The sequence below is a fragment of the Lepidochelys kempii genome, chromosome 4 (genome assembly GCF_965140265.1).
Source record: "Lepidochelys kempii isolate rLepKem1 chromosome 4, rLepKem1.hap2, whole genome shotgun sequence".
In the NCBI taxonomy this organism is placed as follows: domain Eukaryota; kingdom Metazoa; phylum Chordata; order Testudines; family Cheloniidae; genus Lepidochelys; species Lepidochelys kempii.
In genome coordinates, this window is record NC_133259.1 from 63,354,897 (window position 1) to 63,426,985 (window position 72,089).

The following is a 72,089-nucleotide window of genomic DNA, read 5'->3' on the forward strand; positions in this document are numbered from 1 at the left end:
AACTTATGCTTTCATTTGTAGTTTATAAATTATAGGATTTTATAGTTATTATTTACAATTCATTTATAGTTATATATCTATAAAAATTAAGATTTACATGTACAATAAAACTACATTGTTGTCATGAAACTGATTGTTAGTTAGTTGTTAGTTGCTTAAAAAAAATTGTCCTGGATGAGTGCTCTACTTGTTACAGAACCAATGTTGTATATTTTATCTAGTGACACTATGAGATTGACTAACTCATAAAAATCTATAAGCAGGATGTATCTTTATGGACAGTATAAAGATTATAGAATCATAAAAACATAAGTTTGGAAGGAACCTCGAGAGGTTATCTAGTCCAGCCTTCTGTGTGTGGCAGGACCAAGTATACTTAGACCATATCTGACAGGTGTTTGTTTAACTTCTTAAAAAGCACCAGTGATGGGGATTCCACAATCTCCCTTGGAAGCGTGTTGCAGTGCTTAAGTATCCTTATACAATTTTCCTAATATCTAACCTAAGCCCTGGTCTACACTAGGACTTTAGGTTGAATTTAGCAGCGTTAAATCGATGTAAACCTGCACCAGTCCACACGATGAAGCCCTTTTTTTTTTTGACTTAAAGGGCTCTTAAAATTGATTTCCTTACTCCACCCCTGACAAGTGGATTAGCGCTTAAATCGGCCTTGCTGGGTCGAATTTGGGGTACTATGGACACAATTAGACGGTATTGGCCTCCGGGAGCTGTCCCAGAGTGCTCCATTGTGACCGCTCTGGACAGTACTCTTAACTCAGATGCACTGGCCAGGTAGACAGGAAAAGAACCGCGAAAAAAGGCGCGAAACGATTGTCTGCAGCTGCTTTCATGGAGGGAGGGAGGGAACAGGGGCCTGATATGTACTCAGAACCACCCGCGACAATGTTTTAGCCCCATCAGGCATTGGGATCTCAACCCAGAATTCCAATGGGCAGCGGAGACTGCGGGAACTGTGGGATAGCTACCCACAGTGCAACACTCCGGAAGTCAACGCTTGCCTCGGTACTGTGGAAGCACTCTGTCGAGTTAATGCACTTTATGCACTTAGAGCATTTTCTGTGGGGACACACACACTCGAATATATAAAAACAATTTCTAAAAAACCGACTTCTGTAATTTCGACCTAATTTTGTAGTGTAGACATACCCTAAATCTCCCTTGCTGCAGATTAAGCCCATTTCTTCTTTTTCTACTTTCAGTGGACATGGAGAGCAATTGATCACCATCCTCTTTAGAACAGTTTAGTTTTCTTTTTTCAAGACTAAACATTACCTAGGTTTTTTAACATTTCCTCATAGGTTTGGGTTTTATAAACCTTTTATCATTTTTGTAGCTCTCTTCTGGACCCTGTCCAATTTATTCACATCTTTCTTAAAGTGTGACACCCAAAACTAGATACAGTAGGCCCAGTTGAGGCCTCACCAGTGCTGAGTAGAGTGGTATAAATACCTCCCATCTCTTATATACAACACTGCCTTTTATACACCCCAGAATATTAATCTTTTTTGCAACTGCATCTCATTGGTGGCTCATATGTCATTTGTGATCCACCATAACCCCTAAATCTTTTTCTGCAGTAATACTGCCTACCCAATTATTCCCCATTTTATAGGTGTGTATTTTATTTTTTCTTCCTGAGCGTAGTACTTTGCACTTGTCTTTATTGAATTTAATCTTGTTGATTTCAGACCAATTCTCCAATTTGTCAAGGTAATTTTGAATACTATACCTGTCCTCCAAAGTGCTTGCAACCACTCCTGACTTGGTGTGATTCACAGATTTAATAAGCAGTCTCTCCACTCCATTATTTAAGACATTAATGAAAATAATGAATTGTTTTGGGCCCAGGAAAGACCCCTTTTGACCCCCACTACGCATGTTCTCCCAGTTTGATAGTGAACCATTGATAACTACTCTTTCAGTACAGCCTGTCAACCAATTGTCCACCTTGCAGTAATTTCATCTAGTCCACATTTCTGTAGTTTGTTTAAGAGAATGTTATAGTCATAGAGGCCAAGGCCAGAATGGACCACCATCTAGATAATGTAGTCTGATCTGGACATCACAGGCCACCAACACCATCCCTCATCTGAACACTAAATTCAACAACCAAAATTAGACCAAAGTATTGTGGCCCACAGGAGAGTAGATTTTTATGTGCCATAAGCAAAGAATAGGAGGGACTAAGGTGCAGCAAGGTCTAGGACCCCACAATAGAAGGGAAATGATTAAGTGAGATATGCCCAGATGATCCTGGCAAGTGACCCACATGCATGTGCTGCAGACAAAGTAAAAAAAAAACAACAACCTTAAGGTCATTGTCAACCTGACCTGCAGGAAATTCCTCCAGGAAATGACTCCAGGTCGATACCAAACACTTAGACCCATGTGAGCAAGAACAAGCCAACCAAGCACATGAGAGAGAGAGAATGTCTGGTGCAACCTCAGAGCTCTGGCCCATCCCATCCAATGTCTCCTCTTCAGTCATGGCCTTCTCTGATGTTTTACAGGAAGGAGATTAAAAAACAAATAAACCCAAACCCAAACCCATACATTAGAAGGAGTAAAAATACCTTCCTGACCTCCGTAAGTGATTGACTGAAAGCCTGAATCATGAGCTTTTAGGATCATAAGATCTAAACCAAAGTGAGTGAGTCCCAGGTCCACTGAGCCTTGCCCCTCACCATCACAAGCAACCCCATCATACAGTCACACTCATAAACTTGTCCATCTCTCATATGGTACTCTGTCAAAGTCTGACTAAAAATCAACATATAGTGTGTCTACTCCTTCCTCTCATCCACTAGGCCACTAATCCTGTCAAAGAAGAAAATTAGGTTGGTTTGGCATGATTTGTTCTTAGAATCATAGAACTGGAAGGGACCTTGAGAGGTCATCTAGTCCAGTCCCCTGCACTCAAGGCAGGACTAAGTATTATCTAGACCATCACTGACAGGTGTTTGTCCAACCAGCCCTTAAAAATTCCCAACGATGGAGATTCTACAACCTCTCTAGGCAATTTATTGCAGTGCTTAACACTCTGACAGTTAGGATTTTTTTCCTAAAATGCAACCTAAACCTCCCTTGCTGCAATTTAAGCCCATTGTTGCTTGTCCTATCCTCAGAGGGTAAGAACAACATTTTTTTCTCCCTTCTCCTTGTAACAACCTTTTATGTACACCTCTACCCCGATATAACACGACCCGATATAACTCAGGGTCGCATACAACGCGATAAAGCTCTGACACGCTGCTCTGAGCAGCGTGTTAAGGATGCAGGGTGGGGCTGAGGGGTTGGATAAGGGGCAGAGGGTCTCGGGGGCACTCAGGGGCTCCCCCCAGGGTCTGGGAGGCAGGAGCTCTGGGGGGCACTTTTGGGGGCCCCGCAGTCCCAGAGTGGCCCAGGAGATTAGTGGGGGGTTGGGAGCAGCCCGCTCCACTTCTCTCACCCTGGCCCCAGCCGCGTTGCTTGGGGGAAGGGATCCCCCCGCACTCACTGGCAACAGCAGAAGCGGAGCAGCCTGGTCCCAGCTCATTCCACTCTGCCAGCTTCCTGCCGCAGGTGAGTGTGGGGAGCATCCTTTCCCCAACCTCCCTGCACTCACCGGCGGCAGGAAGTGGAGTGCTGCGGCTGGGAGGTGGCCGAGTGGAGCGGGCTGGGGCCATGTTGCTCTGCTTCCTGCCGCTGCCGGTGAGTGCCTGTCAGGAGGCGGGGGGAGTGGGGGTATGGATAGGGGTCAGAGCAGTCGGGGACAGGGAGCAGAGGAGTTGAGTAGGGGGTGGGGTCCTGGGGGGTGATTAGGGATGGGGGTCTCTGGAGGTGTCGGTCAGGGAACAGGGAACTGGGGGGGCCAAAGCAAGATCGATTATAATGCGGTCTCACCTATAACACAATACTCCAGTTGAGGCCTAATCAGCATGGAGTAGAGTAGAAGAATTACTTCCCATGTCTTGCTTACAATACTCCTGCTAATATGTCCCAGAATGATGTTAGCTTTTTTTGCAACAGCATTACACTGTTGACTCATATTTAGCTTGTGATCCACTCTGACCCCCAGATATCTTTTTTCAGTACTTTTTCCTAGGTGGTCATTTCCCATTTTGTATGTGTGCAACTGATTGTTACTTCCTAAGTGGAGTACTTTGTATTTGTCCTTATTGAATTTCATTTGATTTATTTCAGACCACTTCTCCAGTTTGTCCAGCTCATTTTGAATTATAATCCTATCCTCCAAAGCACTTGCAACCCCTCCCACCTTGGTATCATCCACAAACTTTATAAGTGTACTCTCTATGCCATTATCTAAATCACTGATGAAGATATTGAATAGAACTGATCCCTGTGGGACCCCACTTGTTAGGCCCTTCCAGCATGACTGTGAACCACTGATAACTACTCTCTGGGAATGATTTTCCAACAATTTTCTTGACAAATGCATGTTCCCTATTACTTACTACCTTATGATTCTTTAGGTGGCAATTGATTGATTGTTTAATAATTTGTTTCCAATATCTTTACATATACTGATGTTAAGATGACTGAGCTATAATTCCACAGGTCCACTTTGTTTCCCTTTTTAAAGTTATGTACTGTGATTTCTCTTTTCAGTTCCTCTGGGACCTTACCTGTCCTCCATGAGTTCTAAAAGATGGGTCTGAGATTGCTTCAGATCATTCCTTAAGTACCCTTGGGTGAATTTTGTCAGGCCCTTACAACTTCAATACAGCTAAATTATCTACATATTCTCTAACCTATTCTTTCCCTCTTTGTTAATATTAATTGTATTAAGGTTCGGATCATAATTAACATTTCTATTGAAGACTGAAGCAAAATAGGCATTAAACACCTGAGCCGCCTTGGGGTATGTCTACACTAAGAAATTAGGTCAATTTTATAGAAGTCGATCTTTAGAAAGCGATTTTATACAGTCGATTGAGTATGTCCCCACTAAGTGCAGTAGGTCGGCGGAGCGTGTCCTCAGTACTGTGGCTAGCATCGACTCACGAAGTGGTGCACTGTGGGTAGCTATCCACAGTCTCTGCTGCCCATTGGAATTCTGGGTTAAGCTCCCAATGCCTGATGGGGCAAGAACGTTGTCACAGGTGGTTTGGGGTACATGTCGTCAGTTTCCCCTCCCTCCCTTCCTCCTTCCTTGAAAGCAACAGCAAACAATCTTTTCACGCCTTTTTCCTGGGTTACCCATGCAGACGCCATAGCACAGCAAGCATGGAGCCCGTTCAGCTCAGCGCTGCTGTTGTGAGCATTGTAAACACCTCGCACATTATCCTGCAGTATGTGCAGAACCTGGTTTGGAGACACCAGCACGAGGACGGTTGTGAGGAGAACATGGATGCAGACGTTCCTGAAAGCACGGGATGTGGCAATTGGGACATCATGGCAGCAGTGGGGCTGGTTGATACAGTGGAATGCCGATTCTGGGCCTGGCAAACAAGCACAGACTGGTGGGACCACATAGTGTTGCAGGCATGAGATGATTCCCAGTGGCTGCAAAGCTTTTGCATGTGTAAGGCCACTTTCATGGAACTTTGTGAGTTGCTTTTCCCCGGCATGAAGCACAGGAATACCAAGATGAGATCTGCCCTGACAGTTGAGAAGTGAGTGGCGGTAGCTCCATGGAACCTTGCAATGCCTGATTGCTACCGGTGAGTCGGGAATCAATTTGGAGTAGGAAATCTACCGTGGGGGCTGTTGTGATCCAAGTAGCCAAGGCAATCCGTGATCATCTGCTATCAAGGGTAGTGACTCTGGGAAATGTGCAGGTCATAGTGGATGGCTTTGCTGCAATGGGGTTCCCTAACTGTGGTGGGACAACAGATAGAATGCATATCCTTATCTTGGCACTGGACCACCTTGCCAACCAGTACTTAAACTGCAAGGGGTACTTCTCAATGATGCTGCAAGCACTGGTGAATCACAGGAGACGTGTCACTGACATCAACGTGGGATGGCCTGGAAAGGTGCATGATGCTCGCATCTTTAGGAACTCCGGGCTGTTCGAACAGCTGCAAGAAGGGACTTAATTCCCAGACCAGAAAATTACTGTTGGGGATGTTGAAATGCCAATAGTTATCCTTGGGGACCCAGCCTACCCCTTGCTCCCATGGCTCATGAAGCCGTACACAGGTAGCCTGGACAGTAGTAAGGAACAGTTCAACTATAGGCCGAGCAAGTGCAGAATGGTGGTAGAATGTGCCTTTGGACGTTTAAAAGCTCACTGGCACTGATTGCTGACTAGGTTAGACCTCAGCGCAACCAATATTTTCATTGTTATTGCTGCTTGCTGTGTGCTCCATAATATCTGTGAGACTAAGGGGGAGACATTTATGGTTGGGTGGGAGGTTGAGGAAAATCGCCTGGTGATCAGCTTTGAACAGCCAGACACCAGGGTGATTAGAAGAGCACAGTTAGGCACGCTGCACATCAGAGAGGCTTTGTAAAACAGTTGCATGACTGGCCAGGCTATGGTGTGACAGTTGTGTGTGTTTCTCCTTGATGCAAAACCACCCCCTTTGTTGAATTTACTTCCTGTAAGCCAATCCCCCACTCCCCTTCGACCACAGCTGGCAAAGGAACTAAAGTCCCTATTGTTTTGAATCCATGCATTCTTTATTTATTTTAAAAAAGGGAGATTACTACAAGGTAGCCTGGGTGGGATGTGGGAGGAGGGAAGGACAAGGCTACATTGCTTATTGTAGCCACAGTACAAATCAAAACTGTTTGAATGACAGCCTTCTGTTGCTTGGGCCATCCTCTGGAGTAGAGTGGCTGGGTGCATTTTTTTTCGCTTTCTAATCTGCGATAACCTCAGGGACAGAGTTGATATGGGGAGCATAGAAATATTTGTACCTGCAGGGGGGATAAAAAGGGAAAGTAAAATTTAAGAAGATACATTCCTGAGATCAAAAGGGAGACTCTTTCACAGTGAATCAAGCAATTCACAGCAGATAGCACATGTGCTTTAAGCACAAGGTCTCATTTTGCCTTTTATATTGAGCACCTGCCGGTATGGGCAACAGAATTTGGCTTCCAGTCAGCCATGGTAAGCCAAAGGCTACACAGGGTTGGCTTCTTCTGCCTTCATTACATGAGGGAATGGTTTCAAACTGTAGCACCCTCCTTTCCCATAGCAAGCAATGCTGGTTGGGTTTGCCGTTTAAAAGGAAGGGCTGCAGTTTTGGGTTGGATGTGCAACACACCCCTCCCCCCACCGCGTGGCTATCTCCAGGATGATCCCCTATAGCCAAGTGCAAACAGCCCAATATGAACAGAGTCCTTTTACTGTTCCCTTACAAAAATTCCTCTATTTCAACCAGGTGACCATGAATGATATCACTCTCCTGAGGCTGACACAGAAAGATAAAGACCAAATGTTGCATGAATACGACCAAAACCCAGGACCATTCACTGCCATGCTTTGTGCTGCAATGATTCCAGAGTACTTTCTACTTGCTACCGGCTTGGCATGGTAAAGTGTCCTACCATGGAGGACGAAATAGAACAGCCCTCCCCAGAAACCTTCTGCAAATACTGGAGGATTCCTGCTCTGTCCCCAGACACGTTAACAGACATTTCCAGTAGCTGAACTGGCCGTGACTGCATCCCAATTCTTCAGGGCAAATCAAACATTAAACACTATTGCTTTTAAACCCTGTACTGTAGTTACAAATGTGCACTCACCAGAGGTGCCTTCTCTGCCTTCAGGGTCCGGAAACCCATCTTGGGAGGGTATTGGCTCCACGGTGATGAAAAGGTCCTGGCTGTCAGGGAGAACGGATTCTCCGCTTGCCTGCTGCGCATTCTGCTCCTCTTCCTCATCCACAAAATCCTCCTCCCTGTTGCGTGAGACTCCCCCTTTTCAGGTGTCCACTGACAGTGTTGGGGTACTGGTAGGGTCCCCCCCTAGAATGGCATGCAGCTGGTCACAGAAGTGGCATGCATGGGGCTCTGACCCAGAGCGACTGTTTGCCTCCTTTGTCTTGTAGTAGGCTTGCCTGAGCTCCTTAACTTTCATGCGGCACTGCTGTGTGTCCCTGGTGTAGCGTCTCTCCACCGTGCACTGTGCGATTTTGGCATATATATTAGCAGTTCTTTTTGATTGGAGTTTTGCCTGCACAGATTCTTCTCCCCATACAGCAATCGGATTCAGCATCTCCTGTTTGCTCCATGCTGGAGTTCGTTTGCGATTCTGGGACTGCATGATCACTTGTGCTGCTGAGCTCACCATGCTGACCAAACAGGAAATGAAGCCTTTTTTTCAGGCATAACTCCCATGAAGTCCTTTACTTCATGGAGAGTAATATCAGGCAAGTAGCAACCAAATAAAAGCCACCAAAAATAATAATCTTCATCCAAAATTGTCAGATATTATGCAATCAAATAGATTAACATTTTGAGATACATACTAAAGTGAACAAGGATCTCATATGTTTAGGACATCTGAAGCTCAGTAAATTATTTATATAAAGGTGTGGATGGAATTTGTTAGTGTGAATTGTAGCCACCATGTCAAAGTTTCCTTTGAGAACCAGATCTTCAGGCGGTGTAAAGTGACCTACCTTCACTGAAGTCTGATCCAGGGCTAAACCTATCACAATGTACAGCAATTGAGGATCTGACCCTGAAACTGCACTGCCATCTGAAAGTTGTTGTACTCCAGATCTTCAGGCTGGTCTGTATTTTTACTGTAACAAAAGCCTAGTGAAGAAGGGTGACTGTCTGTTGTAACAAACATACTGTTTCTTCTTTGGGATGAAATTATAAAGGAATACAATATATTGCTCAGAAGTATCTTTTTTGTTTTGAGTTTATTCTTCAAGGATTTTCCTGCATTATCAGAAGCTTAAATGTCAGTAATTATTCTGATCACATCAGTCGCCTACATCGCCCTCTCAATACCAGGGGGGGTAGCCATGCTATTTTACAGTTTAGTATAATTCAAATGACACTATCTTGTAGGTGGCTGTGTAAGTAGGAAGCCAAGAGTGAAGATGTGATGCAGAGAATGAGAAACAGAAATATAATGAAAATGTGCAAGTCATGCTACTTTTAGCTAGTGATGTAAAACTTGCTTGCTCTTGGTTTGAGAAATATGAACTAATACCCAAAGCCTATATGATTAAATGGTTTTAGCAATTTTAGGCAGATGAAGAGACTTCACTAACCCTGCTATCTAAAACTAGCAGCTACTCCGAAGGCTTGTTCCATTTTGAAACATCTCTTGATACCAATAGTGAAATCATGCTGCAAATAGTGGCCAAATTGGCAAATTAAAAGCAGCTCTTCATTTCATTATTAATATATTGATTTTTTTAAACAGTTGGAAACCATCCAGTTTTTGTATTTTTCTCTCTCTTTTAACAGTTAGTTATAATCATGTAATAAGAGCAGCTTGATTCAGTTCTGAAGACTTTTATTTCTTACTAAAAAGAGTAAAATATCTTTTGATATCTGGCACGAGTGATGATCAGATATGTATAATATCACGTCTACTTTTAGAAGAATGAGAGCCAGGCAGATGCAAAACTTGAAGTCAGATAACAGACTTGCATTAATTACTTGTAGGCTGAATTTGATACTCAGTGTCCATATTTTTCTTTATAGTAATTGGCCAAGTGAACTTCGGTGCTATGCTCAACTCAATGTCAAGCACAGTAGGCAATATGCTTAAAATTGTTTTTTTTTTACCCACAATACTAGTGATTATATTTGAGGTATTTGCCAAACACTCATACTGCTGATGATTATGGAGCTCTGAATAATATATTTTATTTGATATACATCCAATATTCAAAGGAAATATACATTTAATAAAGCCAGTATAGAAGAGAAAAAGATAAGAGGATTTTCCCCTACAATTAGATTCTATGGGCCAAATTTTGCTCTCAGCTACACCTGAGGTTTTGTACAGATAGAAATAAGAGACAAAATTTGGCCGTAAATCCTTTGCTAACATCTTTGAATGAGACCTGTTGAGAAACAGAGAGTTAATTGGGACAAAGAAGTGGGTCTCAATCTGGCTGGAGGATCATTGAATAATTCCTCTGTAGCATTCCTCCTGATGTCATTTTAGATTCAATGTCTTTAACTAAAAGTTCCAGGTTTTGAGCAAGGAAGCTTGGAAAATGTTTAAAAGTTTCATACATGAAAGCATATAAATGTGGGCCTATTACATTTCTAATGGCTTGTTTTATCACATCTTTTCCAATAGAAGATACTAAAGCAGTAATTAAGTCTACAGGCCAAATTTTGTCCTCAGTTGCATGCAGAAGTCACATACACATCAGGAGTCAGAATTGGGCCCTTTTTCTGTTCCTTAAAGAGAAAAAGTCAAGAATCAAGATGCTGTATTACTGTAATATTCTGATGCGTGGTGGGGTTTTTTGGGATTTCTGTAGGTCCAGTGCAATCCCAGAGATAAATTGCTTTGTTGAGCAGTGGGTGCGCCTGTGTTTCTGGAAAAACAGGCTGCACACCCCTGGTAAGAAAATACAGGAGCCTTATCAGGCCTTGGAAGACACAGGATAATGAGTGGTCCAACTGTGAAGAGCCAGGAAAGGTAAGGCTGGTCTCCCTTTGAAGATGATGGGAGGTTAGAGGCTGAAGGACAGTGAGATACCGGGAAGAGCAGTTGGGAGAAGGGAGGGAACGTGCAGCTGCACAGTGCAGAGTACCTAATTATAGGACGGTAACGGACAGGCTTATTGCTCTTAATTCTGCTGATAATCTGCAAACCTCAATTATTCAGAGACTTTAAAAACAGATAGCTAAGTTGTAGATATGTGGAGTTATATATAGGCTGGCAGTATTGTATGATTCTTTTATATCACTCATAATCACATTGACCATGCTCTTTGGTAGTCACGGTGCAGGAGAATTGTTTGTTTACTCTAGGCTGCTTAAATCATAATGCTGTCAATTGAGGAGCTGATTGTCTGCAACTGCCACTGCTTCTGAGAACAGGGCAGGTGGAATAGGAGAGCCATTGCTTTGGTCACTGACTATTGACAATGGAAACAGTGGCATCTTTAAGGGACATGCTGGCTAGGTTGATTTGTGGCATGGTAGCCAGGAATGTATTATAGTCACATTTCACTTCCAGAAACATTGGTTGAGCTTGTGCCACCTTAGAGACTAACCAATTTATTTGAGCATAAGCTTTCGTGAGCTACAGCTCACTTAGAATCATAGAATCATAGAATCACAGAATATCAGGGTTGGAAGGGACCCCAGAAGGTCATCTAGTCCAATCCCCTGCTCAAAGCAGGACCAATTCCCAGATAAAACATCCCAGCCAGGGCTTTGTCAAGCCTGACCTTAAAAACCTCTAAGGAAGGAGATTCTACCACCTCCTTAGGTAACGCATTCCAGTGTTTCACCACCCTCCTAGTGAAAAAGTTTTTCCTAATATCCAATCTAAACCTCCCCCCCTGCAACTTGAGACCATTACTCCTCGTTCTGTCATCTGCTACCATTGAGAACAGTCTAGAGCCATCCTCTTTGGAACCCCCTTTCAGGTAGTTGAAAGCAGCTATCAAATCCCCCCTCATTCTTCTCTTCTGCAGACTAAACAATCCCAGCTCCCTGCCTCTCCTCATAAGTCATGTGTTCTAGACCCCTAATCATTTTTGTTGCCCTTCGCTGGACTCTCTCCAATTTATCCACATCCTTCTTGTAGTGTGGGGCCCAAAACTGGACACAGTACTCCAGATGAGGCCTCACCAATGTCGAATAGAGGGGAACGATCACGTCCCTCGATCTGCTCGCTATACCCCTACTTATACATCCCAAAATGCCATTGGCCTTCTTGGCAACAAGGGCACACTGCTGACTCATATCCAGCTTCTCATCCACTGTCACCCCTAGGTCCTTTTCCGCAGAACTGCTGCCTAGCCATTCGGCCCCTAGTCTGTAGCGGTGCATTGGATTCTTCCGTCCTAAGTGCAGGACCCTGCACTTATCCTTATTGAACCTCATCAGATTTCTTTTGGCCCAATCCTCCAATTTGTCTAGGTCCTTCTGTATCCTATCCCTCCCCTCCAGTGTATCTACCACTCCTCCTAGTTTAGTATCATCCGCAAATTTGCTGACAGTGCAATCGACACCATCCTCCAGATCATTTATGAATATATTGAACAAAACCAGCCCCAGGACCGACCCCTGGGGCACTCCACTTGACACCGGCTGCCAACTAGACATGGAGCCATTGAGCACTACCCGTTGAGCCCGACAATCTAGCCAGCTTTCTACCCACCTTATAGTGCATTCATCCAGCCCATACTTCCTTAACTTGCTGACAAGAATACTGTGGGAGACCGTGTCAAAAGCTTTGCTAAAGTCAAGAAACAATACATCCACTGCTTTCCCTTCATCCACAGAACCAGTTATCTTGTCATAGAAGGCAATTAGATTAGTCAGGCATGACCTTCCCTTGGTGAATCCATGCTGGCTGTTCCTGATCACTTTCCTCTCATGCAAGTGCTTCAGGATTGATTCTTTGAGGACCTGCTCCATGATTTTTCCAGGGACTGAGGTGAGGCTGACTGGCCTGTAGTTCCCAGGATCCTCCTTCTTCCCTTTTTTAAAGATTGGCACTACATTAGCCTTTTTCCAGTCATCCGGGACTTCCCCCGTTCGCCACGAGTTTTCAAAGATAATGGCCAATGGCTCTGCAATCACAGCCACCAATTCCTTCAGCACTCTCGGATGCAACTCGTCCGGCCCCATGGACTTGTGCACGTCCAGCTTTTCTAAATAGTCCCTAACCACCTCTATCTCCACAGAGGGCTGGCCATCTCTTCCCCATTTTGTGATGCCCAGTGCAGCAGTCTGGGAGCTGACCTTGTTAGTGAAGACAGAGGCAAAAAAAGCATTGAGTACATTAGCTTTTACCACATCCTCTGTCACTAGGTTGCCTCCCTCATTCAGTAAGGGGCCCACACTTTCCTTGGCTTTCTTCCTGTTGCCAACATACCTGAAGAAACCCTTCTTGTTACTCTTGACATCTCTTGCTAGCTGCAGCTCCAGGTGCGATTTGGCCCTCCTGATATCATTCCTACATGCCCGAGCAATATTTTTATACTCTTCCCTGGTCATATGTCCAACCTTCCACTTCTTGTAAGCTTCTTTTTTACGTTTAAGATCCGCTAGGATTTCACCATTAAGCCAAGCTGGTCGCCTGCCATATTTACTATTCTTTCTACTCATCGGGATGGTTTGTCCCTGTAATCTCAACAGGGATTCCTTGAAATACAGCCAGCTCTCCTGGACTCCTTTCCCCTTCATGTTAGTCCCCCAGGGGATCCTGGCCATCCGTTCCCTGAGGGAGTCGAAGTCTGCTTTCCTGAAGTCCAGGGTCCGTATCCTGCTGCTTACCTTTCTTCCCTGCGTCAGGATCCTGAACTCAACCAACTCATGGTCACTGCCTCCCAGATTCCCATCCACTTTTGCTTCCCCCACTAATTCTACCCGGTTTGTGAGCAGCAGGTCAAGAAAAGCGCCCCCCCTTGGTTGGCTCCTCTAGCACTTGTGCCAGGAAATTGTCCCCTACGCTTTCCAAAAACTTCCTGGATTGTCTATGCACTGCTGTATTGCTCTCCCAGCAGATATCAGGAAAATTAAAGTCACCCATGAGAATCAGGGCATGCAATCTAGTAGCTTCCGTGAGCTGCCGGAAGAAAGCCTCATCTACCTCATCCCCCTGGTCAGGGGGTCTATAGCAGACTTCCACCACTACATCACTCTTGTTGCACACACTTCATCCGATGAAGTGAGCTGTAGCTCACGAAAGCTTATGCTCAAATAAATTGGTTAGTCTCTAAGGTACCACAAGTACTCCTTTTCTTTTTGCGAATACAGACTAACACGGCTGTTACTCTGAAACCATTGGTTGAGCTCTTACTCTTATCTTTCTTCAGTCCTTTTTTGGTAAAATGGAAGAAATTCTCTATAAACCAAAAAGCTGGTTATCTATGGTATTGGCATGGAGAGACCTGTGTTCCCTACCTCCACTGAAACTTCCCAGTGCTTTTTAGAGAGAGAGAGAGAGTCAGTCATCATGTCATCCAGAATCATTCTTTTAAACAGTCTGAGGGAAAACTTGGCCAGGACTCATCTCATATGCTGAACAGGTACTCCCATGAGTCTGATTTTGTCATAAAGCAATCTGTTCTTCCCTGAATCAATTTCACAAGATGACCGGGCCTTGGGGTTCTACCCAAGACACAGAGTGGAATCCCTACCTATACTCCTTACCAATAATCAAACAGAGGTTAGTGATGTGTGCTTTCCATGGCTCTTGGAGCATGCCAGGAACACTACAGCCAGATGTACAGGGCAAAGGAGGACTGATGATAAGCATAAGGTTTTTTATTCAAAATGAGTCCATTTGGGGTCAAAGTATGTAGGAGCTGCCCAGTGTCTCCTTCACATTCCTGTTTTGCAACAAGTGAGTACAAAATTGAGACTTTATAGCATTTTTTTCTAGCACTCTTGCAAATCTCAATAAATTACAGATTTATTTAAGATACGAAGAAATACTTCAATAAATAAGTAGGGTCTATTCCTGCACCCATTGAAGTTAATGGGAGTTTTGCCATTTCAAAATTTCAGCAGTAATAGTACTTTAATATTTACTTCAAAATCATGGGAATAGAAAACAGATGAGGTGTTTTTTCATACTTTCTTTGAATAACCTTCTCCCCAACTGGAACATAAAAATGAAAGAAAAGCCATGTGTCTTGATTCTATTTATTTTTTTTTCATATAAGTAAGTAATAGCTGAACAGAAAAGAAAGCATCCAGCAGAGCTATTCTCTGCCATCTGTATTTTATCCTATCGTATCCTACTAAAAAAACAAAAGCAAAAAAACCCTATCGCAAGAAAACAAAAGCTAAAATCAAACAGAGGGAATGGAGACAAAATATCTCACCACCTACTGTGCCTCACCAGTTTATTTAACAGCAAATGAAAAGGAATGCAGTCCCTTGATGGCTTCTTGCCAACAGCTACCTTTCTTTTGCTGTATTCATTTAATTCTTTAGAAAGAAAAAATATATATCAGGAATAATAAAATGCAGATAATCACTTATCTGTCCCTCCCCATTCAGTCTGTCACCTGTCACTGGAACCTTGCGGGGGGGCCCCTGTTGCCTGTCACTGCTGTCGCTGGAACCCTGCTAGGGCCCCACTGGCTGCCAGTTCCAGAGTCCCGCAGCCCCTGGGGCTAAAGCAGAGAATGTCATGGAGGTCTCTGGAAGTCATGGTTAATGTAACCTAAGGGAAGTTAACGTAGCCTTAGTTATTTGTAATACAGTAGCACCCAAAGGCTCCAATCAGGGCCCTGTTGTGCTAGGTACTGAATAAACACAAAGGCTGCTGTAGACTCTAGGGCTTTATAAGGTCCAAAGCCCCTTGAAGGGAATGGGAGTCTTCCCACTGGCTGAAAGGACTTTGGATCAGGCCCTATGTTGTTACGTTTTTGTTATTTATTTTTAATTACGTGCTGGGGCTGTATTCTCAGAAGTACCAGCAATGTTCACAGACAGCTATGATGCAGGTATTATACAGGTGCACACACCGTTGCTATAGCTGCAGGTATTGGATACCATCTCAACTCCTTTACAAAATTCCCCAAGCAAAATCTACAAATATATTGTTCATATCAGTTTACCTCTAGGCACTCTACAAACAGTATAAATGAACTGATACTTTCATGAGTCAAAAAGTCAAATAAGAACACAAACATTGCATTTCAAACTGCAGCAATCTCAGCTTGGAGAGAGCTCTGCAACCATGAGACATCGGAGTTAAAAGCCTTGAAGATATAAAGTACAATATGTCTGAAAATGGAAGGTTGGAACCACAAAAACACCAATATCAGAAAATCCCATGAAACAAGGAGTTAGATTGCCTTTCAAGAACAGTTCTTTATGAAGTGCCAAGCCATGTTATATCATACATATAAAAAGTGTAATCTTCTACCCAATGTTTTGATTACCAGGCAGCAAATGCAGGAATAAAATCATATGCTCTGAAAATTTTTAGTGATGAGTGTATTAATGTGGGTAAATCCTAAAATGGTAAAAAGATGATTTAACTGTTGAATTCACAGAAGGCTGCAGTGTTTTGTCTCCTGTATGACAAACTATGTCAGAAATTATATAGGATAGAAGTTGTAAAAGGGATGAGTCTGAAATAGACTGGACATAAACATAAGAATCCATTTTGGGATCCTGCTCTTCAGAGAGCTCCAAAGCTCTCATCTCATAGTTCATCTTCATTTGTCTCTGACAGAAGTTATGAGGGGAAAGGTAATTCTCTGTTCAGCAGCCTCTTTAGTGGCTTGGGACCCTGGACTTGCATGGAGCTGTGCAAAGTATAAACTCACCCTTTATTATGTAGGCAACGGTGTCTTCCGAGTGAAGGCTCATAACCAGCACAACTCTGTCTTATTCCAGAAGCATACTAGGTTGAGGGCCCCTTTTATTGTCAACTCTATTTTTGGGGGGGAAATGTTTTAAGGCCTGGTCTTAATGTGGAAGGAAATATTATCTTTAGAGTAAAAAATACATATTTTTTAGTTGTTTGAGTTAGAGGAACTTAATAACTAGTTAATTTATTGTCCAGTGTGGAAAACGTTGCCACATATAATGCTTACTAATGTCATAGTCGGTGTGAGTTGTCCCATTGATTATGACAATAAGCCCGATAGCCCAAAGACTTAGGCATGTGCTTAATGTTTCACACTGTAAGTAGTACCATGTAGCTGAAGTCACCTTGCACTACAGAAGGCTGAGTTGATGTTAGATGTTGGTGTTGTTAGATGTTTGGCTGCATGTGTGTGTTCTCCCCGTGTGCTGCCCCAGCTCTGCACAGACAGCCGGCATAGCAGACTTCGGGCGAACACCTGATGACCACAAGATCCTTTAAGATATGAAGGCTCCAGGCCAGGTTGACAAAGCACAGTAATAGCACCTTGCAGACTCTCCGAGGATACTAAGACATAGATGCCCGTAACAATGGATGCAGCTCAGTGAATGGCGGGACTTTCCATTCCCCCTTCAGCTGGACAAAGATACTCCCTCTGAGATACATCTTTATACCCTGATACGAACTAGTTATGTACTACCTCTGACATAGTTACTGCCCCTGACATGGCTAGTTATCACCCATCACCTTGTACATGTTGGTTCAATCAAAACATCTCTATTACATACTGTCATCCTGACCTTATCTTTTAGGAGGCCTCAGTGTATTCCTGTTATCCTTGGGGAATGTTTTTATACCATTCTTGATATCGGGATGTTCTGGTACCACTTGATATCGGGATGTGTTTGCATGAGTATTCTACGCTTAGAATACTTCTTAGGAATTGTATTTCTGCAATATCCATCCTGTTCTTGCCAGATTCTATGAGCAGGTCCTGCCTCATACCAGGCCTCTGATACAAGGGCTTATGGTTCAGGCTCTCTTCCTACTACAACAGGGTGCATAGTTAAGCCTATTCATAAGTCTTTGAAGGATCTGGACCATGCTGGGCAAAAAGTATATGGATTTTAGCTCTGTATTCCATAATTTTTGTGTGCTCAGAAAACAAAAATGGCCTTGTTTTCTCCCAAAAGATTCATAATGAAAAAATCTTTACTTAAAGATTTTATTTAAGTAAAAATAATTTTATTTAAGATGATGCTGTTGACATAGAAAAAAGCACAATGAATTTAAAATATTAGTCCTCCACAAGGATTCACTGTTGGTGGTCATCTTAAAGTTAATGGGGTATTTTAACTGAACATTCAGGATGAGAAATAAATTTACGTTTTGGAAGAAGCAGAAGGATGCATGGAGCTCTTGCAGTGTTTGGATCATGATAATCTCTTGGAAGCATGTTACCAGAAAAAGAACTGGTCCATTACGGATGGAGCTGCCTTGTCCATACGAGAAAATATTTTAATTACAGAACCAAGGGCACAGTGAATTTCTTATCTAATCCTAAAACAAACAAGGGAGACTATATCACAGAGGTGAAACCTTTAGAGCATCATTTTGGCAAGGGATGATTAAGCATGGTATTGAGGGATCTGGAACAGATGTCTTTGACAGTATTATACTACATATTGTAGTTATATATCATTCATTGAGCTTGTAATGTTTACTCATGTTGAGCACAACTCAACATCCTTAGTCAGCATAAATAACACTCTTTAGATTTTTAATCATTTCTACTGCACAGCCATTTATAAAATGTTAGCAGTTAAAATAACTAATAGTGAATACATAAGTGTATCCTAGAATGAAATGTGAATCATAGTGAATTGAAATAACAGTGGGATCAGGGAATGTTTTAGTTCAGACCAGAGCAAGAGGTAATACTGGTCTTGCCCTTATACACTGTATATTTTAAAGCTGATGTCACTCACATTAGAATCATAAAATCATAGAATATTAGGGTTGGAAGAGACCTCAGGAGGTCATCTAGTCCAATCCCCTGCTTAAAGTAGGACCAAAACCAACTAAATCATCCCAGCCAAGGCTATGTCAAGCTGGGCCTTAAAAACATCTAAGGATGGAGATTCCACCACCTCCCTAGGTAACCCATTCCAGTGCTTCACCACCCTCCTGGTAAAACAGTGGTTCCTAATATCCAACCTAGACCTCCCCCACTGCAACTTGAGACCATTGCTTCTTGTTCTGTCATCTGCCATCACTGAGAACAGCCTAGCTCCATCCTCTTTGGAACCCCAAAGGCTGCTATCAAATCCCTCCTCACTCTTCTCTTCTGCAGACTAAATAACCCCAGTTCCCTCAGCCTCTCCTTGTAAGTCATGTGCCCCAGCCCCCTAATAATTTTCATTGCCCTCCACTGGACTCTTTACAATTTGTCCAATATTCTTTCTGTAGTGGGGGAACCAAAACTGGATGCAATACTCTAGGTGTGGCCTCACCAGTGCCAAATAGAGAGGAATAATCACTTCCCTTGATCTGCTGGCAATGCTCCTACAAATACATTCCAATATGCCTTTGGCCTTCTTGGCAACAAGGGCACGCTGCTGACTCCTATCCAGCTTCTCGTCCACTGTAATGCCCAGGTCCTTTTCTGCAGAATTGCTGCTTAGCCAGTCGGTCCCCAGCCTGTAGCGGTGCATGGGATTCTTTCTTCCTAAGTGCGGTACTCTGCACTTGTCCTTGTTGAACCTCATCAGATTTCTTTTGGCCCAATCCTCTAATTTATCTAGGTCCCTCTGGACCCTATCCCTACCCTCCAGCATATCTACCTCTCCCCCCAGTTTAGTGTCATCTGCCAACTTGCTGAGGGTGCAATTAATTCCATCATCCAGATCATTGGTAAAGATTTTGAACAAAACCGGCCCCAGGACCAACCCTTGGGGCACTCTGCTTGATACCGGGTGCCAACTAGACATCGAGCCATTGATCACTACCCATTGAGTCTGACAATCTAGCCAGCTTTCTATCCACCTTATAGTCCATTCATCCAATCCATACATTTTTAACTTTCTGGCAAGAATACTGTGGAAGACTGTATCAAAAGCTTTGCTAAAGTCAAGATATATCACATCCACCGCTTTCCCCATATCCACACAGCCAGTTGTCTCATCATAGAAGGCAATCAGGTTGGTCAGGCATAACTTGCTCTTGGTGAATCCATGTTGACTGTTCCTGATCACCTTCCTCTCCTCCAAGTGCTTCAAAATGGATTCCTTGAGGACCTGCTCCATGATTTTGCCGGGGACTGAAGTGAGGCTGACCGGTCTATAGTTCCTCAGGTTCTCTTTCTTCCTTTTTTTAAAGATGGGCACTACATTAGCCTTTTTCCAATCGTCTGGCACCTCCCTCAATTGCCACGAATTTTCAAAGATAATGGCTCTGCAATCACATCAGCCAACTCCCTCAGCACCCTTGGATGCATTAGATGGACTTTTGCACATACAGCTTTTCTAAATAGTCCTGAACCTGTTCTTTCACTGCTGAGGGCTGCTCACCTCCTCCCCATACTGTGTTGCCCAGCGCAGCAGTCTGGGAGCTGACCTTGTCTGTGACGACCGAGGCAAAAAAAGCATTGAGTACTTCAGCTTTTTCCACGTGGTCTGTCACTATGTTGCCTCCCTCATTCAGTAAGGGTTCCACACATTCCCTGACCACCTTCTTGTTGCTAACATACCTGTAGAAATCCTTCTTGTTACCCTTCACATCCCTTGCTAGCTGCAACTCCAATTGTGCTTTGGCCTTCCTGATTACACACCCGCATGCTCTAGCAATATCTTTATACTCCTCCCTAGTCATCTGTCCAAATTTCCGCTTCTTGTAAGCTTCCTTTTTGAGTTTAAGCTCACTGAAGATTTCACTGTTAAGCCAAGCTGGTCGCCTGCCATATTTGCTGTTCTTTCTGCACTTCAGGATGGTTTGTTCCTGTGTCCTCAATAAGGCTTATTTAAAATACAGCCAGCTCTCCTGGACTCCTTGCCCCCTCATATTAGCTTCCCCGGGGATCTGGCACATCAGTTCCCTAAGGGAGTCAAAGTCTGTTTTTCTGAAGTCCAGAGTCCATATTTTTCTACTCTTCCTTCTTCCTTTTGTGAGGATCCTGAACTCAACCATCTCATGGTCACTGCTGCCTAGGTGGCCACCCACTTCTGATGTCACTCACATTGAAAATCTGCAGAACTGTCTATAGTATGTCATGTTGTTTCTGTTACGGTACATGATCCTTTAACAATTAAAGACAATGAACTAACTTCTGCCAGCATGTGAGTGAGTGAAATTCTCATTGAAACTATCATTTAGTTGCACATGTTTACACCTGAACTGAGTTGGATCCTACATCAAAAGAAATACTTGTGTGGGGGAAGAGATAAGGTTCCTGTAGGAGCCTTAATTTATGAATTTCCCATCTTTTTTGTGTTTACATTTCATACCAAACTTAGCATTTACATAATTTTATTATACTTGAATTGCATTTATTTTAAAAAAAGGAAAGGAGTACTTGTGGCACCTTAGAGACTAACAAATTTAAGATGCCACAAGTACTCCTTTTCTTTTTGCGAATACAGACTAACATGGCTGCTACTCTGAAACCATTTATTTTAAAAACATCCTGAGCCATCTACTATGTTAACTTCACTAAGACAGGATAAAGAAAAAGTGTTTTCTGGAAATTAAATAAATAATTCATAGTATCATCTGCTTAGAAATAATAACCTACATTATAAGAGCAAGAAGCCTTATGAAGACGCTCCTGGGAACTCTGTAAATGACAGGAACCTTATCAGAAGAACACTTATCTAAGGTGACAAACTGCTACTGCTGAGCTAAAGGAAAGAACTAAAATGTGGCAAAGCAATGTGGGAGTTCCAACATGAGAGCTACAGTAACCATACTAGCAACAAACCACTGAAAAACTAAGAATAATTCAAATTGTAAATGTGGCAAAATCAGTTGATAATTGCAAACCTTCATCAAAGCTGGATGTTCTTTATTTTGTTCTAATACTTGATTGAATTTTTAATGACATTATCTGAAAGATAATACTGCTGAAGAATATTTTGTAACACCCAAAGAAATAATAAAGTGGTAGATAAAGCTTCAGGGATGTGGACAAATTGGAGAGAGTGTAAAGAAGAACTACAAAAGGTTAAAAAAACCTGACCTTGAAGAAAGGTTAAAAAAAATGGTGTATGTTTAGCCTTGAGAAAAGACAACTGAGGGGGACCTGATAGTCTTCCAATATATTAAGGGCTGCTCTAAAGAGGATGGTGAGCAGCTGCTCACAACATACACTGAAGGTAGGACAAGAAGTAATGGGCTTAGTTTGAGGCAAGAGAGATTTAGATTAGATATTAGGGGAAACTTTCTAACTATTAGGATAGTTAACTACTGGAACAGGTTACCAAGGGAGATTGTGGAATCTCCAGCATTTGAAGCTTTTAAGAAAAGTTTGGATATACACCTGTCAGAGATGGTCTAGGAATACTTGGTCCTGCCTCAGCATAAGGGAGATGGACTAGATGACCTCTCAAGCCCTACATTGCTATGATCATTTCCTTAATTGTATACAATTTCATATTTTTTGAGGTGGAGAATTGTGCTTTCTTTCTGAAATGTCATTTTCCAGCATTTGACTTATTAAAACACAAAAATCCCTACAAGAACAGCCTTTCACTTACGGCAGAAACTTCCAAAGCTGCATTTGTGAAAACCATCCATTTTTACCAAATGAGTGAAAAGCCAAAATGAGTTAATTTTATAATACTAATGAAAGATTTCGCACAGTTTTCATATAGACATAATTATGGTGCCAAATGCTGATCTCAGTTTCAATGTCTATATTGGTGCTATAGTATGTATTATAATTATAGCCCTGGTTTAGCAATTATTATTTCTTCAGTAAGTGTAGTCAGCCATGCAACATATGTAGGGCTAAATTTTCAACCTATTTATAGCACTAATCAGGGCAATAATAATTACTAATTAAAAATTAATAAATAAAATAAATAAAGACCCTGGTTTAGCAGTTTATCACAATTAAGCAAAGTGCTTAAGCATGTGCTTAACTGCTTGGGTGAATAAGGATGGATTTAAGCATGTACTCAGATGTTTTTCTGAACTGGGTCTAGAATTTGCAACTTTTATTCATATTCAGTCAAGAGACTTAATATGATTTAACATCAGTGCAGCTGAAATCAGAATTTGGCCCATGATGCTATATCCAATCCACTACCTGTAGAGTACAGAGAGTTATGAACCCCTGAATTATTGCATTAATAATATTCTGGTTGTGTTGGTTAAAGAAAAACAAAATATACAGTAACTTCTGGGATGGGAGTAAATTTTCATATGAAGTGTGTCTTTCTGGGACAAGTACCTCCATAAAGTGTAGTCACATTACATTAAGGAATTCATTCTCAAGTATTCAGAGTCACTGATGAAATCTGAGTGGTCCAGAATTGTTTTTGTTTTCTAAGCTCTGCAGGTCAGTCAGCAGTGAAACGTATGTAGGATTAAATTTTAAATGTATTTAGCACTAAGTTGGACAGTTACACCTGTAGTAACAGACACCAACTGTGGGCCAGTGCTGCAGCTAGTGTAAAATGGCATAGCTCCATTGCTGAGGACATAGCCTGGTATTTTTGCTTGCAGTGGGATACAAGTGGAATATAAGCACTAATAATTAGAGGAGACAGGCTGGGTATTATTGGGGCATGATTTTAAAAATATGTATCTTCAGTGTAAGTTTGAAAGGAGAGCATGCAGGTGCAAGTAGTTATTTAGCGGCCAACATTTTGTACCTTCAAATGCAAAGGAAAGTCCTATGCCAAGGTGAGCAGCCCATATATCAGCTGATCTACATTAGTTCATTAAAGCAGCCTCAGATTTGTGGCCAGTCTCAGGAAAGAAGGAGACATGTAGAAGGCACAGACAAGGATTTCTAGACAATGCATTCGATTTCTTGATTTGTTGGAGGAACAATGTTTCAAAAGTGTAGTTTTGACACACAATCCTGAATTTTTGTGAGAAGCAATAAAGGGCTCGCTGAGTCAAACTCAAAGTGCTCATGGTGAAACCTCTAGTGATCAAAATAACCACTGCCTCCAATGCCTGTCTACAAGTGCTTTTCAGAGAACTATTGGAGACACCACAGGTAAAGCAATCCATTCTGCTGCTTCTGTCTACACTAAATACTACTATCTGGACGTTTTAGTCATTACATTAATGTCTCTGAAGTCTAGCACCAGCAGCAGTAAATAATGAGAGAGTCTGATGACGTAACTAACTTGTCATCAGTCCTGTTTGGTGAAATGAACACTCATTCCTATTACCATAGATTATTCATTATACAAGAGTGTCTTGTTGGGAATCAATCTATAGATCATTTGTGATGCAAAACACCTTGTCACGTATGCAGGAGTTAAAAGCCCAGGCACCTGTTCCGAACCTTATATTCTCAGGTCCGGCTTTGCAGGAAAATTTGCCCCTGGGAAGCTGCATGGTGGCTGACTAATGGCTAAGCAGAGGTTGTCAATTACAACCTTATTAATGATAGTCTATTATTATAATCTGTGATACTATTGAAGACACTGTTTCATAATAAATATACTTTGCGCTTAACCTTTTAACACGTATTTAATGATGACCCTTTTCCAAATCATCAGTTTCTGTCAGACTAATATGATGGTGCTAAGCATCTTGCCATCAGATCCATCATAGGATAAATGTTGGGGCACATTACAACACACCACAGAAAGATCTGTGAGATAGTTCCAACATAGTGTAAATAAGGTAGCCATGAGAGATGGACTATAATGTTCCTGAGCAATTGGATATTGAACTATCAGACCAAAAGGAGCACAATGATCATGAGCCAAGGGAAATGATTGTAGGTTGCCCCTGAAGCTTAAGCTAAAATGCTGTAAATAATCAGCAGAGACTGATGGGGCAATTGCTGAGCTAAATACAGTACCACCATTTTGTTAGTTCCTAAGTGTAAGAAGCTGAATGTATGTTTACAGAAAAAATAGCAAACTGAACTTTTAATCAGTGCAGGATATTGGAATGAAGAAATTGACTTCATCTTGACCTGATTATCAGTTTCCCTGCCTGAAGCTATGGCTGGCAGAAATCTTTGTAAAATATCTGAGGTTTCTAAAATCATAGAATCATAGAATATCAGGGTTGGAAGGGACCCCAGAAGGTCATCTAGTCCAACCCCCTGCTCGAAGCAGGACCAATTCCCACTTAAATCATCCCAGCCAGGGCTTTGTCAAGCCTGACCTTAAAAACCTCTAAGGAAGGAGATTCTACCACCTCCCTAGGTAACACATTCCAGTGTTTCACCACCCTCTTAGTGAAAAAGTTTTTCCAAATATCCAATCTAAACCTCCCCCACTGCAACTTGAGACCATTACTCCTCGTTCTGTCATCTGCTACCATTGAGAACAGTCTAGAGCTATCCTCTTTGGAACCCCCTTTCAGGTAGTTGAAAGCAGCTATCAAATCCCCCCTCATTCTTCTCTTCTGCAGGCTAAACAATCCCAGCTCCCTCAGCCTCTCCTCATAACTCATGTGTTCCAGACCCCTAATCATTTTTGTTGCCCTTCGCTGGACTCTCTCCAATTTATCCACATCCTTCTTGAAGTGTGGGGCCCAAAACTGGACACAGTACTCCAGATGAGGCCTCACCAATGTCGAATAGAGGGGAACGATCATGTTCCTCGATCTGCTCACTATGCCCCTACTTATACATCCCAAAATGCCATTGGCCTTCTTGGCAACAAGGGCACACTGCTGACTCATATCCAGCTTCTCATCCACTGTCACCCCTAGGTCCTTTTCCGCAGAACTGCTGCCTAGCCATTCGGTCCCTAGTCTGTAGCTGTGCATTGGGTTCTTCCGTCCTAAGTGCAGGACCCTGCACTTATCCTTATTGAACCTCATCAGATTTCTTTTGGCCCAATCCTCCAATTTGTCTAGGTCCTTCTGTATCCTATCCCTCCCCTCCAGCATATCTACCACTCCTCCCAGTTTAGTATCATCCGCAAATTTGCTGAAAGTGCAATCCACACCATCCTCCAGATCATTTATGAAGATATTGAACAAAACCGGCCCCAGGACTGACCCTTGGGGCACTCCACTTGATACCGGCTGCCAACTAGACATGGAGCCATTGATCACTACCCGTTGAGCCCGACAATCTAGCCAGCTTTCTACCCATCTTGTAGTGCATTCATCCAGCCCATACTTCCTTAACTTGCTGACAAGAATACTGTGGGAGACCGTGTCAAAAGCTTTGCTAAAGTCAAGAAACAATACATCCACTGCTTCAGAAGATACCATAAAGATAACATTTTTGACCATTTTGAGTCTCGTTTTAATGCAGCCTTCCTTTGTTAACCCCTAACCCTTCCTGATGATGCTCCGCCTGTCAGGTGTTGGTGACCATAGCTAGCACCGTTTTTAACTCTGATAACAATATTTTTGTACTAGCCCTTCAGAGATTGTTCATTCCAGACAGGGGAAAAAAGGGATACAAACACATATGCCATGCTTAGATTAGGTGTTTAGCTATTTGTTTGCAGATATTATGCTTGAACTAAAAAGTAGTATACAGCATTTTGTACCAGATGTTTATATCAATGTAGCAGAATTTTCTTACCAACTTGTTATTTTCTTGCATTTGACATGTATCGTTTAGATTAGATAGTGAACACAATACACCAAGAGGAAAGTACTGATAGCTCTTTTGAAAATATTTTAATACTATGAAATTCAAAAAATTCACATTATTAATTTGAAGGCTAAAATTAAGCATAGTAAATACCAGACATTCTGTAGCATTTACTCTACTAGTTCAGCTAAATCCCAAATTAATTTAAATTTAGAAAGGCCTTTCCATCTGTAGTGAAAGCATGTTCTCAGTTATAACTGAATTAAATAAGAGATAAGAAGATTTTTGAGAGCTTGAAATTTATGGTATCATTAGGCTGAAAAATTAAACCTAAAAATATGTAAAAACCCACATTAATCATTTAATTTCAGAACATAAATGCAAATGGATTGGAACTCAGCTTCATTTCAGACTGTAAGTAATAATTGCCTAGCAACACTGCATGAACTTCATTAGACGCCATGTTTGATAAAAAGTGGGGTGCACCAGGGACCTGCACAACAAGAGGATTATGGTATTTAATCAGCACAAAGTGGTAGCCATAAAACTTCATTAGGTAACATTTTCAAAAACTGAAATCAGGGAGGATGATCTGAAATAAGAGTGCATGAACTATTCATGAATAGCAAGTTATGCAATTAATCCTGCCCTTTTTTTCTATTCATGAATTATTCGTGAACAGCCTTTGATATATATGAATCAGTTTGTTACTTGACATTATTCACCAGGGTATATAGGAATCTCTTTCAGCTAATCAATAGCTCACACACTGCTTGCTGTCACAGTGTTTTTACACATTTGATAATCACAATTTGGGGTTTGTGGTGTGTTATGGTTACCTATATCAAAAGGCTGTTTCTGCTCCCTGGCTAGATGACCCACAACCAGCTTTCAAGATGGCCTGCAAACAGGTTCAGCGTGAATACGCATGCAGATATTTGTATGAGTATTCACACCATTTTTCCTTTCTTCATACATTATCTCTAACAATATCCCACAGTCATTAATATTTGTGAAAAACAAATAAAAGAGGTAGCAAACATTAAGATTCTGTGGATTTTTTTTCTAAATGAACCCTTGCAAATACATTTTTTGCATTATTTTCTCAGCCCGGATCTTGAAAATGAAATCTGTTTCCAGGTGAATGTTAACTCAGGAAAATATAACTAATTTCAGACAGCTGTATTTTAATTCTTCTTTTGTAATAAAAAGTGATGGGGGAAAGATTCATATTTACCAGAGTGAGATTCATGGATTCATTTTCTTTGTTTAGAATATTTTTGTAATGTATACACAAGGCTATTGGATGTTATATTCTAAGAAAGATACTGAGGCAAATACTTCTAGTGCATGAGGAGTAAGATGCACTGCTCCTGTGATTGTAATTAAGAAAAGTTGTGCTGAAAAGTTGCATGCTGATATATTTAACACCAAACTGAAATTGCAACTTTCTTAGTACTTAGCTGGTCTCTCACTGTATGTTGATATAAAATTGAGCTGGGGAGCTTATGTACAGTAATGCACTGAACTGAGAAGAGTGTTTTCATCTCAGGGTTTCTAGGTGAGCTGGCACTATATACAAGGAATTTAGATGAGGTGTATGTCATTCCCTTCTCACAATTCTTTATTTAGGATAATGAAAAAAACTGAATTTGGGAGGTAACTCTTTGATTAGTTTCAAATTGTTTTTGTCCTTGACAAATTATGCATAGTTTAGTACATGAGAAACATGTATTAATTGTTTTCTTGCCATAAAACATGAAATATATTATAATCGTACATTGGTAGAAGATAGAAAAAAGGTCTCGAAATATACCCTGATGTAGACTTTTTACAGTATCTTCTAACAATGTTTTAAAAGTTTAAGGAAATGAAAGTAGTGCATTAAATTACATGAAACACGAAGGAATATAAATGTAAATGTTTCATTATATATTGTATTAATAATAATTATCTGAAAAAATATAAATGCAAATAAGTATACAAACCAACAACTAAAATGTACAAGTCTACTTTTCATTCTATAGAACAGATATCTATTGAAAGGGTATGATATCTCCACTCTAGTCAGGCCTTTCCCCTTCAGTCCAGTAAATAAAAAGCTCTACAAACCTTAATTTGTCCTTCCCTTATTTCAGTGGTGAACTCAATTTCTAAGCCTTGAGTTGTTTTATTTTTAAGAATCCCTAATTGCGTTTCCAGATACTCAAAACTCTTCAAAGCATAACCACTGTTTTTGTGGCTATGTGGCTAATAAATGAGTAGTCTTTAAGAATTGAGCGGTAGCTGACATAGGGTTTTGGCCATTAGGACTTATTTTATGGAGCATGATAGAATTTTAGGTAGAAACCCAGAGTTCCTTTCTAGTCTTTTGAACAATGCTGTGAGATCTTCAGCTTCCTACCTGGTCAACAATCAGAGAAGGGCAGAAGGGACTTCTGTTTAATATCTTTGTGAAGGTGGCATGCCAATTCTGGTTAAAGTTTAATTCTGACAGATGACATCTCTATCAGTTCTGCACTACAAAAGTCATAAACTGCATGTGCTCAAGACCCTGCATAGGACTTCAATCCATGATGTTCTGAAACAAAGGTAAGAGTACTGCAGTGGATCTTACTGATTTATACAATGGCCTCTTTGTCTTATGTTCTCCAAGTCTTCCCTACCCGTTTAATATTTATCCTGAAGCTCATTAATTTGTTGTGGCTGTTGGCTATGTTGCATCTTACAATATCTTCACCTCAGCACTTTTATCATCTGTGCTGTTTAAAACTAGGCTGAGTGCTATATTTCTAGATGCCTCTGCGATCTATTTATTTACAGGGGCAAATATCAGAACCTTTCTTAAGGAATGCAAAACTTATGCTTGTAGAAGTTTGCATGTTTATCCAGGTATTTCAGAACATCAGATGTGAACCTCTTCAATAACAGAGGAATTTTGGATTCATATCTCTGTCCAAACGATCTCTACAATATGGATCTGAACTGCAAATCAGATCTGAAGTTCAAGGTTTTGGGAAGTCGCTCTCTGATTAGAATGAGTATTGCTTAGGTAGCTGAAATGCCCAATGATTTGCTATCTTTTCTCACAAAAATCTCTCCATTTTGAATCATTGTCTCATCTCCTACAATATATAACATTGTCTAGATGTCAGCAATAATCCTCTGATCATGATTTTGATTATCTTTAAGTTCTAGGCTGTTTTGAATTGTTTTCTCCTCCCCACCATGGCTATTTTTATCACTCTATCATTTTATCCCAAAATTTTCTCCCTCCCCTCCCAGCTTTTACCCCTTCCCCACACCTTCTGCTCCTAACCCCCTCTCCTCTGTCATGTTTTGCTATACTTTCCCCAAGAATGTTCCTTACCTCTCTGCATTTGAGTCAAGTTTCTCTCTGTTTTCATTTCTGATGTCTGGCACCATGTCAGCAGTTGGAAACAGCAATTGTAGGAAAAAGCCGTGATCAGTCCCCACAGTCCTGGAATGGAGCATGCTCAGTTGCTCTGTAGGGATGACACATATGCTATCTAGTTTGTACATAAGAAATGTGAAGGAATGGAGCATGTTCAGAGTAGATGGAATCTTCAGAGAATTTAGCTGCCAAACTGTAACATGTCTCTACTGAGCACATGGAAATTGAGATTTGTCAAAGGTTTATAGCTTGGGCAGATTGTCACAAGGATTGCAAAATGTCCATCCCTGACACTAGGGCAACCTCTTGCCAAATGTCAAGTCTCTGATCAAAAGCACAGAAATGTTAGTTTCTTAGCATAACAGTTGTAAGATATTTTAACTCATCATCACACAGCCTCTTGCATGAATACAGATGCTTCCTTTCAAAGTAGCCACTCGGGTTGTGTAGTGGATATGTTACTGCCTTATTTTGCTGCAATAACCACCATTGTGTAGTGTATTTGGATAACTCCTATTTCAGAAGAAATCATTCCTCTCTTCCTCCCAGCATTGAAATGACCTGGACCTGGGGGACACGGAAATAATCTAAAAATATTAACAGAAAGTTAATAGAGCAAACAGCCATTATGCAGATTGAAAACTGAAGTACACAAATATGAGAATCTCTTAGAAAGATCTTGCTGTAATACACAACACAATATTTTCATACCTGGAGCTGGAGAGGAAAATAAGTACTAAGGGCAGATATGACATAATTCCACACTGTCTTGTTGGCAAATGAGCACAAACAATAAGAAATTTTAAGATAGCTAAACTACTACATGGCGTTCAGACATTCTGGAAGAGCACATGCCGCAGAAGTCAGCACATAGCTTCAGAAAGAGAAGGAAACCTCCCTCTTCAAGTTTAAACTTCACCCCAAAACTCCAATCTCAGTTACTGATCATTTTTGATCACTTCGAAACATACTCTAATTTAACAATTGTTTACAGCAAATGTTAATAGCAGAGCAGGTCAAATACCCAAACACAGTGCAGATGGACTTTCACTGTATTTCTGAATGGTTATTCAATCTGAATCAAATCCTTTACTTTTAGCATTGATGAATACTCTCCAGAAGTAGTTTATATTCACATGAATGTTTCAGAAATAGCTGTTCCCCTCATAGGTTAAATTTGTCCACATAGTTATTCTGAAAATATGTTAACAGTAAACAGGATCGGCTCATAAGCACTTTGTAAACAAAATGCTGAATTCATGGAATAATTTATTCCCAATTAGCTCTAGGTAACTAGTTATATTTGCAGTGACTGAACTTTATGTTCTTTACAATGACAATTTCTGATTTTTTTTATACACAATTTCTGGATATGGCCACCAGCTGTCCTCAACCTCACCCCCAAAACGTCCAAATTTGATAGCTAGATTGAAGGGCCAATTATAGATTATTTTAGACATGAGATTGAATTGAAAAGAACTTTCAGACCTCCTGCAATAACAAATCTGCTGCAACAGTATTCTAGGAGGCACTTTATGGGAGGGTAGATGGAATGTCTGAGACCACTATTAAAAAACAAAGTCACAGCAGTACTAACCAGTATTTGGAAGGGGTGGAGCATGTAAAAAGACTCCAAAGTTAAACCTTCTAGGACAATTCTGTGCTGAGTTAATGCATGCATCAGGTTTTTTTTCAACTTATTTACCACAGTGATGCCACTGATTTCACTGAAGTAACTCCTGATTTGCACTAGTATATGTGAATTCAAAATCCCATGTATTCTGAATGAAAATAATGGGATTGTGTGAGGTGTAATCTAGTACAGAATTATGCCATTTTCTTTTGGAGGTACCAAACTTGGTCTGAAGGTATTTTACCAGTGCCTGGGAATCATTTTGAGAAGCGTTTACATATGTCTACAAACATTCAGTTAAATTTATGGTGTAACTGTGACTTGATTGGAATTACATCAGGAATGAGTTTTGCCCATTATTTTTAAACGAATTACTTGTGGATGTGAAATACCATTTAATTTAGCAATTGAATTCTAACAGCTGTGGCAAGATTTTAAGTAGTACCATAGGTGAAAGTATTCATGATTGTTTCTAGAAACTCCCTGAACATATGCAAATGTAAATATTGAATAGTTTTTCATTTTGCCTGCTTTTATTTATTATTCCAATGTGTTACTAAAATATAATGCTGAAGTAAAAAGTATCATTTTAAACATATATTAATAGAAAACAAGCTGGGTGTAATATTTTAATTTGTAGAAGGCAGTCAAATTAAAAACATCTGTTGTGGAAAACAGAAGTGAAACCTGTAGGTTTAATAGAGAAGCAGTATAGCATAATTTATAGTGAGGGAATGAAATTTCTTGAACTTAATCAGCCCTGAATTAAACCAGCACTGAAAGTACATTAGTCAAAATTTCAAACTAGCTTTGTCTGTACTGCAAAATATCTTTGAAATGGTAACCATGGATATGATTTGTAGCTTCCTCTGAAAAATGGATGTAAAACTAAAGAGAATGTAAAACATGAATACCTACTACCAGTCAGCACCATCAAAGCTTCCCCCACAGTAACTTGACAAAGCCCCTCACAGTCCCATTTTCTACAACAGTCCTGTTGTGTACCAGTATCTGACAGCTTATGTTGTCACTGAAAGGCAGTATTTCCAGGAAAAGCTTTGTAGTACCAGTCAATAAGAGGGCCTCATGAGGCAATGTTATTCCAGGGATGATCACTTTGAGGGTATATATGTGGGAAAAGGCATATGCTCCTCATTAACATAAAAAAGGCAGGAATTCACTCCCGTTCATAGGAGAAAGAGGTAGCAAACCAAATATCATCATATAGTATAACCAACAGTTACAAGCAAATGAATGGTCCACTCTACCACTCCTAAAAGACAAAAAAAAGTATTGTGAAATGAATTTGTGATCTAGTCCGTAGTTACACTGTCCCAGGAGAAGCCCAGGACAATCTTGAGAGTGACCATCTCCCTCTTAGTCTCTCCATTGCTCTGCAGAAGGGATAAACAATAGCAAGTCGATACCTGACACTGCGTAGATTCCATGAAATGCTGGCAGCATTATGTCATCAATACTCCAACACCTCCCCAGCCCTCTGCACTCATCTGCACGAGGAGGGTACATAGCTGCTCTGTGGAGACTGCTTCTTTCCTACATATGCAGGAAGTGGTGGTATAGGCCACCAGCACAAGAGATTCTGTTGTGCCAGCAGGAAGGATGAGCCATAATCTACCCCACAGTGAAAAAGCTCATTAGACCTATGTAAACAATAAATGTTCTGTTATTGCACCCAGTGCTGGCTATTATTTAAATCAAAAACAAAAAATATTGCTGGACTAAAGAGTTCAGCATCTACCGTGCTAAGTGCCCATATTAAACTACATCTGAACACAGTTACTGTTGGGTATAGTACTGTGTTAATAACCCAGCTTTAGTGCAGGAACATGCATCTAGTGAGCACAGTGCAGATGGGTGCAGTCATCCTCTGAGTGTTATTACTGTCCTGGGAACTAACAGAATTTTTAAAAAAGTGTTTTGTTCCCGTATATGTAAAGGACTCTTTCATCCTGAGCATTATTTAAAAAACCCAGAGCCAAATCCTGAAGTCACTGTCAAATTTTTACCCTGTTATTTTAGTCCTTTAAGGCATTCAAGTCCATGAGAATATTCCTGAGTGAGGGCTGATTATGAACCAATGGCCTGATCCTGCAAGGTGCTGAGCATCTCCTGATACCTGCTCAATACCTTCAGATCCCAAGAATTCAATGAGTTGAGGGCACTGAGTGCTTTGCTGAGGGCATTCAACACCTTGTAGGTTCATGGCTGCCATAGAGAGGAGGGCCCCAATCATCAAAGGCTTTTAGATGCCTAATACCGTTTGATGATCTGGGCTGAGGTGCCTTGGATAGAACAGTGTGTTTTACTGCAGTCTGGTCCAACCCATGTTATCCTGTTGAATCTGATTATAAACTCATGTAGTGAGAACTAAATTCATACACAGACTCCAGACCTGCAGTGGGTTCTGTGTGGATGGACCCCCTCTGCCTACATGGAGCATCTTTCAAGACGAAGGCCAGAATCCATAAGCACAACTATGAGGCTAATATAGATGAGCTCTTACTAAATGATGGTTACTCATTATGGAGATGCACAAGGGCTTTCCAAGCCTTGAAATTCAGATGAAATTTATTCTCACTAAGCTCTCCATCATAGACATTCAATTAGATATCCTGAAAACACATACAGAACATAAAGAAAGCCAGGGAGACAATGGAAGCAAAGACTAAAGTATTAAAAACTACAGAAAAAGCAAGGAGTGTAGGATAATATTTGCACAGAATAACTGGTAAACTAAATAAGTGCCAAACCCCTAGAGTTCTTGGATGCCATATGTAAAAATAATTATTTGCTACAAGACTCACTAGTTGCAAAAGAATTCCTGATTTGCTGCATCTGGATGCTAAGGAAAATCCTGTGAACGTGGAAAGATGTGTATTCTACATAAAACTACTGGAGGATTTCAATGTATCAATGTGCTTCAGTATCTCCCTCTCCTCCCCTCCCACACTCCCTCTCCCCAAAAGAAGAGAGACACATAAGTTAAAATAGAAACACATCTATTTTCTTTTTTGAGGCTCAAGTCCAGTAACCCAATGTTTTCTTCATCTACCCTAATGTTACAGATAGAGTGTATATTTGGCCAGATCTTAAAGACAGGGGATGATGACATGCTATCTACCCCCAGAGGAGGGGGAATAAGGGTTGGGAGGGAGTGGTCATCAAAGTTGACTCTATGCCATTGTTATACCAATAAAATAAAAACCAGCAGGATCTTATTAAAGGGGAAAAGGCAAAATGCCACATTTATTGTGAATACGGAAAGAATCATAGTAAGCAGTTAGTTATAGCTATAACATTCCATTCAATTTCATATTTATTCACACATTCATTCATACACACACACACACAGGTTCTGCAAGGTTGTTATCATAGTTACCAGCCTTCGAGTTGCTCGTGCCAAGCCACTGCCCAGGTGGTCTGGACATGAGGAGGGAGCAGGGCCTTGTCAGATGCTCATCTGATGCTCCTGGAAGTTGGTTTGAGGAATCAGACCCCAAAGTTCTCAGTTTCAGAGTCCATTTTTATAGGAATTTATTCCTATGCCAGTCTATGGGAATTGTTTCATCATGCTATTGCTGAATCAATCAGCAGATGGCACATTCCTGATGGCTCCGTGCTGCCAGATGTTATCTTGTTCTTTGGTTCTCCCATCCTTGAGGCTGTTAGGTGGATTCCAGTCTGCCCTCCGGGGGTCCTCTGGTTGTTTCCACTTGACGCCTTCTTTGGCCTATGGACACTGGATTCTTAGGCTGGCACCTCCTTGATCATTCATTCATTATTCACACCAAGCATCCATCCACATACAACCTCTATCTCTATTTTAATCACAATTGTTAACAAAGCAAGATAAATACAACAAAAGGGCAGGGAGTCTCTGTGTGCTGTTTTTGTTGTTACAAAGTATTGCTTTGAGAACAGACTCTGTTTTAGGATGTGCTAACACAATTAGCAGCTTGCAAGTTTCACACAGAGAGGGAGAGAAACAGTACCAAAAACCAAGAGACCTCTTAACTAGTAATACCCTGGAATTTAAACTACGGGGAATCAAACTCATTTGTGATTTTAATACAGAACTTCTTTAATATGATCCAACACCATTAGTGATTCCTATTCACAAGGGGAATTGTGAGCTGCCTTTTAAGATGGGTTTTGAGTCTCTTTGTGCCAGAGACGTGGTGGATAGGGACTGGAGTGAGGCAGAGGATCTGGTCCTGAAACTGTTATTTTAAATAATGAAAATAAAAATTAACAAGTACACATGGAATGAACAATTCTCTTTCTGTGTGTTCAAAAATATCCAATTATTATCGTGTCAGATTTCTCTCTGCTGCCGAGTCTCTCTTTAATTTAGTCATGAAAAAAAATCTCTCTTCTTTCCATTTAGACACCTATTTGCTCCTTTATTCCCATTGGTCTAGATTGTAACTCAGCCTGGGCATGCACCAGATTATGATTCTGATTGTCGTCATTTGCTCTTTTTCCCCGCGTGGGTGGAAGTCTTCACCAACCCTTCTGTTGGCACATTAAATCCCACCACCTTCCCCATGTCTGGTGCATAGACCTGCACATTAGAAGGGGATGCTTTGCTAACTTCTTTCATCCACTCTGTGCCCACCTGGATTGGAAAGGGGATACTAGCTTATCAGACACCAGTGATGTGGGTGGGCTACACTGGGGCATAAGGGGGCTCCTTATTCTTGTTTATTGCCCTGCATCGGAGTGCAGCAGGGCTTACAACTGATATAACTGTGTTTAGTAATCTATCCCAATTAAAAGTATGCTTTGTCTAATTTGAGAGGATGACACCCCTTAGCACTCTCAGCTGTTGGTTACCAATTAAAAGACACAATCTAAAATCCTGCCTAGTGCATTAACCTTTAATCAACCTTTGTCTCTGCCTATAATACAAAGTAGTTTTCTTCCTCTGAATTCCTTAGCAATGGTAATGCACAATGGCACAGAATAAATGCCATTACAATCATTAACTGCAGGTGATGGAAAAGATCAGGTAAGTCCTTCAATCACCTCGTTGAAATCTTGCTTTTTGTTTTTTGAATGCTGTTATTTCTTCCATAAAGGAGGTCCCGATCCAACATTGATTAAAGAGAGAGTGCATTTTACAGCCAGAAAATGCAATTTTTGAAAATTATCACCTTTCAAGAGCTGAATTGCAATTAAATAATTACTTGGATTGTCGAACTCTGACATTTTAGCAACCTTTCAAAATAGTATTATAAATATAAATTATTTATGACCCTATAGTTGTAATATACAATACTGATTCTGGTCTGGCAGACATTTAATCTTCACTAACTGTGAGATACAGTACCCATCTCTGCTTGAAAATTCTTCAGTTACATTCCATATTTCCCACCATTAGCAGTGTAGCCAGAGGCCTAATCACATCCACTTTAACACAGAAGTCTGCTCTCCTATTTCACCTTTGCTGTGGCTTTAAAAAGAAAATCATCTGGATGTTAGTCAGCACACACAGTATAATGTAAAGATTAGTAATCACTCAGCAGTGCCATGTCAGCAATAGCAACAAAAGGATTCTATGCTTGACCTTTATTCAACAGGAATACAATCGTGTTGCAGCAACATAATTAAAAAGATTAATTTGTATATAGTTTTCGAGGAGATAGCTAAGAAGCTGTTCTGCTGCAATACTGAATGTTGGGGTAGGGGGGGAGAATAAACTTTATGAAAAGAGACAGATGTGGCAGGTATCAGCAAAGAGCTATCCAGCTTCTTTCTAGGGACAAAAACATGATTTGGACAAAGGTCATAAAGCAAACAAATGTGCAGCAAAAAGCAATCACAGAGGAAAGCCAAAGTAGGAGTGAAATGTGAACAGAGAGCTTTATGTACTGTTTGGACTGGTCAAAACAAATTAAACACCACTACTAGGCTAGTTCATTCTTTTAAGGAAATATAAAAAACTGTCAATAACAAGAGAAAATGTCACCAAATGCCAGCAGCAGAACCACAAAATAAAGCCAAACATTTTCCTACTGATAAAAGTTGTACAAACTTCACAAAACTCTCCAAATCAAATTCCAGACGAAGAGAATAAAGCAATAGGAGAGACTGTCAATGCTAATAGTGAGTGAAACAGAAACCCACCTATTGAGGTCACATCCATGAGAACCTCCACCGAAATATCAAGTACAGATGGACCTGAATCAATAACCTGTGGACATCCCTAAACCTAGGGAGGGACAGAGATTTTAAAATCTGAATTCAATTCAAATCTGAATTTTGCAAATGACCCCTATACATTATAAGTAGAAGAAAAAGAATTTGAGCCAAATCCCCCTGAAATCTGGTGTGCTCTAAAACTATGTCTGACTTTTGCAGCTTGAGCACTTATATATATAAGATATTTAGATTTTAATAGCTAATGATAAATGGATATATTTGCTGAAAAAGTATAGTAACAGAATACATGTAACCACTATTTATATTTCCTTTTCACACCTATAGGAACGGTGGGTCCAATACATGATGGCATGCAATCCATAAATCATTTGCCACTGTGGTCTAGCATGCCTAATAAGATGTTTATATCTGTGTCCAAGCTTTAAAAATGTCTGATTTGTTTATGTTGCTCATTTGCATCTCTGTTCTGATTTCAGATTTGTTTTACTGTAAAATGAGGAACTGAAAAACAACAAAACCCAACAAATTCTTCTGTCTCTCCAAAAATTGGGAGATGAAAGGAAGGCACCGATACCAACTGCACCTACATACCATTTGTACTTAATATACAGCCTCCAAAATAAACTCATTTTAATAATTTTGAAAAGCCAAACTCATATCTACAGATCATGTAGCCAACTCTTGGACTTGTTTCACATTAGAGAGAGAGGAGGAATTTTGGCTGAAGAGATGTACCCACTAAAACTCCACACTGCAGATTTCCTATCTATCAAAAAGGCATGAAATAGCTCAGCCAGAAAAGATTAAATCTAATGTTACTGCCATAGAAATGAGGCAGTAACACCAAACCCGCAGGCTTTAAGTCTACTGTGACTTTAATAGCATGTTTGCAGCAGCATCCAAACAATCCATTATGTGCCAATATTGGCTTCTGATGCAAAACTAGGTTTTGAGGGTATGAGAATAAAAGGAGAGAAAACAAGAGCAAAGAAGCCTCAAGTCAATGCAGTGAAATAAATGATTGTAGGAGAAAACATCTGTAGTGCAAAATGTAGCTGACTTCACAATCAGCATTCCATGGTTGATTAGTTGCAGGATTTGGGTTATGGTTACCTTTATACATGGATTAGTTTTCTAAGGAAGTTATTTTGAAATTACTCTATTCGAATTTTCGGAAGCTATTTTATACATTCGGTCTTCTGTGTCCCCACTAAAGCGCATGAATTTGACGGAGTGCATCCACAGTACCAAGGCTAGCATCGAATGTCGGAGCGGTGCACTGTGGGTAGGTATCCCACAGTTCCTGCAGTCCCTGCCACTCATTGGAATTCTGGGTTAAGCTCCCAGTGCATGATGGGGCAAAAACATTCTCACGGGTGTTTCTGGGTGTGTGTCGTCAGTCGCTCCTCCCTTCGTGAAAGCTATGGCAGACAATTGTTTCGCGCCTTTTTGGCATGCAGATGCCATACTGCTTTCAGCAGACGGTGCACGGCTGCTCTCCTGCTACTATGAATCCACCCCTCATTTCCTCTCATCTTCCTATGTAATCTCTACTATCTACTCCTTCTCTTCCTCATCGAATGCTTCTGCTGCCAACTCTGCTCGGCCATTGTGAACCGAGCAGCACAGCTTCTGCCGTCAACTCTGCTCTCCCATTATTGCCATGCTTCCGAGCTGTTGTCCTAGGCACCCACCTCCGTGAAAGCTACAGAAGACAACCATTTTCTGCCTTTTTTTGGCTACCATGAACCAAACAGCACAGCTTCCGCTGCCTCTCTGCTCTCCTGCATTTCGCGCCCTTTTTACAGGATTACCCATGCAGGTGCCATAGCCATGGAGCCTGATCAGATCTCCTCTGCAGTTTTGACCATTGTAAATACCTCACGCATTATCCAGCAGTATGTGCAGTACCTGCAAAACTGGGCAAGGAAGTGACGAGAGCGTGATTACTATACTGATGTGGACATGGACACAGATGGCACGGCATGTGGCGATTGGGAGATCATGGTGGTGTTGGGCCAGGTTCATGCTGTGGAATGTTGATTCTGGGTCCTGGAAACAATACAGACTGGTGCGACCACATAGTGTTGCACATATGGGATGATTCCCAGTGGCTGAGAAACTTTTGTATGCGTAGGGCCACTTTCATGGAACTTCAGGACAGGGGACAGCAAGTCACGAAGTGCAAAGACACCAAAATGAGAGCAGCCCTCACAGTTGAGAGGTGAGTGGCCATAGCCCTGTGGAAGCTTGCAATGCCCGACAGCTACTGGTCAGTCGGAAATCAGTTTGGAGTGGTGAAATCTACTGTGGGGGCTGCTGTGCTGCAAGTAGCCAACACAATCATTGACTAGCTCCTATCAAGGGTAGTGGCTTTGGGAAATGTGCGGATCATTGTGGATGGCTTTAATGCACTGGTGTTCCCTAACTGCGGCGGGGCGATAGATGGAATGCATATCCCTATCTTGGCCCTGGAACACCGGGGTGGCCAGTACGTAAACCACAAGGGGTACTTTTCCATGGTGCTGCAAGCACTGGTGGATCACAAGGGAAGTTTCACCGACATCAACGTGGGATGGCTCGGAAAGGTGCATGACGCTCGCATCTTCAGGAACTCTGGTCTGTTTGAACAGCTGCAGGAAGGAACTTACTTCCTAGACCAGAATATTACTGTTGGGGATGTTGAAATGCCTATAGTTATCCACGGGGACCCAGCCTACCCATTAATGCCATAGCTCATGAAGCCGTACACAGGCACCATGGACAGTAGTAAGGAGCAGTTCTACTATAGGCTGAGCAAGTGCAGAATGGTGGTAGAATGTGCGTTTGGACGTTTGAAAGCACGCTGGCACAGTTTACTGACTTGGTTAGACCTCAGCACAACCAATATTCCAATTTTAATTGCTGCTTGTTGTGTGCTCCACAATATCTGTGAGAGAAGGAGGAGACGTTTATGGCGGGGTGGGAGGTTGAGGCAACTTGCCTGGCGGCCAGTTTCACACAGCCAGACAACAGGGTGATTAGAAGAGCGCAGCAAGGCACGCTGCACATCAGAGAAGCTTTGAAAGCCAGTTTCATGACTTGCCAGGGTATGGTGTGACAGTTGTGTTTGTTGTGTTTGTTTTTCTTAAAGTTACCTGCCTCCTACATATATGAAAGGAAATAAAGTCACAATTGTTTATGATTTATTGCAAAATACATTGAGAGAAATCAGAAGCTAGATGGGGGAGGGCGGTATTGGGGGGTGGAGGAGAAGGGAAGGACAAGTCCAGAAACCAAATAAAAATTTAGGATATGCCAGCTTTCTGCTGCTTGTGCAATCCTCTGGGGTTGACTGTGTGGGTCCCCGTAGCCTCCTCCCCCCCTCCCCCGTGTTCTTGGGCATCTGGGTGAGGAGGCTATGGAACTTGGGGAGGAGGGAGGGCGGTTATACAGGAGCTGCAGCGGCAGTCTGTGGTCTTGCTGCCTTTCCTGCATTAGATCCACCATACAGCGGAGGATGTCACTTTGCTCCGCCATGAGCTTGACCCTAGCATCCTGCCTGCTCTCATCGCGCATGTCCCTCCTGTCTTCGTGTTCATTGAACGCTTTATGAGACTCCGCAATTGTTTGCTTCCACGCATTCAACTGCGCCCTACCAGTGCGGGAGGACTGCATGAGCTCAGCAAACATGTCATCCCAAGTTCGTTTTTTCTGCCTTCTAATCTGGACCAGCCTCTGGGAAGGAGTAGATAGGGGCCGCGTTGAAACATTTGCACCTGCTGCGGGAGGAGAAAAAGGGAGGGTAGTATTTTAAAAGATACATTTTAGAGAACAAAGGGGACACTTTTTCTCAGTGAAACAGGCAATTCATAGTACACAACACATGTTCTTTCTGTATAAGGTCTCATTTTGCCTCTTATACTGAAGTGCCTGCCACTTTGGTGTGAGTAAGCCATCACATGCGGCCAGGCAACAGAATTCAGCTTGCAGGCAGCCATGGTAAGCTGTAGGGGCGCACGGGGTTCTGCTTCCTCTGCATTCATTTCAATGCTTTCAAACTACTGGGCTCCCTTTCCCATAGCAAGCAATGCCTGGTGGGTTTGCCATATAAAAGGAGGGCCTGTGGGCTCTCTGGGATGATCGCTTCACACAGCACCCTCCCCCACCACACACACACACTGCGGGGCTCCGATGAGGCACTGAGCAGGGATGAGTCCTTTAAACAAAATGCGAACAGCCAAGCGCAGCTGGGTTTTCCCCCACCGTGTGGCTCCAATCAAGCTCTCACTCACCAGAAGTGCCTTCTCCAGGGTCACGGTCAGGGAGCATGCTTTGGGAGTGGGGGGAGGCTATTGGCTCCAGCGTTAAGAATAGTTCCTGGCTAGGGGGGAAAACAGATTCCCCACTTGCCGCCTGTGCACTGTCGTCCTCCTCCTCCACCTCCTCCTCTTCGTCCTCCAAAAACTCATCCTCCTCCCCCCTTGCAGGTGTCTATGGACAGTGGTGGGGTAGTGGTGGCATCACCCTCCATAATTGTATGCAGCTCACAGTAGAAGCGGCGTGTTTGGGGCTGTGACCCAGAGCACCCGTTCGCCTCCTTGGCTTTTTGGTACGCTTGCCTGAGCTCCTTGATTTTTCTACGACACTGCTCTGTGTCCCTGGAGTAGCCTCTTTCCATCATGGCTCTGGAGACTTTAGCGTACGTATTTGCGTTTCTTTTTTTGGAATGTAGTTCTGCCATAACAGATTCGTCTCCCCAACATGCAATGTGATCCAGTACCTCCCGCTAGGACCATGCTGGAGCTCATCTGCGAATCTGGGACTGCGTAGTCTCTTGTGATGGTGGACTCTGCATGGTCGCCTGTGATGGTGGACTGTGCTGATGGTCACCTGTGCTGCTGGTGACCAAACAGGAAATTCAAAAGATCCTGGGGCTTTTACTGCCTACATGGCTAGTGCATCGGAGTTCAGAGTATTGTTCAGAGTGGTCACAAGGGAGCATTCTGGGATAGCTCCCCGAGGCCAATATTGTCAAATTGTGTCCACAGTACCAGTAACCTGGAACTGCGATCTCGATTTTAGTCCTACTCCACTTGCTGAGATGCAGTACAGAAATCAGATTAAAGAGCCCTTTAAATCGAAAAAACTGGTTTGGTCGTGTGGATGGAATCAGTTTTATTTTGAGGTAACTCGGCTAATTCCGAAATAACCACATACTGTAGACCAGGCCTAATATTTCCAGTTGTTAACATCCCCTTTTCCAGTTTGTCAAACAATGAGGGTTCACAGCCTTTAACATAAATCCCTGCAGTAATTTGGCTACAACAGCTTTTGGCAAGTTGAAATACTGCTAATTTTTTTTTTTTTTTTACAGATATGTATAAACTTACTTACATTTGGTGTGCTGTTCCCATTGATTTCAATGCAAAATAAGTTTCTTTCTGCCCTTGGTTGTCACTCTCTCCCTGTTAGCAAGCAATATCAATATTCACAGAATAAGCTCAGAACTATTCATAACCATAAAAAAGCTGAAATGTCTAGTCTATTTCTTAAACAATAGTTTTTCTTGGAGGGTAGCGAACAAGTTAGTTATTTATCTAATTATAAAATGTGTGATAGGAAAACACTGAAATTTTCCTTTAACACCTGTTCTTATTTCCCTATTCAGACTCATGTGCATGTATCTTGCCTGATGGCACACACGCGCTGGAGATCTGTGTCTATATATACAGCCCTTTCTGTATATAGGGTAGTAGTAAGGCTATCTAACAGTGTACAGGAAATGAAAATTTTGAATCAATATTTTATCTCTCATTTCACCTATTTTTGATTGCTTAAGGATCCAATCCCACAAAGACTTATGCACATGGTTAACTTTATGTATCTTAATAGTGCCACTGACTTTCAACAGAACTACTGCTATGTGTAAAAAGGCATGTCCTTAAATCTTTACAGGGTCGAACACTAAAAGTGAAACTACATGAATGCTATTTAAATATTGCCTTTCCTCTTCCAGGCTTTCTAAATTCCTGTTGGCCAGGCTTCCCAAACCCAAGCACACACAGCAAAATAAAACCATTCCAAACTATGTAGATCTTGTTCTGCATGTTACATTTCAATAGCCTCCATTCATTCTAATTCTAGCATTCTAAAAAGCTCAATTTTTTTTTCTGGCATTATAGTGTAATTTCAATACCTATTTAAAGGCTTGTTCTTCAGTGCTGGATTAATGGAGGCTGTAGAGGGGTGGATTGGCCGCCCACAAACCAGGAAGGGGAGGATCCACTCATTGAACCCTAGTGGGTGGAGCCATGCCTCGCTCAACCCTTCCGCCAGAAGTTAGTGGGGTGGGACCGGAAGTACAAAAGGCAGGCAGGAGAACTCAGTGGGGAGGCAGCCGCTGGAGGATCCAGACGCCTCCTGTGAGCTGGGAAGCCGCTGAAGACCCCGAGGGAGCCTAGGACTGGCCAGGAGCAGTAGGGCCATTTACAGACCCGAGCATGGAGGAGCTACAAGCACTGACAAAGGCCTTCTTCCCCGATGAACAGGTGACCCTCTATAGAGCCAGGTACACCCTGAGGGGAAGTTGGGAAGTGGCCCAGCAGTAGCCGACCCCTGTCTGGCTGCAACACTGACAGCGAGTGAGTCATCATGTTGCAGTCAGGATCCCCGCTGACCCAGTGGCAGACCGCTCTGCCATTGCTAGGGCCCTGGGCTGGGACACAGTGGAGTGGGTGGGTCTGCGTCCCCCCGCCACCCCAATCCATGGGTGGCAGTCTCCCCCTCTCTTAGGCAAGAAGCCTGTGCTTGTGAGCCCTCCCACCAGAGCTAGGAGGCCCGACTGTTTGCTATTCAACCTCAGTGCAGGCCTGAACCCTCAGACTCTCTACTGCCCTGCCCTGCTCAGAGGCCTGGGCTATCTGACTGGTTGCTGCCCAGCCTGAGCACAGGCCTGAGCATGAGACTCTTTGCTGCCCCCCCGCCCCCCCCCCGCCGACCAGGGGCAGGGGCTCCATAACTGTGTTTGATGTTCAGCCCTGATCACAGTCAAGAGCTCCCGTCTCCCGTCATCCCGCTGATTCCCCATGTCAGGTGACCCCTGGAGATGTAGTGGGACAGATTGGCCGCCCACAGACCCAGAACAAGAGGAGCCATGCCCTGAAACAGACTACACTTGGTGGAGAATTCAGGCATCGCCCTGACCCCTGCAGTAAGGGGCCCCACCGCAGCAGCCCGCCTGTTAGGATATAGATATGCAGGCCTGCCTGTAAAGGCCTATACTTTAAGAATTTCGGTATATGTTTATCATTTAGCTAATTATAGAGGTGTAAAAGAAAGAATCAAAATCACAATCTGCCTGTATAAGGGCCTTTTCTCACTGTGACAGTCTAAGGCCCTGTTTGTAAACTAAGGCCTCTGGCTAAGCAGCAGAGGCAGCCATAAGCTGGGAAGTGTAAGGTCACATCCCCACATTCCAAACCAGTCACATTGAAAGAAGGTGCTATTGGGCTGTTAGGCATTATCAGGACAGGATTGTATTCCTATCACCTCCAGAGAAAGGGAAGAGCCTAGAAGATTTAAACAAAACTTAGTTTGATAGCATCCTGTCTGGCAAGAATTTACTTATCAATAGCTGGGGTGTGAAATCCTCATTTCTTTGTTGTTCTATCACTGTAGTCCCCATTTCCCTATTGTTGGTCTGTATAATCTCTGTCTGGTTCTGTGATTGTTTCTGTCTGCTGTATAATTAATTTTGCTGGGTGTAAACTAATTAAGGTGGTGGGATATAATTGGTTAAATAATCACGTTACAAAATGTTAGGATTGGTTAGTTAAATTTCCGTAAAATAAATGGTTAAGGTATGACTAAGCGGAACTCAAGTTTTACTATATAGTCTGTAGTCAATCAGGAAGTAAGGGGGAAATGGGAACAGGGAATGGGGGTGGGGAATTGGAATCATGTTTTGCTAAGGGGGAAATGGGAACAGGGAATGGGGGTGGGGAAATTGGAATCACGTTTTGCTAAGGGGGGGAATGGGAACAGGGGCACAGGTAAGGCTCTGTGGTGTCAGAGCTGGCAAGGGGGACACTAAGGAAGGTAACTAGAATCATGCTTTCTGGAAGTTCACCCCAATAAACATCAAATTGTTTTCACCTTTGGACTTTGGGTATTGTTCCTGTCTGTTCATGAGAGAAGGACCAGGGAAGTAAGTAGGTGAGGGAATAAGCCCCTAACACCGCTGTTGGCAACCCTTAAAAAAAAAAAAAAGAGAGGAAAAAAAATGGAACTTGAGAAGCTCATCAAATATCTGACTGAGAGCCAGAAGCAGCAGCAACAGCAACTGATGCAGCCGCTGGGGACACAGCAGCAGCAGTTACTCCTGGAGCTGGGGGCCCAGCACCGAGAGCAACAGCAACAGTGCCTCCAGCAACTTGCGACACTGCTGCTCTGACCTAGTCCGGCCCCAGCTGGGGCCGCAGGGAATCCCCCCACGCCCTCAATGCCCATACTACTCTCCCAAGGATGACCCTCAATGCCCATACTACTCTCCCAAGGATGACCCAAGGATGACCCAGAAGCCTTCCTTGGCACCTTTGAGCGGGTCGCCATAATGGCAGGGTGGCTCCAGGAGCAGTGGGCCACTCTCCTGGCCCCCTACTTGACTGGGACAGCAAAGACCGCCTACCGGGGACTTGCTCTGGAGAAGGGGTGAGACTATGTGTGGGTGAAGTTGGCCATCTTAGATGCCCTTGACATCACTCCAGAAACCTTCCATCGGCAGTTCTGGACAACGACCTACCTGTTGGGCACCCAGCCCTGTATCGTAGCCCAGGCAATTAAAGACCTCTGCTGGTGACGGCTTGTTCAAGAGAGATGCTCGACGAGTGAACTCGCCAAACAGGTCACCCTAACGCAGTTCATCCAGGTGCTCCCACCCTGCGGTAGATACTCCGCCACCGCCCTATGACCTTGAGTGTGGTGGTCACCTTGATGGAAGACTCCCTGGCCACAGAGACCCCCATCGGATCAGGAACGCGCCAACCAGGAGACCTGAACCCAAGACCAAACGCTGACTGAGGGTCTTCAACCCAGACAGCCAGCCCCAGGACATCCCTTGGTGATCCGGAACTGTGTTTTGCAGACACCCAGAGCAGCTTGGCAAGGCGGGCTGGGACTCTCACCGAAGCCCTCCCTCAGAGACGCCACCTTAGTCAGGACGTCCAGAAGTGGGATCCTGCTTCTCCTGCGGCCGTTTTGGGCATTGACAATGGGAATGTCCTGAGATGGACTGCAGCTTCGGCCAGGTCTGTACCAGAGAGTCCCGTGCCCACAAGCAGTCCACCCTGAAGCTGACGACGCCTGTGGGGGTGGGGCTGAGACAAGGCGTGGCCCTCCTGGACTTGGAGTGTGGGCAGACCCTCATCCATCAGGGGATTATCCCCAACCCTAGAGTGATGGAGAGGGAGATCAGACTCCAGTGTATACATGGGGATGTGAGAGTGTACCCCCGCGTCAGGGTACTTCTGAGGATAAATGGTGTGACAGAGGAAATGACACTGGGGTTGGCCCCCATTCTCGCGTATCCCGTCATGGGCTTTAATGACTTGCTGCAGGAGGCCAGCCTCAGGGTACCTCCTACCCCATTGGCCCTAGAGGGAGACCCCATTCGAGATGGGGACACTGAGGCCGAAGAAGGGGGACCCCTTAAAAATGTGGAGGGGCGGCCAGAAGGAGAGGACCCTGATGAGTCCGGGATCCTGACCCTCTGGGGGAAGGCCCCTCAACAAACCCCCTAACTGACTTCCCTCAAGACCAGCGGGATGATCCTACATTCAGTCATGCCTATGACCAGGTAGCCCGCATTAATGGGGCTGTGACGGACACCCAAAGAGCAGTTAAGTGGCTCTAATTTGAACTCGTAGCATATCGCCTCTATCGAGTGGAGCGGGACCCATAAGCACAGACAGTTCGGAGCCAGCTGGTCATTCTCCAGTGTCATCGGAATTGCATTTTGAAGCTCGCGCATGACATCCCTGTGGCTGGACATTTGGGGCAAGAAAAGACCCTGGCCTGAGTCATAGAATCATAGAATATCAGGGTTGGAAGGGACCTCAGGAGGTCATCTAGTCCAACCCCCTGCTCAAAGCAGAACCGATCCCCAATTAAATCCCCAATTTGTCAAGCCTGACCTTAAAAACTTCTAAGGAAGGAGATTCCACCACCTCCCTAGGTAACCCATTCCAGTGCTTCACAACCCTCATAATGAAAAAGTTTTTCCTAACATACAACCTAAACCTCCCCCACTGCAACTTGAGACCATTACTCCTTGTTCTGTCATCTAGTACCACTGAGAACAGTCTAGATCCATCCTCTTTTGAACTCGCTTTCAGGTAGTTGAAAGCAGCTATCAAATCCCCCCTCATTCTTCTCTTCTGCAGACTAAACAATCCAAGTTCTCTCAACCTCTCCTCATAAGTCATGTGCTCCAGCCCCCTAATCATTTTTGTTGCCCTCCGCTGGACTCTCTCCAATTTTTCCACATCCTTCTTGTAGTGTGGGGCCCAACACTGGACACAGTACTCCAGATGAGGCCTCACCAATGTCGAATAGAGGGGAACGATCACGTCCTCTATCTGCTGGCAATGCCCCTACTTATACATCCCAAAATGCCATTGGTCTTCTTGGCTACAAGGGCACACTGTTCACTCATATCCAGCTTCTCATCCACTGTAACCCTAGGTCCTTTTCTGCAGAACTGCTGCCAAGCCATTCGGTCCCTAGTCTGTAGCGGTGCATGGAATTCTTCCATCCTAAGTGCAGGACTCTGCACTTGTCCTTGTTGAACCTCATAAGATTTCTTTTGGCCCAATCCTCCAATTTGTCTAGGTCCCTCTGTATCCTATCCCTACCCTCCAGCGTATCTACCACTCCTCCCAGTTTAGTATCATCCGCAAACTTGCTGAGGGTGCAATCCACACCATCCTCCAGATCATTTATGAAGATATTGAACAAAATCAGCCTCAGGACCGACCCCTGGGACACTCCACTTGATACGGGCTGCCAACTAGACATGGCGCCATTGATCACTACCCATTGATCCCGACAATCTAACCAGCTTTCTATCCACCTTATAGTGCATTCATCCAGCCCATACTTCTTTAATTTGCTGACAAGAATATTGTGGGAGACAGGGTCAAAAGCTTTGCTAAAGTCAAGGAACAACACGTCCACTGCTTTCCCTTCATCCACAGAACCAGTTATCTTGTCATAGAAGGCAATTAGATTAGTCAGGCATGACTTGCCCTTGGTGAATCCATGCTGACTGTTCCTGATCACTTTCCGCTCCTCTAAGTGCTTCAGAATTGATTCCTTGAGGACCTGCTCCATGATTTTTCCAGGGACTGAGGTGAGGCTGACTGGTCTGTAGTTCCCAGGATCCTCCTCCTTCCCTTTTTTAAAGATGTGCATTACATTAGCCTTTTTCCAGTCGTCCGGGACTTCCCCGGATCGCCATGAATTTTCAAAGATAATGGCCAATGGCTCTGCAATCACATCCACCAACTCCTTGAGCACTCTCGGATGCAACGCATCCGGCCCCATGGACTTGTGCACGTCCATCTTTTCTAAATAGTTCCGAACCATTTCTTTCTCCACAGAGGGCTGGTCACCTCCTCCCCATGCTGTGCTGCCCAGTGCAGCAGTCTGGGAGCTGACCTTGTTCGTGAAGACAGAGGCAAAAATAGCATTGAGTACATTAGCTTTTTCCACATCCTCTGTCACTATGTTGCCTCCCTCATTCAGTAAGGGGCCCACACTTTCCTTGACTTTCTTCTTGTTGCCAACATACCTGAAGAAACCCTTCTTGTTACTCTTAACATTTCTTGCTAGCTGCAACTCCAGGTGTGATTTGGCCTTCCTGATTTCACTCCTGCATGCCCGAGCAATATTTTTATACTCATCCCTGGTCATTTGTTGAATCTTCCACTTCTTGTAAGCTTCTTTTTTGTGTTTAAGATCAGCAAGGATTTCACTGTTAAGCCAAGCTGGCCGCTTGCCATATTTACTATTCATTTTTCACATCGGGATGGTTTGCCCCTGTAACGTCAAGTCCTATCTCACTTCAACTGGCTGGGAGTCCATTGGGAGGTAAGAGCCTTGTCCCTCATGCCCCGAATGCCAGTTGGCTGCCAGCCCAGAGGTGCCAAAAATGCCCTTGGTTCCCTTGCCCGTGGTAGGTGTTCCCTTTGAGTGAGTCGCAATGGATCTGGTGGGATCCCTCCCAAAGAGCAAGGCTGGGTTCTGGCATATACTCATCCTAATGGACTACACAACCCGCTTCCCCAAAGTCATTCCACTAGAGACACCAATGCCCACACCATCGCAGCAGAACTGGTGAAGGTATTTGCCTGCATAGGGCTTCCCTGGGAACTCCTCACTGATCAAGGGACTAATTTCACTTCCCGGCTGCTCCATCAGGTGTGTGCCCTGTTGGGCATTAAGAAGCTGTAGATGTCAGTGTATCATCTGAGATGGATGGGCTCGTTGAGCACTTCCATAGGACTTTAAAGGGAATGTTGGGTAAGTTCCCTCCACAAGAATTGCAGCAGTGGGACCAATTGCTGCTGCCGTTGCTGCTAGCCATCTGCGAGGTACCCCAGTCTTCCACTAAGTTCTCCCCCTTCGAACTCCTGTACAGCCGACAACTCCACAAGATACTGGATCTGATGAGAGAGGCCTAGGAGCACACACCTTCAGCTTCACAGGGGCTTCTCTAATATGTGCTGCAATTACAGGACTGACTCGCTTGATCAGGGGCCCTGTGCAGGAGAATCTCCGGGCGGCACAAGGGACCCAGGAGTGGTGTTATTACCAGGGGGCCTGAGACCAAACCTTCAAGCTCGGTGACCAAGTACTCCTCCTTCTCCCCTCTAAGGAGACAAAATTGCTTGCCCAATGTCAAGGCCCTTATGACGTGGTCTGCCAAGTAGGGCCAGTCACATATGAAGTCCACCAACCAAACCAAAGAAGAAAGAAGCAGATTTATCATGTAAACCTTCTGAAGTCTTGGCATGCACAGAATGGACTGCTAGTTACCCCTTGCCCTCCCAAGGTGACCTTAGGTCCCCAGGTCCCTGATATGGCCAAGACCAAGGAGCCTCAACTGAGGGATACCCTCTCCCCAGAACATCAGAAGCAGGCTCAGTGCCTGCTGGACGCCTTTCATACACTTTTACCACCCTCCCAGGCCAGACTAGCATAGTCCAGCACACCATTAAGACGAACCCCGGGGAGGTGGTTCGGGAAACCACTCACCTGCTCCCGTGACAGACACAGGAAATTGTTGAAAGGGAAGTCGAAGCAATGATGGAGCTGGGAGTCATAGAACGATCACCGAGTAAGTGGCACAGTCCCATCATGTTGGTTCCGAAGCACGATGGGACCCTCCAATTCTGCATAGATTTCTGAAAGGTGAACGCGATATCAAAGTTTGACGCATACCCGATGCCCAGGATCAATGAACTCCTTTATCGTCTGGGGACCGCCAGATACATCCTGACCCTTGACCTCACAAAGGGCTACTGGCAGATTCCCTTGGACCTGAACTCCAAAGAGAAGACTGCGTTTGCTACGCTGAGCAGGCTCTATCACTTCACCAGGATTTCCTTCAGCCTCCATGGAGCCCCGGTGACTTTCCAGTGCCTGATGGACCGCCTCCTGGATCCCCAGATAGGGTATGCCGTGGCCTACTAGGACAATGTTGTGGTCTACAGCTGCCAGTGGGATGAGCATTTAAATCAGGTGGCTGCTGTCCTCCGGACCCTGTGAAGGGTTGGGCTCACGGCCAACCCCCAAAAATGTTGAATCAGCTGACAGGAGACTATGTACCTGGCATGTACCCTTGGCCAGGGCCTCATCTGCACCCTCATAGGAAAGATCCAGGCATTGCAAGCATGCCTGGCCCCAACAACAAAGCACCAGGTACGACAGTTCTGAGGCCTGGCTGGATGCTACTGGCCCTTCGTGCCCGAATTCGCATCAATTGCGGCCTTGGTGGTTTCGACGTGCTCAGATACTATCTTCTGGGGGCCCCCTTTGTCCTGATCACCGACCATGCACCGCTGAAGTCACTAAACACCATGAGGAATCATAGAATCATAGAATATCAGGGTTGGGAGGGACCTCAGGAGGTCATCTAGTCCAACCCCCTGCTCAAAGCAGGACCAATCCCCAATTAAATCATCCCAGCCAGGGCTTTGTCAAGCCTGACCTTAAAAAGTTCTAAGGAAGGAGATTCTACCACCTCCCTAGGTAACGCATTCCAGTGTTTCACCACCCTCCTAGTGAAAATTTTTTTCCTAATATCCAACCTAAACCTCCTCCACTGCAACTTGAGACCATTACTCCTTGTCCTGTCCTCTTCTACCACTGAGAATAGTCTAGAACCATCCTCTCTGGAACCACCTCTCAGGTAGTTGAAAGCAGCTATCAAATCCCCCCTCATTCTTCTCTTCTGCAGACTAAACAATCCCAGTTCCCTCAGCCTCTCCTCATAAGTCATGTGTTCCAGACCCCTAATAATTTTTCAGAGTAACAGCCGTGTTAGTCTGTATTCGCAAAAAGAAAAGGAGTACTTATGGCACCTTAGAGACTAACCAATTTATCTGAGCATAAGCTTATGCTCAAATAAATTGGTTAGTCTCTCAGGTGCCACAAGTACTCCTTTTCTTTTTGCTAATCATTTTTGTTGCCCTTCGCTGGACTCTCTCCAATTTATCCACATCCTTCTTGTAGTGTGGGGCTCAAAACTGGACACAGTACTCCAGATGAGGCCTCAGCAATGTCGAACAGAGGGGGGACGATCACGTCCCTCGATCTGCTCGCTATGCCCCTACTTATACATCCCAAAATGCCATTGGCCTTCTTGGCAACAAGGGCACACTGCTGACTCATATCCAGCTTCTCGTCCACTGTCACCCCAGGTCCTTTTCCGCAGAACTGCTGCCTAGCCATTCGGTCCCTAGTCTGTGGTGGTGCATTGGGAACTCTAACGCCAGGCTGATGTGCTGGTACCTTACCCTCCAGCAATACGCCTTTACCATCAAGCACTGGGCAGGTAAGGAGAACGCCAACACTGATTTCTTTTCCCGATTAGGGGGGAATCAAGAGACCAGCCCCGAAGTCTGGGAGCTGGAGTTGAGGGGAGGAGTGTGTGCATGTAGCGGGGCAGATTAGCTGCCCACAGACCTGGAGCGGGAGAAGCCCCTCATTGAACCCTGTTGGGCCTCGCTCAATCCTCCCACCGGACATTAGTGGGCAGGATCAGATAACTCAGTTGGGAGGCAGCCACCGGAGGCGCCAGATGCCTCCTGTGAGCTCCCAAGCTGGGAGGCTGCTGCAGCTCCTGAGGGAACCGAGGACTGGTCAGGAGCGCCAGGGCCATTTACAGACCCGAGCTCGGAGGAGCTACAAGCTCTGACAGAGGCCTTCTTCCCCAACAACCAGGATGACCCTCTATAGAGCCAGGTACACCCTGAGGGGGAGTTGGGAGTGGCCATGGGGTAGCCGACCCCTGTCTGGCTGCAACACTGACAGCGAGTGAGTCATCATGTTGCGGTCAGAATCCCCGCTGATCCAGTAGCAGGCTGCTCTGCCACTGCTTGGGCGCTGGGCCAGGACTCAGTGCAGTGGGTGGGCCTGTGTCCCCCTCTGCCATCCCAATCCATGGGTGGCAGTCTCCCCATCTCTTAGGCAAGAAGCCTGCGCTTTTCAGCCCTGTGCCAGAGCTAGGAGGCCCAACTGTTTGCTTCTCAGCCTGAGTGCAGGCCTGAGTCCTCAGACTCTCTACTGGCCTGCCCTGATCCAGGGCCTGAGCTAACTGACTGTTTGTTGCCCAGGCTGAATGCAGGCCTGAATCAGAGACTCTTTGTTGCCCCGCCCCAACCAGGGGCTGGGGCTCCCTAACTGTGTTTGCTGTTTGGCCCTGATCAGAGGCCTGAGCTCACGTCTCCCATCACCCTGCTGATGCCCCATATGAGGCGACCCCCGGAGGAGGAGGAGCCACTCCCCACAGGGGCATTCAGACTTGTGATCAAGAGAGTGCCTACTGAGTGAATGAAAGTAAGCTTCTGAATTTTGAGGGTCTTGTTCACTAGAGGGGGAGGAAAGTTAGATGCTGCTCTAGTAATTAATGGTTAAATTACACTTGGGTAGCATGTAGTAGGTAGCATAACTTTACAATCTGGAAGCTCTAAATTTCACATATAATTGCAGCTGTGGGAGTTTGAACACAGGTTGAAGACATAATGAAATTACCACAGGGAGGAACAGGCTAATGAGCTGAAGTCCAGCAAAAGTTATAGCTAGGTTGCTGTCATCCTGAAAATCTGTAAATAACAACTTTGAAAACCACAGAGGGCACTAGACAATAGATTTTATGTACACGTAAGCATAAATTGTGGATTGGGAGGGATAATAGAGTTTGCTATATTGTCAGGTATGTACTTGGAAAAAATCACTGGGTCATCACTTTAATCTCCATCACACACCATTTTCATTTTATTTGCACTTTTAATGCAGAAGACTGCAGAACCACTCTTAAGTCATACAGCACTGGGTTGTGTTAAATGTTGAGTATACAACTTTATAAGTCTATTAATTCCTCAGTAAAATGCTTAGGGGAAATATATAGTAAAAGGCAAAACATTATCACTCCACTCCAGGCTTTAGGTACCGCAATGTTCAATGTCATAATTTGGCCTGTTAGAAATACTCAGAATCCTCAGTCTACCCACAACTGCTATACGGAATGTTAACTTTAAAATAGCCTTTAAATGACTGCAGCCTGCATTTAATAAAATAATCTGCTGCTAATAAATTACAGATGGGTGAATCCTGTGCTGTAGCCAGTATTTGTTAAAAATTGGATTTCTGTAGTTGTCCCCTCCTCAAGAAAAACTATATTGTTTATATCAACGCACTTTTATTTACACTTGTATAAAGTTCTGTGCTGTAGAGGCATAATATGTAGGTGCCAAATCTGACCATTTCCCTTCTAAATATGGTTGGTGAAATCTGAGTTGACAGTATTTGCCATCTCTCTCTCTCTCATATATATATTCATTGTCAGCATATACCTTGGTATACTTAGTTTTCTCAGCTTCACAGGCTCTTTTACAGATAACAGTCACAATTCAGGGAACTGCACCTGTCTTTCTCCCTCCATGCATTCACTCTCAGGGTTCCTGCTCCTCAGCAATTATCTCTTTCGGGCAGAGACATGTCTCTCTCCCCAACCTGACCTGGGTTTTTCCAGGCTGCACAGTTCCCTGCCTACTTTGTGAGTTCCCGAGCAAGTCAGACTGCCTCAGCAGGCCTACTTTATTTTCTCCTCAGAAGCTATAAACAGCATAATTGCCCACAGTTATAAGGTACCACACAGCCCTTTCTAAGCAAGCACATTTTTTCTTATGTTAAAAGCATTACAGAGAAACATATTTAAAAAAATACAATAACTTACATTCACACTAGTAAGCTTTCCATATTTCATACCCAACTTCAGCAAGGGCTCTGGTAGGACTCAGTCCTTCAAATCCCACTAGTGGGCTTTTTTTATGGTCACAAGTTCATAACAGCTTTTGCTCAGAACAACGAACCCCATGAGTCTGTCAGTCACTCCTTTATACAGGCTGAGCCTCTGATCTTGTCCCCCTGTAACAGGCGATCAGCAGTCAGGGGTCCCTTTCTCAAGGCAAAGCTTCAAAAGGCTGAGTTCTTGCATAACTGGAATGGGTATATTTGCATACACCTTCCCCTAGATATTTCCTGGGAAACCCACCTAAACTTTGTCCCACAAGCTCATTGTTGTCTGGCCCATTGTTTAAGTAATCCTTTGAAGCTCAGAACGTTTCCCAGGGTTTACATTAGTCACAATTCCCCCTTGAAGACATTACATACAATCCCACAATCATACATAAATATTTTCATTTTGATTACAATGAACTCCTAAAATACTTAAACTTAATTTAATACGGTTTGTCCAGGATATTGCAGGGAATTACTATATCTGTCACAGTAACAGTCAATCTTTTATCCAAGGTGACTGTGTAGACAGCATTAGTATGTATTTTAACTTTGACAATGATTAGGCTGCTGGTGTGCTAAGACCACAGCCTGCCATATTGACCATATTGTCCCACTGTTTCCTTGTACTCCCCTGTCAATCAAACTGTATCCATTTGTTGTCTGTTTTAGGCTTATATTGTAGTCTCTGGAGGGCAGGGCAGAAACTATCTTTTTGTTCTGTGTTTACACAGCACCTAGCACAATGCAGCCCTGGTCCATGACAGGGGCTCCTAGGCAGTATGATGATACAAATAAATAATAAGGAGGGTTATGTAGGGAAGATCTGATTGTGAGAGTAACCATTCAGGGGTTTGGTTTAGAGCTCCTGTTGGTTTACAGATCTGTGGTAGGAGGATAAGGGGAATGAGTGAGATAAAGGAGATGTGAGTGGGGACTGAAAAGGAGGCTGGAAAGTGTACCTCAGCTTTTCTGCTGGGCATCTACTTGGTGAGATTTCCAGCTACTTGGCCGAACACCAGAGTAGAGGATTTTAGCTTAAATGCGTGGTAACTGTTGAAAGAATTTTGGTTTTAGGACCATCCCAAAGAATTACAAAATGTTTTGTTGTTGTTTGCAGTCCACTTTTGCTAGATGCATGGTCCTGTCTTGGATTAGGACACCATATTTTGCCACGTCTTCCTGAAATGTGATCCTTCTGACTTTCTGCATGATTCGTTGAATTAACAAAATATATCCTAATATTTAGGAAACGTCTAAATTGCAACATAATTCAACCTTGAAAAATGAACTTTCTTTGCTGGGAAAAAGCTGTGGCAATTCAATTTTGATGAGACCATCTAGAACAATATGGTCCTGGTCCATGGCATTATGATACTACAAATTATTTATTTATTTATTATTATTATGTTGTACTACATGTGTTGGCAGGGATCAATAATGACTTTTAGTTCAGGTAAGCTCTTATTTCTATAGGTGGCTCAGAGGGTGTCTTCATTAGCAAGTTAGCTTGATTTATTTACACTTGAGTTAACTGTTCTTGAGTTAGCCTAGTTTCAGTGATAGCAGTCACATTGCCAAACAAGAGTCAAGTTGAACATTGATTAGATTAGTAGCACAGTTGCCAACTATCATGTGGTAAATAAACACCCTGACTTTTACAATAAACCAAAAATCAAGCTAATCTCATTTCAAAACAAGGCCAAAACAAGTCAATTCCTAAAAACCCCAGCACTCTATATGACTAGATCCCCCCCGGCGTGCAGTCTGGGACTGTGATGGACCTGCTGTACACCACTGACTCTCTCCCTCCCTTGCCCCTGCTTGCTGGGAGCTGATCAGAAAAACTAGCCAACAAGCAACTCACAAGCCAATTAGGCCAAAAACAAGCCCAATTTCTGTATTTTTTATTTGCAGGTTTGGCATGTCTGTTTAGTAGCACAGAGTAATTGCATCCTCATTGCATTATGAACTCAAGCATCAGCAGTACTCAAGCTTGAACCCATGCCATCTGACAGGCCAGCTAGCATAGATTTAAAGCACCACATTACTTGAGCTAGAGACTTTTGTGTGTGCATGGGAGTTGGGTTAGATGCAATGGTCAAGCTGTACCTTGTGCTAATACTGCAGTGAAGACAAACCTACAGAAAATCCAAGAGCAGTCAATCAAACACTTCTGTCACTTGTATTCCCTCAGCCCCTCAAATTTTATTTTATATTACTCCTCTATCAAGCTTTCTCATACAATAAAACACATAACCAAAGCAAGGAGGCAAGATGGAAAAAAAGCACTAGAATCTTCACTTTGTGGGGTTTGTTTTCTAACAAGCTTAGTCTTTGATCATTTCTCATTTGATCAAAGCGTACTTTGATGCTCTTTGAAGAAGTACTGAATTATTGGAGTAAAGCTATACAATTTGATCACAATTTCATCATGACAAAATAAGCAAGAGATGTGCAAATAGCTTACAGGAGGTATACCTAGGACATGTGTTTTTCTTTCCACTTGTTTATAAGTATAAAATAGAGAATAATCTAATTTTAGTTATAAAAGAAAGTGGAAATGGGGAAAAGAAAGCCATAGTTATAGCATAGTATGCTTCTATGGGGTCTATGTCACTAATAGTCAAAGAAATGATGATAAATGCCTTCAATTTGGAAAGGAATGCATGCTTTTGACTATTATACGGCATGTGTTTGGTACAGAACAATGCCAAAACCACTGTGCACCATGGCTGGAATAATTTCAGTTTTGTCTGTTATTGTAAGAAAAACAGGGAGGACAAGTTTTGAAAAATAGGTGTATTTTTAGTATTCTGTGATCTTGGTTTGTGTTCAGAGAATATTTTGGATTTAAGCAAAAAGTATTGTAAGTGGGAAGTTGTTTGGCATTCCTGAAAACCCTACATTATGCAGTTTCAGAAAGTGCATATGTGAAAGGGTGTTTCATGGTTAGCTGGATTGTTTATCATGTATATGGGGATAATAGTCATTGCAAATGTAAAATGCAAAATTTGATCCACTTCCCCAGGCGACTAATGTGAAGAGAAAAATACATCTTTTACAATGTCTTTCATCTGAGGATATCAAATATTTACAAACATAATTAAACCTCAGAACAACAAGATGAGGTAGGTAGACACTGACTATTCCCAGTTTAGAGTTGGGAAGGCTAAGGCAAAGTGGCTTTATCTACAGTAGAGAAATTTGGCATGGTAATCACCATTTCGTCCCCAATGCCTCTCCTGAGGTGGTGTCAGTAAGAGTCCTCAGCCCCACCCCACCCAACCATATTGCTCCCCCTTCCAGAATAGATCCCAGCTTGCCTGAAGACAGGGATCAGTAGTCTGAGAAGGTAATAGGTTCCAGCAGATGTGGGGTGAGAGGGAAGGTGTAACATTTTAGGGTGCAATCCCGACCAGTGAAGGATTGTCACCACCTGCTCTGTAACCTGCTCTGTAACTCTTCTGCTGTGGCTCACAGCCTGGACATCAACAAGCATGCAGGTTCCTGAGTTCTGTGTATGACAGAGCCTTGGTTCAGCACTCTGACCTCAGCAACCCACAGACAAGAAGCAGCCCCACCCTCATCTCTACCAGCTTGGTTACTTTTTGCAGGGTGACTCCAACACATTCCTAGTCCCAAATTTCCCCCAAACCATCTGCCCTAAAGTGTCCGCTACTCTCCTGGAACACGCAGCTAAATAATAAGGTCCATTGCACCTTTAAAGAGACAAAAGCACAGTTTATTACTTTTACTGGAGTTAACAATCCCTTTAATTCAAACACAGCATGGGTGTGTTTGATGGGTTGGTTTAGCTTAAAAGTAAAACAAGTTTATTTAAATCAAAATTTATTTTAAGTGACTTTAAGTGCAAGGGATAAAGACAAAAAGGATTACAGTCAAATAAAGTATACTTTCTATTGGCTAAGATTTAACTCAATAAGCTACAGATTGGTCCAATGTAGATTTCTTACCTATCTTTTTCTTTACAACCATGGATGAATTTCTGTCAGTCACGGCCTTCCATCGAAGTACAAGGTGTTGGTTTCCCTTGTTTTCCTAGGTGAAAGATTGTTGCAGGTTTCTCACCTATATTCAGCTACAAGAGACTTTAACCCCCTTGGTTGAAGGACCTATCTTTCTCAGCTTGCAAGAGGTCTGGTCCCTTGTGTCTCTCCAGTGATGGATGCCAAGACAGCTTCTTGTCTCTCCTTATATCTTCCCAAACTCACTTTTTTGTTCCCAGACTCAGGATGACCTCCTCCTGTTTTTCCCTTCATGTGGATTTCCCATCACCCTTCTGTTTTGTATGTCAATGGGACTTCCATTGTTTTTGGTTACACCTTGATTAATTTCATTGGAGACAGATAGATAGTGGCCTTCCCTCCTTTCTGGGAGAAAACCTTTTTCTTCCTGTAATTGGTCACAGACTTCAAAGCATAATATTATTGACTATCAATAATTCCTCATATAGTGTTAATACATACATTTTACAGTGATAATAATCACCAGTGTGTCATTAGCATTCATAAAAGACTTAACTTGATACACTTCTATAATACAATAATATTGTATACAATCAGTTGATTCAATTGCTTATCATTTGAGGTTCAAACCCTTGCAAGAGACTATCTCACTTATTGCTAGGTTGATGGCTTTGTTTACCTTTTATGTTGATGTACCTTCATTGTCTCTTTCTGATGACCAGCCTGGTCAGACAAACAAATATATGTTCCTTTGTATAAGGCAGACTATGCTTAGGCATTGCTTGCCAAACCCATTTTAAGGAAATAATTCTAGCACATATTCATAACTCTTTGTGCACAGCCCATACATACATCACACAAAAATATTAATGATCAGTGACTGATTAGTTTTCCAATAATATCTTATATGACACCTTTTAGATAAAGATTATGACATCAGTGTGTTAAAAGTGCAGTGAGTATGTCAGGCCTGAAAAAAGCTGCTGACACAGAGTCATAAACCACTAACAGGACTCTGCGTTACAGAGGGGCAGGGTTCCAAAGTTGGTTTGTACTGAAAGTCCTGGATTGCCTTACTGTGGCCATGATTCTATCTTTGACTCATATCAGGTGCAGAGAAAGGGAGGTGCCATCCATGGTGGTGGAATGACTGACCAATCTGAGGCCCAGATAAAGCAGAGAAAATCAATTATTGGACATGCAGAGAGACTCGAAGCAAAAGTTTCAGCCAGAGAAAAATGAGGTCCACTTCTGAAAGGGAGGACTAGTTTAGGCAGGAGGAGGAGGTAACAGATGTTGACTTCAAAGGGAAGGGAAATGAGATTTGAGTACTTATTTGACTTGTATTGTCACAATACAGTCTTTTATTGAGCACATAAGGGCTCAAAATATAAATGACAGCACAGCTGATCCTGGTAACATAAAGATTGACAATATTACTTGTTGGACTGTCCTGCAGTTATCAACTCCCTCACACCCATTCCCCAGGCATTCCACCCGTTCACAGACTCGTGACAAGGAAAAATGAAGATACACTTTATGTTCTTGCAAAATAATACTGTCTCTACTGCCCTACTTTGGTTTGACATTGCAGCGGGCCTACATGCTCATTTGTCTACAGTAAAGTAGACTCTGTAAAAGAGTGTCTAGTACTTTAATATGGTACAATAATTTCCTCCATGAACTAACACAAATCTTGAACAAACTATGATACAAATAAATGCACAAAAACCACTTAACATATAATCCCACCATGACAAGTGCATGTAAAGGCACTTTAGAGCAGTAATTACTAATAATCACTGTCCTTCAATACGACAACCCTGCACAACATTACTCATCTTAGAAATCAAGAGAATGGGAAACTTATTAAGGGTCATGTTTAATACATAAGTAGAAATTCCACACCAACATAGTAGAAAAAGGCTCCAATATGTAAGAAACAGTGATAGGCAAATCCACATCCACATTTTTGGAATTGTGTTCATGGAGCACTTTTAATTTGGCCCACACAGGCTGAGTTTATATATGTAACAACCCCCATCACAACAGCTGGTTTGTCCAGCTGTGCACAGGCTTCTGCAAATCTTTCCAACTCCTCATTCCATTCTGCATTAAAGAATTCACCTTTGCTTTCACATATATTATCCAAAATGTGGTAAATTGATATTATAACAGTCACTGGATTGTCAGTGTAGGCCAACAAATACCAGCCCTTTGCTTTCAGTCACCTAAATGCATAGCCTACCACCAACCTGTAAGTGCTGAGCATATATTTAGGCCATCATCTCTCTGGGTTTATATAATCTGGGCATGGTTTCAGAACCATGACAAAAGTGGGTGTGTTGGGGTCACCAGAATCATGATGTGGATGTCCAAAACATATGGATTTTTTAACTTATTTCTAGTTTTTAAACTTCTTCTCCATTCGCTGTCATTAGATTTGGAAAAGATTTGGTCTTCCCCCTTCTTCCATGCATAAGTATTTTTAAAAACCTTTTGGTTTTGAGTGTGTGTTCTTCTTAATTGTCTTTTGCTTTGCAGGTTTGTGAGGGTTTTTTATAGGATTTATCTAAAAATGTTCTAACTAATTCTTTGTGCTGGATTTGCTACTGAGAGAGTGTGTTTTTGAAATAAAGTAAATTCAGTCACTATTGTAGAAAAAAAGCACTGATCCAGACCAGGAAATAAGTATATGTAGAACAATCATTCAGCACACTAATTAGGAAAAGGATTTAGGGTTTATTGTTAAAAAAAATCTTTGAAATCATCTCAGTCATAGCAGCAGTAAAAGGCAAAAAATATTAGACTGTAGTAGCTAAGGGATAGAACACAAACATAAGAAGTGATTTTGTTTTTTATAAGGGACTTATTAGACCTCCTCTGGAGCACTGTATATATTCCTGGACACTTCACCAGGGTGTTGCTGTCTTGAAAGGCATAAATAAAGTTGATATAGATAAATAGATAATGATATTAGAGAAGGAGTAAAACACATACACCAAAAATTATAACACATACACCAAAAATTTCTAAAATTGCAGGAAAGTTAAGTAGAACTATCAAATGCAATACTCAATAAGCATATGAGATAAATTACTAGGGAAAGGTTAAATGTAGGGCCTGATCCAAACTTGATTGGATATGACAGATATTTCTAGGTGATTTATGTTTCTTGTAACTGATCAAATACACATACAGTCATGGCAGCCCAATCACACTATCATGGGTAATAAAAACACATGTTCCATATAAATCTCTTAAATTAGTTGAGCATTTTTTGTTTCCATGTCATTCGTGTTGGGGGCTCCAAATGAAGCCACAATTGTAAACTTGTACAAATATGTATCTCCCTAACTCTTATCCCTATACCTATTTCCTTTCAGTTTATCAGTTTATTACCTTGTCTATGGTTCAAGAAAGTGTGGGATTTTTTTTATTTTTTATTTTGTCTGAAGTGAAACTTCTACTGCCTTGAGCTTTACTGTACCTTTACTGTTAGATCAGTGTTCTTGCAGCAGCGCTTATGTAAAACAACACTGGTTCAAAGGCTGTCAGGGTGAGCACAGATATTCTTTTTCTTTGGATGTATGTCAGCAGATGTACCCACTACCTGCTTCTCCTACTGTACTGTAGTTATCAGGGTGCCAAATAACAAAGACTCTGGCATTTCTTATTACTGTCCAGTCCAATTTATCGGGTACACTGAAGTGACAAGCACAAGAGAAAATATTCCTGTTATCCTTGAGCTGGTAAGAACTAGTCTGGACATCTGTAATTCAATCTGTAAGGTTGTAGCTGGATTTTATAGTTTCTTTTTAGTTTTAAACAGTGAATTATTTTGCATATATTTTGGCACATATGCAAAGATACCCACTTTAATCCTTAATACCAAAGGAAAGGCTGAGCATATTCAAAATAAAGAAAAAAAAAGTCATTCATTATATGTACAATATCTCCAAATGAAACAAGCATACTGGGAGGTGAAAATTCTGAAAAGGCTTTCAGGCTCTCTCTCAAGGGAATGGTTTCTTACAACAGGTGTCCTGCTTTTAGCATCTGTTCATTCCTTATTACTCATTGATCAGATAAAAGCAAATCACCCAAAAAATTAGCTATAGAAATAAGATGTTTGGGATTTGAAAATAGGCACAAACATAAGTAACCCATGCTAGCTCAGTGTGGCATTCTGTCTCCTTCTGGTGGTGCCTAGGCCATATAGAACTAGATGAGCCTGCTGCAGCCTTAGCTAACAGGATAGACTCTGGGGGCAGTGTAGCTACATGCTGTCCCTTGCTTGCTGTAAGTAGAGCTGAGTGAATAATTAATTTGGGGGAGTTGGGGGGCTAACTCAAAAAATTCAGTGCGGTTTGAACCAAAACTAAATTTTCTTCCTTTTTTTTGTTTTGTTTCTGTGTATCAAATGGGCTGGGGGGTGAGGGGAGTTTCAAATAAAAAAAAAATTCATTTGACCTGAAATGATTTTTGTTTTGGTTATTTGTTTGGGGTCGTTTTCAGACATTTTTACCCTATTTAATTATTTTAAAAAATTAGTTACCTTTCTAAATGAAAAGCTGTTTCAAAATGGAAAGTCAAAATGAAACATTTTAAATTGATCAAAATGGAACATTTAGACTTAAAAAAAAAGGTTTCAGTTTTTTTCAGCTGAAACTATTACTCAAATTCTCCCTAAATTTGAAAATAATATGGGTGAGCTGAAAAAAATGCATTTTTCAGTGAATTTTCTATTTGCTGAATTTTTCTTGCCCAGGTCTAGCTGTGAGTAAACTCTTAATCTAACCCTACACAGGTAAATCCTGGTAATATGGTCAATTCAGGAGCAACAGCCATTAACCTCCAAATGAAATGTCTTGTATATACCCATAAGACAATTGCAGTATAACAAAAATAATTCACAAAAAGAAAAGGAGTACTTGTGGCACCTTAGAGACTAACCAATTTATTTGAGCATGAGCTTTCGTGAGCTACAGCTCACTTCATCGGATGCCATAGCTCACGAAAGCTCATGCTCAAATAAATTGGTTAGTCTCTAAAGTGCCACAAGTACTCCTTTTCTTTTTGTGAATACAGACTAACACGGCTGTTACTCTGAAACCAAAAATAATTCAAACAATTTTAAGACGTGTATAATTTGAAGCTCAAAATGAATATCCTAAAATTATTAGTCTTTCAGTAGAAACAAAACACCCAGATGGGACCTCCATCCACATTCCATATGGCACTCAATCTCCCCATTCTCTATCCCACTGTTTTCATGATGTAATCCATATGAACATTACTTAATTGATCTGTTATTCTTGCAACATTTATTATTTGTTAATATCTCCTTCAGGTAACAATATGATCAGTTCTTATCAGACACCCACTTCTACCTAAATTAACATATACATATTTCCAAGATTGCTGGAAGGATAGAAAATTAATTTCCTCATTTATTCCCCACTTGCTCCATTAGAGGTGGTGTAGGGAGTGCCTCATGGTGATCAAAGATGTGCAACTTGAGTTGAAATAGGAGTGGTGATAAGCTTTCCCTGAGCACAGTGATGTGTGTGCTTCCCTGTATGGCAGCAGTACTCCTAGGGCATGCAGTAGCTTGAAGCGAGGCACAGACACCTGGACAACAAGTATGTTCTCCTTCTAACTGGCCATAATAAGAGCATAAAAGGAGCCTGGAGATTACCAGTACAAGAATTGCAGATTCATAGATTAGAGGCATTATGGAACACACTCTCCAGAGAAGGACAAAGAGAGGACAACAGGCATTTAACCAGGGTTATAATTTCTAAGTGTGAGTCAGGGCAAATGAGTAACACCTGTACATTATGAGTTGGAATGGCTGGGGACTGGAATGTGGCAATAAAGCCAATGGTTGGCTTGCATCTTTGTTGCCAGAACGATACAAATTGCTGGGTTTAAAATTAACTGTAAATATTCAGGAAAAACACCTGCATCTCATTGTGCACAGCTTAATAAATACCTGTTTCTTGTGCAGCAAAGATTAAAAAAAAATTATAGAATGTCTGGTCCATAAGGAATGGGATAGAAAATACTGTGAAAAATAATATAATGCCCAAATATAAATTAATGTTACCCACTCACTGGGAATGCTGTGTTCACTTCTGGCCTTCTTGTCTCCCCAAGGATATAGCTATAATAATAAGGGTTCAGAGACATGGGGTGAAACTTACTGGGAAGATCTCCCTGTGAAGCGAGGTTGAATGTATTGGGGGTGAAAGATACAAGAGGGGGATTCAGGGATTGAAATGCCAATGTTTTCATCATGCTGCTGCCTAATGGAATTCACAGCCCCAAGTTAGGCATCCAGGCTCCCTATATAGTGTATGGAGAGAGTTAGGCACCTAAAATAATGACTTGCAGAAGCCAACAGGTTGAGTGCGGAGCTACCTAAGCTAGCCAGTAGGAAATGATGAGGAGAAGGCAGTCTAAGCACTTCCCTCAAAGGGCGTTAAGTGCCTAAATCTGGGCAGGAAGGAGGTGTGTCCCTTCATTTGGGATTCACAGCCATGAATCCTCTCCTTGTGTTAGGTGCCTAAGCAAGGTTAATTGGGGGGGGGGGGGTTTGCGAAAAAATTAGGTGGTGGCCAAAAAACCCCACATTTCAATCACTATGTTCAATACCAATGTTTATTAATTATTCTCATTGTATGTCCATCCATACAATTCAACAAACGGAATAGAAAAAGTCTACTTACTTTCCCCATAAAATTTAGCAGAGCTCACCAAGCTCTGTTGAGGGGGTGATGGTTGGGGGTATTACCATGATAGTTTGGAAGCATTTTACACTCATTTTGCAGAGTAGTAACACCAAGTACAAGGTAGCAGTGAATCAGGCCCTGATAATTTTTTCTGTTACACTTACACAGCTGTAATACACAGTTAAATGCATCATGGGCTCCTGCTCCCTTAGAAGTCAATGGGTATTTTGACATTGACTTTAATAGAAGCAATATTGGACCCTAGGTGCTTTAAATATCTTTGAAACCTTCACTTAGAAGCATGAATATTGCCCAAGAGTAGATGGCTTTGATAACATTTTTACTCAGTTGACACTGTATTGACTTTGCATTAAAATCAGTTGATGATAGCAAGTCTAGCTGTGTTTGGTACAGTGTAGCTTTAGCATTATAGTTTCTGACAGGTTCAGTATTCATGCTACTGACAAAGTAATGAAAAGTGAGCCTCCAGATTTAGATGTTCACCTGAGCACAGTATATATGTGTGACCTAGAGATGACCCTCATAATGTAAGAATGCACTGATTTTATAGATCTCATGACCTTTGAGTTAGTTGGCTTTATCTGAAGTTTTTGCTTTGCACTGATTTTTTTCCTCACCAAATTTTCACAGCTACAAAGCACTGGATCAGTTCACGTTATCATTTAGTAACAAAAAGAAAGACTTCAAGGAACTTAAAGTGCATGAGACCAGCATTCACTGCAAATATTAAAAAAAATATTGAGGAGCCATTTTAGTGTATTGCAACTTTGTTTTACAAGGACATCTATTCTGAATGTATGAAGGGATATGTTGTTCTTTAGGTGACAATGTTCATAGCAGCTATAATATTTATTTTCTTCATTGCAAAGATCTAGACTCAGTATTAATTCAAGTGGTCGAAAACCAGACCACAATTCAAATTCATACTGTAGTCAGATGCAGAATTATATATATACACTGAATAGGGTTGATTGAATATGCCAAGTTCAAATTCGAGGTGGTTTTTTAGTGTGTTGGCAAGTAAGGCTTTAATCATTGATCTTCAGACCTTGTTAAAAAAATGCCTAAGTGGATGTGGATTGATGTTCTTGCTGGATACACTTTTCTCCAGGTGGAAATTGATGGATTTTTACCTCATTCTGCAAACAGTAAAGATCATGGATATGTGTTTCTGTGATAAATGGGTGGTGGCAAGAGAAATTTTTTATGTTCTCTGCATATATTAGTTAAATGTGATGTCTAAGGTTCCCGAAGAGGAGTGAGGAAAAATTGTAAATTAATTTTCTCCTTTAATTTAACTACAAATAAATGTTGTGGTAACTGTTATAAAAGGAATAAGTAGTCATTCAACTAATCTTTAATTATCTGACCATGACAATCTAAAATCCAGCTAGGGTTATTGGTTACATATAATTAGATACAGTCCATCGTAAGAGGAGATACAGAGTTGCAAAGCTCAGGATGGAATTCTGGAGCTCCTAGCAACACAGGAGGAACATGACTGCTCTAAACCACTTCACAGGCTGCAGCTTACCATCCTCTCTCAGAACTGGCATGGAGAAGAGGCAGAAAATGGCTTCAACTGTCTTGGACCTTCCTGCCACTTTTGAGGTTCAACTCCCCAAGATATAGAAATGGAGCAATTGCATGCCCTCCCTCTGTGGTGGAGGCACTCTTGTTCACAGTGCGATCATTAAATTCCAAGCCATATCCCTAGGGAAAGAGAATCCCATGAGGCCTTAAGCTTTCATTCTCTTCCATAACCTTTGAGGAAGTAGGAATTAATCGCAGGCATACATGGTACACTCAGATAGAATACCAATGCTTTTATCTGGGCAAGGACAAAATCTCAATTAGTAAAAGGGGACATCCAGGGGACCCTGTGGGGGGTCGTGCACAACACTGCATGAATATCACAGTGTATCTAACCCAATGAAAAATCTAAACTATCTCCTAGTCTGAGTCCTTTAGCCCCTAAATAGTGTACCTCCTTCCCTTTGCCGGGGTTGCTCATGCTTGGAAGTAGCGTCAGGTCAGAGTGGTGATTCCTGATCTCTGCTGCATCACCACAGTGTCTGTCCTAGAGCTGGTTAAACCTAGAACTTCCGCCTTGCTTTATACACATACACACAGAAAGTTTTGATTTTTTTTAAATAGATCAGAATTGGTTTTCAAACCAAAAATCAAAAATCTTCATTTATTGGACACATTTTTTTTGTTTTTTGTTTTGGTCAGAATTTTGGCTGACTTCTTTTCTGAAATATATATATATTCCAGATATTTTGAAGTTAATCAAGTGTTCTTGTAAGAGTGACGAACCTTGTAAATCTATGTATTGTAGATGTAACAGTGCCAAACTGCCATCTACCATATTCTGTACATGCCAAGGAGGTGTGATGTGTTGCAATGGCCTGACAAAATTAGCTGGGCCAACTACAATTGGTGAGAGAGACAACCAAAGTTGGTCCAATAAAAGATATTACCTCACCCACTTTGTCTCTCTAATATCCTGGGACCAACCCACCGACAACACTGCATAAAATCAATGTTAGCATTTCCCGATGAAAATGGTGATGACAAGTAGTGACCTGTATTACTTATATTAGGATGCTCAACTGCAATTTGAGAGAGAGAATTGAGAGAGAATATCAGTAATAATTTATAATGATTCCAAAATTAAGTATTTGGTTAACATTATTATTATTGTTGTATTATTATTATTTAGTTGAATATGTAGTTATGATTTGTTAAATATTTTTCACATTAAAAAGTGGTCACTTTATCAAAGGAAAATTGAGGTTCATGCTATGCCCCCAACCCTCATCCTCATATACTCCTTGTCTTCAAATATGTATTGTTATTGATTGATATTGCAGATTTTAAATACATACATTTCATGTATTAGAACTCTTCTGCCTTGATCTTGTATGCCCCAAATCATTCACACTCTTACTGATTATGGGGCATGGGAGTGGCAAAGGTGGACTGAAATGCTGATATTTCAAAATGCTCAACAGTGATGGTGTCTTCAGGGAGTGTGTGGTCTCGAAATACAGAATCCACAAAAAAGAAAGTATACGAATCCTAAGGCAAGGTTGGCTAGAGTGGCTGCTGGGCCTTTGAGCTTCTGGGTGGCAAGTCCTTTCTCCTCCCCCACCCTTCCTATAGGTTCTGTCTCTTCAGCTCTGGGCTCTGCAGAGAACTCAGGGTTTCAGGCACCGGGCCAGGCAGCTGCTGCAGGTCCTGTCCAAGTTCCATGTGGACACTGGGAGTTCAGCCAGTGGTTGCAGTTGATGGTCTCCACCTGATGCACTGCTGTGTGCCACCAGGAGTAGGGGCTTAAAGAAGGGTTGTGGGCTGGAGGAAGGCAGAAGCTGGAGGAGGCTTCACTCAAATCAGCAGGGGGACCATTTCAGATTTCAATGTGAGGGGCAAATTTCGGCAGGAGTCCAGGGACAGGGGGGCAGCCAGACACAATTTGAGTGGTGTTGTGATCCTGTAAGGATAAGGCCTTTTCCTGTAGCCATATTGTAAGGTCTGAGGCCTTTGTCTGCAGCCTTATTAGGAGAGTAACAGCCATGAGCTAAGAAGCAGAAAGTAACATCCTCACATTCCATCTAAATTATATTAAAACCGTGTAATATTGGGCTGTTAAGAAGGTGATCCTGCCCTAATAGTACCCACTATCACCAGATAAAGAAACAGATCTTAAGATGGTCAAAGAAAACTTCGTTTGATAGCATTCTGTCTGGCAAGAAATCACTTATCAACAGTTGTGCTTGTAAAATCTGTACTTCTATTATTTGGCTTTATGATTTCCACCTCTCTATTGTTTATCTGAATGGTCTTTGTTTTTTTGATTGTTTCTGTCTGTTGCAGAATTTTGCTAGGTGTAAATCAACTATAGTGGTGGGGTATGATTGGTTAAAGAATTGTTTTACAATATGTTAGGATTGGCTAGAAAATTGTTTAGTAATATTTTAGTAAAATGATTGGTTAAGGTACAGCTAAGCAAGACTTAAGCTTCACTATATAAACTGGGGTTCAAAAGGAAGTTCTTTGGAACCAACTCCACGACACAGCCCCAAGATCAGAACTGCCAGACCTCAACACCCTGCCAATCACACCAAGCAGAAGCTGAAGTTCCCCAGATGGCCTGATCCTGACTGGGCATCAAAAAAAGTTCATCAGCCTTATTGGGAGTGGTGAGCATTGTATGCTTAAAGCATGTGCATTCTGTTTTGATGATTATTAATAAAGAGAGGTTAAGTAGGATATTACTGGTTAAGGCTCTTTCACTGGTAAAAGACCCCATAAACCCACAAAGATTAAGCCCTGAGTTCACAGGAATAGGTGTTTGCTCTGAGTCCACAGGGAATGGGTGTTTGCCTGGAGCCCTAAGAACTGGGGAAGGGTGGGGATGACTAGATCAACTGGGTTATGCCTTGATCCCATGAAAGGGTAACGGTGGGTGCTCTAGAGTGTGTGTAACAGAGAATTTTGTGCAGGTAACAACCCTGTGCGCCAGGTCACAACGCCACTCATATTTGGCCCAGCTGTCTCTTTGTCTGGCATGATGGAGGGATGTCCAGGCCAAATTTGAGTGCAATCCTGTATGCCAGGTTAAGCTGCCAACAAGCAGCACTTTGCAAAGTGTAGCCAGAGTGCCAGTCCATTCTAGGTTTCACATGCCAGAGTGATGCTCTGGACCATTGTGGCAGCCCTACACCCATCGTTGAAATATGGGATAAAAGGAGTCCTTACTGATCAAATACAGGACAGGTAATTGTTTTTTAAATAAGGGAGATCCCTTATAACATGGGACTGTTGGCAATCCTACCTGCAACCAATCCCTTGTCTAAATATGGGTAGGCCTGCTCTTTAGTGTTATTCATCTCCTCCAATGAGAGGCAGGCTGGCAGCAGAAGTCAGGAATGTGGTAGCCTCCCAATTCTCTAGGCATTAATAGTTCTGGAGTGGAGGGGCCAGCTCCCTTCTCTTTGCGTGCTCCTTATCAGTCAGGTTTCATGGTTGATAGGAAAGGCCCTTCCACACAACTCAAATAGACATGGGGAGTGATAAGCTTTAATGAAGAGACAGCTATTGGTCCTGGACACATTTGAGGTGGGGATTGGTTCCTCATGGCCTCCTCACTAAACACTCACATAAATGGCTAGACACAATCAGAGCTATAGTAATGCTATAACTGATCAATTGCTCTATATTTTTAAGAAGTATGAATGCATAAAAGCCCCCAGGTACCATACAGGGGTATTCTGTATAACATCAAAACTGTTAACACAGCTCAAAGAAATAAAACTAAGCAACAGTAGGTTTGATGTGAATTTGGGAACAATTCAGATATATTTCTCACTAGTCTGAGTTGTTCATTAGCATGAAAAATAAGTCTTTATCACATTTACATTCATCTTAGAAGTATGTAATGAGGGAAAAATAACAAGAAAACATATAAAAGCTGTCTGCACAGCAAGGAAATAGCCATTAAGAAACAGAATGAAATGAATACATTCACCTAGAACTACATGTTAATTAGGATGATTTATTGTACTCAAACAAATGAAATTAGATGTAAACTCTGTTTTTCTGATGACCACAGAGAGTTGTTTTTTTCCAAAGGGAAGATTAATTTCTAACTGGCAACTTGGGTCCTATTCCTGGCACTAACTCTGTATAACTTGCACAAGTCGGTGGGACCAAAATTTTCAATTTTAATTGATATTTAGGCACCTAAATATGTGGCCTGATAGTTTAAAGTTACTGAACTCCTCGGCTGGCAATATAGCTTTTAGAGGTGTTATCGTTTTCCTTTATTAATACTTCCTAAATTAACATGAATGTGATAAACACTTATTTTTCATTCCAAAGTTCAGAGAAGCGTATCCAAAGCTTTATCCAAATCTTCAACATTTTAACTATCTCATTAAAAAGGAGTTTTAATACTTCTAGTTTCTGTCAAGACAGGAAATAAATTGCATGCAACTGAGAAACAAAAATATGAACCAAACAGTTGAAAGCCTTCACAACAAATTTTAGTTTTGGGTCTCCAAATTGGGAAATAGTGTGGGGAGGGAAAAAGAGAGGTTTTTATTTTCTGAACAACTGTAAATCTCCCATCTCCTAAAAATACCAACTATATTTTTAATGTCAAAGATTCAGAAAGCCCTGGGCCATCTTTTGCTTAGTTCAACTATTGACAATCTGGAGTAACTTTATTGATTTCAGAGGGATCGGTGGAATTTATATTGGTATAGCACAGTGCATAAGTTCAGACCACTGTTGAGAGTACATTTTAACTTAATTGTGTGCATT